At 35.3% G+C, this 72,089-nt stretch overlaps 1 long non-coding RNA gene across 1 annotated transcript; it reads left to right on the top strand.

The window, feature by feature from the left end:
• Positions 1–50,516: 50,516 nt before the first annotated feature.
• LOC129524539 (uncharacterized) lies at positions 50,517–56,539 on the top strand. The gene is made up of 4 exons (XR_008668326.2): positions 50,517–50,555; positions 50,662–50,889; positions 55,359–55,616; positions 56,332–56,539. It is a non-coding gene; the product is annotated as an uncharacterized lncRNA (long non-coding RNA).
• Positions 56,540–72,089: the final 15,550 nt, after the last annotated feature.

Genomic DNA, 72,089 nt, shown 5'->3' with positions numbered 1-72,089 from the left:
TTGGGAGGCCATGGCAGGTGGATTGCCTGAGCTTAGGAGGTCGGGACCAGCCTGGGTAATACGGTGAAACCCCGTCTCTACTGACATACAAAAAATTAGCCGGGCGTGGTGGCGGGTGCCTATAGTCCCAACTACTCAGGAGGCTGAGGCAGGAGAATCGCTTGAACCCAGGAGATAGAGGCTGCAGTGAGCTGAGATCATGCTACTGCACTCCAACCTGAGTGACAGAGCAAGACTGCGTCTCAAAAAAAAAAAAAAAAAATCTGTGTTCTTCATGCAAGGAAATTAGCTAAATTTAAGTTATTGGCTCATATTTTTATTTCAAAATTTGTTCACAATGACTTTACTTTTTAAAATTTAGTGTTGAATTTAAGGTTGTAGAGGCAAAGTCTAGAGCCAGTTTAATAGCAGTTCTATTTTATATATAACTTGTCATTATAGGATTATTCATGTTATTGTTGGTTATTTACCCTTTTTTTGTTTTTCTTTCTTTGCCCGCATTTGCCTGCCCTCACTCCACCATAAAATTCTACTACTTGTGTTAAACCTTCATAAATTTCAGGACAAGTTTCAGTTGGTGCTCAGGGTAAGTGGACAGCTTCTTTTCATTTTACAAAAAAGGTCTGCCATAAGATGGTCCCACTAAACAAAAGGTACACCAACATAAATTTGAGTTTTATAAATTTTTTGGTAAATAGCAACACTTATATTCCTCTCTACTTTCCTATGTATGTGTCTTTATCTGTTGATCTTAGCCTATTTAAAACTGAAATTTTGCTTGTCAAGCCCAGGCCAGTCTCACCTCACCATTTGTCTTGAGAATTCTGTCATCATCTGTGCACACTGATGGAGGCACATATCACATGCCGATTAAGTTAAGTAAAAGAAACATCTCTCTGAAATGGAACTGCTTGCAATTAGCACACACATTCCTCACTCGTTGCTGTGAATAGAAGTCTTTGAAGATCAGGAATTATACCAAATCATTTAAAATATCTCCAGAAAATTAATTTACTTATTTAATTAATTTATTTGGGTACATATGCATGCATACATCCTTCTAATCTAAAATAATTGAGAATCTAAAATAATTTTGAATATACCAAGAACTGTGGTATTGAAAGACAGTAGTTGAGTTTCCAGAGATCCACAGAGAGTTAACAGTTCCTTCCATAGAAGGAGTTCCATAGAATCCATTTATCTACTACAGAACCTGCTAGAAGTAATTACTTAGTATGCCTCTATTAATGAATTAATTTCTGAAATCTAATTTATCTGTATTGTTGGTTGAGAATAAAGAAAAATTATTTACCTGCTAATTAATTGTTTAAAAAACTAAATAAAATGTTCAATTTTTAAAAAACTAAAATAAATGTTCAATTAGGGCCATACATAACAAATCTATATTTTAACTTTTTTTCCTTGAAAATCAATGCTGACATAAAAGGAGGAGATGAATGAAAGAGAGGGTTTCTTTTTCCTTTTTTTTTAAGGTTTCCCTTCTAGTCATCTTACTCTGATCCTCTTACAAGATGCTATTGACCATATGTGAGCAGAAGTCTCATTTTATTGACAGTAAAGTGAACCCAGAAATATCTGAGATAGGCCTCAATCAATTTAGAAACTTTTGCTAAGGTTATTGCCAAGATTAAAGACATGTCCATGGCACAGCCTCAGGAAGTCCTCATGATATGTGCCTGAGGTGGTCAGGGTACAGCTTGCTTTTATACATTTTAGGGAGGCGTCAATCAATATATCAATACATCAATCTATATATAAGAGATTTACATTGACTTGATCTGGAAGAGCAGGACAACTAGAAGGAGGGGCTTCTGGGTCATAGGTAGATTAAAAAATTTTCTGATTGGCAATTGGTTGAAAGAGTTATTATTCATAGGAAGAAATGTCTAGGTTATGATAAGGGGTTGTAGACACCAAGGTTTTATCACGCAGATGAAGCCTCCAGGTAGCAGGCTTCAGACAGAATTGGTTGTAAATGTTTCTTATCAGACTTACGGCTCCAGTTGATGTTAATGCTAGTCAGTTTTTCCTAAATTCCAAAAGGGAGGAGGGTATACAGAGGCATGTTTGAGCCCCCCTTCCCATCATGGCCTCAACTAGTTTTTCAGGTTAACTTTGGAATGCCCTTGGCCAAGAGGAGAGGGCTGTTCAGATGCGTTGGGGGATGTGTAGGGGTCTTACAATTTTGTTTCTGGTTTACAGTAATAACTCAGAATTTAGAGCAAAATTTATATGTGTTCATTTCTATATTTTCTCATTAATGTAATCATGTATTAGGTATTTATCAAGTTTATGTATGAAATCACACTGTTGTTTGATGAATACAAGTTTAGATAAGAAATTTTGTTTATCCTTAATAAATCAAGCTGTTACAGTAAATAGGCAGATATGGTCAGGACAGGAGAGGGCCCCCACAACCAGGAATGTCAGGTGATGATCAGGTGATAGGTGGTTTTTGAGCTGTCTCTTTAAAATAATAATTGATGGCAGCTGGTACCAGGGAAAGGCAGTCTCCCAATATATAGAAAACAACTAAAGTTGGTGATCAGCAGCTTCCTGATAAGATCTTAGGGGTTGGGCAAGTGGGCTCATGCATACACACTAAGAGGAAAATGGCAGAGTTTAACTGGTAACCGGTATATGACCTTTTAGGAACATTTGACTGGTAAGGGAACAACACCTCAAGTGAGCATGCATACACCTTCCGTAAACACACTGTGCGTGCAGCCGCTTCCGAGTGCTGCCAGGCCACTGCGCATGTAGACAGCCCACCCCAAGAGAAGAATCAGGGAAAAGGGGACTCAAGAGCCCAGAAGCATGCAAAATGTATAAAACCCCAAGTCAAAGATCAAACAGTGCCCTTGATCTCTCAAGTCTCCCACTTGGCTCTCTTCCAAGTGTACTTTACTTCCCTTCATTCCTGCTCTAAACATTTTAATGAACTTTCACTCCCACTCCAGAACTTACCTCGGTCTCTCACTCTGCCTTATGCCCCTCGGTCGAATTCTTTCTTCTGAGGAGGCAAGAATTGAAGTTGCTGCAGACCCATGTGGATTCTCCACTGCTGGTAACAAAACCAAATAGGTAAGAAAAAATATGTATGCTAACTATGTTTTAATAAGAAAAAACTGATATACACATGATATATAGTACTGCTTCAGCATTTTCACTAGAGATGTATGCACAAAGAAGGCATGTTAGATGTTAGACAAACTCAGGTTCAAATGCTTACTTTACTTTTATGACCTTCAGCTCTCTTACTTGTGAAGAGTATCTATCTGAATATAGCATTATGTTAAAACATATTAAAAATAAAGTGCTTGGGAGAATGAATTAGCATTGCTAATGCTTCAGTTATAGGCCAAGGCCAAATCCACAGAGAAAAATGTAAGCTCTTATGCATGTTAAAAAAAGGAAGTTTTCAGACATAATTGACTACCAATTATTTGCCCCCTTCTGAAGCATTTTAAAAAGCAGATGTTAAAGAGTTCAATTAATTTGTATTTGTATATGTGGGACTCTATCAATAAAAGAAAAATGTGCTGTGAATAATGTGACTTCCCATACTTCCTTCTTATATAATCTTAGCCAAATCTCTCCTACAAGTCCGGCAAATATGCAGAATATTATGGGATGGCTTATGCCTATAGCCTTGTTCCTGGCCTCATCTGCTAATTTCTCATGGTGGTGGGATTTTAAGTAATGCAGACTGTGCTCAAACTCAATTCTGCTGTTTAGCATCTGTGTAAATGTCAGTTACTTCAGTTCCCTAGGCCTGAATTTCCCATATGGTAAAATAGGGTGAAAAGGGATCTCTACCTTTAGAGATTTTGTGAGGATTAAAACATATAATGCATGCAGAGGATGTGGCAAAGTGTTGAGAAAGTGCCCAATAAACAATTATTTTGTTATTATTCATATTATTATTTATTCAGCTACCTATTATTCACCTTTTATTCTTATATTCATGTTTATAGAAGATATTCTATTTTCAAGAACCAGATAAGACACAGATAAACAAGTAAACGCAATGTTACAATGATTTTATTTCCTTCAATTTAAGGATATTCAAAATTTTAAATAAAGTTTTTTTAATCTCTCTATAAATTAATATTTCTAATTTCAGGAAAAGCCATCAGAAATCAATTATTTAGCTGGGCATTCATGTCTTTCCTGATCTCTTCACTCTTTGAACTTGAGTACGGCAAAACTTCCTTTTTTTTTTCATTCCCAAGCATTAAAAGCTAAATCTCTGAATGAAAGGAAATAGAACTAAATGAAAAGCCAAACTAATTTTACTTAAGCAGCCACAGCTTTCCCAGTGAATGATTTGGAGCTCTTCAGTGTTACTTAGTGAATGTAATCACACATATTTGTCTTGTAGAGAATTATATTGTGACATATGCACAGTAAGCGGGACTGCTATTATATAAATTACCGAAGATTTGCTGCTTGAAGTTGCAGCATACAAAAGAAAGCACGCATATATTTTTTGTCACAAAAATATTGCCATTATTTAAAGAAACCTCATCTACGTATGTTATTTACTAATAAGACCGGTCATAGTCTCACTAATATTTATACAAAATTTGTGTTCAGTAACAAAAATGCCCAAACATTAGGCAGAACGAGTCAAAATTCTCAGACAAATAAAATATTACATTTTTTATGTTTAGATTGAAAGGTTTTTCAAAATGCTACATCCTGCAATTTTATTTCTTTAATCTCTTCTTTCCTTCCTGCTTTCAATATATATGTGTGCATGTGTGTGTTCTGTACGTAAATATAAGGAGGTCTGTTGTAGTCTGGATGCATTACATAAATCTTACTCAAGAATGTGTCTGAACTGAGATTTCAAAGATAACCAGATCTTGTCTGGGTGAATGAGTCAGTAGAAGATATTCAGGGTACAAGAATACCTTATTGGAAGTTCAGATGTGAGAATGAGCATGACACTTTGGAAGATCTGGAAGACCAGTGTGGCCAGAGAACAGAGGTGAAGGGTGAGTGAGATGTGATAAATACTTATAAAATCTTCAAGATATTTTACATTAAAATTACCTAAAGCACTGTAAGCCATACATATATATATATGTATAAATTATTGCTCTAAGTATATATAATTAAAATGTTCACCAATATATAAAATAACGTTTCTTCTCAGAATGAAAGGCTGTTTCTTTTTCTTATTTCTAAGTAATTAACTTACATCATGGAGAATTTAGACTACACAGAAAAATCCGTGGAAGAGAGAAATAAGACTCAAATCCTAAGGTCATATATACCCTAAAAATATATGTCTTATAATAGAGTTCAATATCAAGTCGAATGATTAGATTATTACAATCATATGCTACAATTAATCATGTAATAGGCTGTACCGAGGTCAAACAGAAAACACGTCTTTATGCTTTATGATAACAAGCATGCTTTTTCCTTTGTGCTCACAGATACAAAAGTCACCTATGGTTTGCCTGACCCAGGCAGACAAACATTTTCAGACTCCCTGTGACCTTGGCTTAGCTCCAGCTATAGTTTGGGCTCAGGAATACTTGACATGCCCCCACATTCTCTTTGGCCAAGCAGCAACCCAGACAAGTTCTCCTCATGGTACAAGTCAGAAGCCCAAGTGTAACATCTGATACCTCTCTAGGCCTTGATCTGGAACTGGCACACTTTCACCCACCTAGGCTCCACTGGCAAAAAGCAAATTGAGTGGCCAAGTCCAAATTCAACATGGGTGAAGAACTATCATTCTCTCTCTGTAGGAGGAAGACATTAGGGAAAGGATGTAGATGAATAACGTTAACACAGAAAAGGCGTGAAGAATTTTTGGATTCAATTCACCCCAGAGGTGGAACTAGAACAGCAGAAGCCCCAACATCTGGAGCTGCTAAAATCTCAAATTAAGTAGCCAACAGTGCCAGTGACCATTGCCATTCTCTCCTTACAAGTTGTGAATCATGGAGGAAAGCCAAGGAGACTATGTTGCTTAAAGTCAATGTCATCATTTTACCTTTGTAGTTCTCTCTCTCTCTCTCTCCATATATATATATATATATATATATATATGCACACATAGATCAATTATATCACAGCCTTAGCTATCAATCATCTTAAATCATGACGGAACCATCAAGAAGTCCTTAGAGGAGCCACACGAAGAGCAGAAGAAATATTTTCATGAAACATCTTGTTTGCTTAAAGTTCACTTATGCCAAAACCTAGTAATCTGTGATTAACTTTTCCCATAGTTCACCTATGTTTTCCAGCGTGCACTCTTTTATTTTCTCTTGGATTTTCTTCTTTTTGGCTTTTTCTTATTAGAATTACTCTTTTTTTCCAGGTGATGCCCCAGCATTATTTTTCATTCATTTTTTTTAATGGCAACTTTGAATGCAAGCAAAGTCGGTGGAATTTCATGGGGTGTTGGTGGGTAGAGTAACATGCTTTTGATTACATCAGATACATAAAGGAAAAAAGACTGCTCGGTTTCTTGTTTGGTAGAATCCCTAGGGCATCTAAGTCAGGCAAAAGGCAGTGAATAAGGGAGGTAAATGGAAAGAAAGTGTTAATACATTTTCTTGCTTTCTTTAAGGTTTTTCACTTATTTTTCTTCTAGTGGTTAAATACATGTCATTACTATTCATCATTTGTAATTCCCAGTTTAGCACAGCTGGTTTTCTAATTACTTGAAAAACAAAATCCAGGGTTTGGGTAAGCAGTGACCAGTTTTTGATTTTTTAAAAATAATATTTATATGAGCTTAAAAAACCATTTTCTGTTTTGTTTTACTCACAATAAATTAGAGTAATTGGCAGGCAATAAGAATTTAATGAATAATAAGATATCATGTTGTGGAGCATACATCAATTTTAGCTAGTAAATAGTTGCATTTATTGGTCCCATAAAAGCTCAGTAAATAGTTCACCTCCATATTTTAATAAGTGGGTAGATTTAGGATACCCATAGTTTAGGTAAGAAAGAGTCTCATTCTCAATATTACCTTAGCCTGGAAATTTTATTTAACTATGCACAAGGGGGGTTGTTAATTTCTGGAAAATATTTTCAAATAGAGTCAATTTTTTTTTCACAGTTGAAGACTTAAATACTGCTTTAGAATTTTGCTTGTCATTTTTGTTAATAAAGCTATTATATCATAGTTTAAGAATTTAATTTTTAAAAATATATTGTCTCTTTCAGACCCATGAGAGATCTATGAACAATATTATTTTCACATAAGTAAAGTATAACTTAGTAGTCCCCTACTATCTACATAGATCTACATAGAAACAAAATGATGATGGGCTATGAATGAAATTTGCCTTGTGTTATAAAATAATACCCATTCCTTTTCTAATAAAACTGCTTTTGTTTGTTACTAGGAAGAAGTTTATTTTAGAAGACAAATTTTTCAGCACTGTGCTCAAGAAATATATCTATGGTTGAATTTGTGAATGTTCTGAAATCACCTGGAATTATATCAAATGCTTACTTCTAAATGTGAAATTATTTGTACAAATTATGCTGCTTCTAGTTTGTCACTTACTAGTTATGTGACCTTGAACGTGTTACTTAACAGCTGCGTGTCTTCTTTTCCCTATCCATTAAATTGACCTAATAATTGTATCAATTTCAGATATTTGCTATACAGGTTCTATAAGTCAATATGTAAAAAACACTTCGCACCAGGTCTGACACATAGTAAGTTCCATATAGAAGTTAGAGGTTATTATCCATTTTAATACATTTTTAAAGCATGGAGTCAGTACTTGGATCAGGAATAAAGGTTGACATTATGTTTATGTGGTCCTTGAAGACAAGAATAAATGATGAAGTCTTAAAGGAGGTAAACCAAAATTGGTTCCAGAAAAAAATAGGGGAAAGAAAAAGATTATAAGGAAGGATTTAATCTAGGCTTCCTCTTTGTGTCATAAAATCAAAATGAGAAAATATAGATTGCATGTTTATAGATGTCTGAAAAATGGAACAAAGTCTAGATTTAGAATTTATATAATAGTGACTTCCTATTAAATACTAAAGATTTTCCTATGTATATTCAATTTTTGTTTTCTAAAAATTGCATTCAACAAGCAAATATTGATAGGAAAATGGTAACTGGTTCTCAAACACTGGTCCACATTCTCATTATGATGTACATACAAAACAACAACTCATATAAATGTCTCTCAAGTCCATAAAATAGTTAAAAGATCAGCACAGGTAGTTGAGCTTGAAAATGCATAAGGGGGATTATAGACTGCATTGCTCACAGTTAGAACACAGCCATAATTACAGCTGTAGCTCTTTTTTTTTTTTTTTCAGCTGTAGCTACAAACTGGCCTCAATGGTTTTTCTTATTGAGTACACCGAGCAATGACGTAAATTTCCAATATATTTAATTCTGTGGCAATGTTTGGATTAGTAATAAACCTTTGCAACTTTGTTAGATTTGGAAAAGTATTTTAGAGAAACCATGTGCAACTACTTAAAAAAAAAATAAAACTCCACCTTAAGAAGCAGTATAGGAGTACCAAAGGCAATGAAATAGTCAAAATTGTTTTTTAAAAAATGGAGTTGAGCAAAACTATATGAATTTTTTTAAAAATGTCCAGAAAAATATTTTGGTTCCAGATAAGGGTTAAGAGTTAATTGGTTTTTCCGATGTTTTTTTCCCCTAAATGTTTCAGAGAGATCTGCAGGGACATAGGTATAATAATTTTCTCAAAGAGCTACACATGTGCCGCCTCTTGAATCCAAGAAATTATCCCGTCCCTCTAGATTTTAATAATTGCCTTTCAATTTTGAATACTTCTCTAGTGAGCATATCAACTGTTTTAGTGATATTGTCCAGGGTTTTGGTAAATAATGTAATTACAGCATAGAAAACTTTATGTACTTTTTGTGTTCCCCTTATTGCTAAAAGAAAGAAGGTAGTAGAGCAGAAAACAGTACCACAGTATTCTCTTGGGATGATCAGATTGTCTAGGTTTATATCTAGTGCTTAATCTTTCCCTTCCAGAGTTTGATCATTTTTATTAAAGAGAAATTTGTCTACCTTGCCATAATCTAAACTCTGATGTCGACATTGTAGCCCAGAGGACTGTAAATCTTTAAGAAAACTTTGAGAGATATCAAGAACATAATATTAGTTGGAATGAACAAGAAAAAAAATAAAACATTCCTGCAGTTTCCCTTGAGAGAGTTCTGCATGGCTGTTTCTTTAACTCATGGCAAAGTAGAAATTTCCAGCTGAGGTATATGTGGCCTGAAAAATACATATTGTAAAAAAAGGATTTAAGATAGTTCGAGGAAACACAGCTTTTCTTATTCAAGAATTCCATTAATATTTTCAAAAGTATTTTCCTCCACTATGCATTATCTTTTGGTATATTCCCAAAGGGAAATACTTTTTTTTAGTTCTTCTTCATTAACAAATGACTATGCAAACATTTAGCAACTCACAATTTCCTTAGCAATGAGTAATACTGAATATTGTCCTGTGATACCTCTACTGTTTTAGTGTCAGTTTTCAATATTTTTCTAATTGATTAATTTATTATTTAAGGAGTGCACCACATTTTCAAACAGACGGATTTTTACAGATATTAATGTGTCTTGCATCCATTTCACAGCCAATTTCAGCCATAGAAAATACACAAAGCATCATTAAAAAGCAATCAGTGGAAATACACACACGCAATTATATATTTATATAAACTACATGTAAATATATATTACACATAAATATATAATATACAATTCAGCAGGGTAAATACCATGTTTATTTACTGAATTGGTATTTTCCTTATAAATGTTGACTAAACGCTCATACTTAGCTGCATTTAAAGCCAGTTCTAGTTATTTCTTCACACTGATTGCTGGAAAATTATGTTAGTCATTATGAGGGCATGTGTATTTTATGTGTATGGTACTAGGCATGATGTCAAATTTGTAAGTAAGATTTGACCATCAGACTCTGCATTATTTCAAATTAGAGTTGTTAATGGGATTGTCTTTCAGACTCACAAATCATAATGATAAAGCCATTTTGAGAAGAAAAAAAAGGAGGCAAAAGACAAATATGATAAAAATAAAATGTTAAGGTGGCTGCACCCCATCCTTGTTATTGAATGACAAACACCTTTAGGAATATTACAGAAAAATATTTTTATCTGTATAGATAAAATAGATAAATTTATCTATTTATCTGTATAGATAAATAGAATCTGGAGGAATTAGACCAAAGGGAACTAAATGGATTATCAGGAATCAGAAGATAAAATAAACATTTGCATAACATTCTGTATTCTATCTATTGTTTTGGCCCTAATAAAGGCTGAATTTAAAAACAGCAGGTTGGCATGTAAGGATTGATTTTTTAAGTATGTGTATGTTTCTTTCTCTCGCCACAGGAATGCCTTCTTTTGCTTCTTTAGCTGCCTTGACCAATGTAGTGATGCTGACAGAGGCTATAAAAAATGTGGCTCTCCAATCTTGGGCACTTTATGTAACCTTGCTCCTAGGAGGCCGAGCACATATTCAGCAGGAAGGAACTTGCTGGCTCAGTTACCATGATTCATGCCAACAAATCAAAGGTATGTATCAGAGAAGGAAATGAAAGATGGTGAGGGAGAAGGAATAGATAACAGCTCAATTGGGTAATGTTGTTCAAAAGGCCTTTGATCAAGTGTCTTGTTTTGGTGAAGAAAAAATAAATAAATAAATAAATAAATAAATAAATAAATAAAATGTTTTAAAAGGCCTTTGAAGGATTGAATAAAAAAGAAGAAAACTAACACATTTTTATGGAGTTGGCAGCTCATTACCAATATTCAGGGGGTGAGGATACTCTCTGGCTTCATCCCCTCTCTTAAAATCCTACTTTCTATATAAACTATGCCTGGAGAAATTAAAATCCAACATTCAGGATCATGTTCTAGAATGTAAACTATTTTAGAAGGGGACTGAATTTATCTCTTCACTTGAAGCCATAGAATTCTGAAAAAGCTTGACTGAGAGGTCAATATTTGCTGACCTAACCCCTAGTGAAGAATTTTAGATCATGTTATGGAATGAATGTGTGTGTTCCTCTCCTATTCATGTACTGAATCCCTAACTGCCAATGTGATGTTATTTGGAGATGTGGTCTTTGGGATGTCATTAGCATTAGGTGAGGTCATGACAGTGAGATCCTCAAAGTAAGATTGGTGGCCTTTTAAGAGGAGGAATCTCTCTCTCTCTCTCTCTCTCTCTCTCATGAGAACACATTGAGAAGGTAGCTGTCTGCACGCCAGGAAAAGTATCCTTCCCAGAACCTGACCATTCTTGCTGTCACCCTCATCTTGGACTTCCAGCCTCCAGAACTATAAGAGAATAAATTTCTGTTTTTTTTAAGCACCCAGTCTATGGTATTTTGTTATAGTAGAGCTAAGACAGGACATAAGCAACAATCTGATTGAAGGGCCAGAAGTGGTATACATTATTATTATTAGATCCTAGCCCTTAATTATCAGTGATCTGTAAAGAGAATAGAGATGCTGATACGAAAGAGCAGAAGGTAAATCTGGAAGGGTTTAGAGGCGTCCGTTGCCAGGGACAAGCTGAAGGTTAAATTATGAATTGCAAGGTATGATTGGCCAAATTATTCTGTGGTTACATCACTGAATTCATGATTGGGGTTATTCTGGGTAATATATTCAACCAATTCTAGATTTTAAGAGTAGCATCCCTACACATTTAAAGTTAATAGAAATTTTGTATATTGATATAATATTATGTTTCTTTTTCCTAATTTTTATGTGGTCAGTAGTATAGTGTTAATCAAAATGAATGTCATGGTGGGCCAAATGAGTAAAAATGTACTTCTCAAAGATGCCCACACCTTAATTCCTGGAATCTGTGTATATGCCATATTACATAGCAAAAGAGACTTTGTGATGTGATTTCAAGTTCCATACCTTATATGAGAGATATTATCCTGCATCATCTCAGTGGGAAAGAGTAGAAGATAAAAAGAGTGTCAATTACTGTAGAGTCAGTGTCTATTTTCATTTTCTATTGCTGCCAAAGCAAATTACCACAAACTTTGAGGCATACAACAACACTCATTTTTAAACATCTGTTTTATGGATTTAAAAAATCCCAGTAAGGCATAGCTTACTGGGGTCCTCTGATTAGAGTCTTACAAAGTCAGAATCAAAGTGTTGCTGGGCTGTGTTTCTTTGTGAAAGCACTGGGGATCTGCACTTCTAAACTCATTCAGTTTCTTGGCAGAATTCAGCACTATTTGGATACAGGACTAAAATCCTCATTTCCTTACTGGTTGTCAGCCAAGGGTCATTTTTTATTTTTAGAGACCTCCCACACCCCTTACCTCATGCTCCACTTCTTCCATCTTCAAAGCCAACAACAGAGGGACAGTGCTCCTCACATTTTGAATATACCTGACTTCCCCTTCTGCCTCATCTCTCCTATTTCCAGCCAAAGTAAATTCTCTGCATTTATAGGCTCATGTGACTATATTTAGCTCACCTGGATAATCCAGGAAAAATCTCCCCATTTTAAAGTTCATGACCTTAATCACATCTGCAAAGTCTCTTTTGCCATGTAATTTAACGTACTCACAGGTCTGAGGGTTGAGATGTAGATATCTCAGGGGGTGGAGGGTGATCCTGCCCACACCAGCATCAATTCCAGTTATACTCATTTTTAGACTTCTGATGCTGATCATCCTCAGAGCAAGTGGAAGAAATTGACATTTTATCTGTTACCTGCCAAAACTTTGGAATCTTTCTAGGCTAGTGAAAAGTAGAAGAATGAGCATATATGCTGTTATCGCTCACCCTATAGGAGACCCATACATCTGAGCCCCCCAAACCCAAAAATGTGTGGGTCAAAAGAAGCAATAAATGTAAATGGGGTAAATTATGGGAAACAAATGGATGCTCATAAGTGAGTTTCGATCTCAGCAAAGAATGCCACCTACACTATTTATGCAAAAGTGCCTCAGAGCAAGAGAATAAGAGTGTTAGCCATCTCTCCCAAATCTGGCATTCACTAGTGACAGATGCTGGTAGAAACCTCTGGATCTCTTCCCTTTAGAAAAGAGAAATTGGACTCTTGCTAATTTATGAGCTCTGCCCTGAAACTCCACCTGGATAATTTGGCAAAAAGAAGTGATGCATTACCCCTGATAACTCAACTTATCAATAACCAGCTAGTACTATTTGCTTCACAGTTTATAGTCTATATTTACCTTTCTGGTTATTTTTTCCATGACCTGAGAAGAATACTGCTAATGAATCACAAAAGGTGGAGAATGCTAAACAGCAATGCTTCTGTTACTCTGTTGTGGCTATTAATCAAGATGATGCATTGCTAAGACAGCTGCCTGGGTATGACAGGAAGCAAATTGCTGTGTCTGCCTGTCAGAAGTTTATTTGCTACTTTGAGTATATGGAACATGAATGTCAACTGAATGCATTTAAAGAAAGTGCAAATTAAACATGAAGATCTTCAAAGGGGTCAGTTTGGATTTTATTTGGTGTCCTGATATTACCAATAACATTTCTCTGGAGACACGCAAGGGAAAATTATGTGATGCCTGCTATCATAGCCAGATGAGGATGTACTGAAGGATCAAATACACCTAAATGACAGTCTCATGGGGTACATAATATTTTTGGGTGCGTATAGTCTCCAAAGTTGTATAAAAACAATAAATATTCAATGGTATTAATAGATTCAGTGACTTGATCAGAACTGGCCATGCAGCACAAGATATTCTGTGACAATTTAAGAAGTTGGTCTTGGAATACTTACCAAGAGTCTTTAACTTACTAACCTAGTAGGAACACTAGAGGGACTTCCTATTTCAGGAGAATGACCATGGCTGGAATCAGCCTGGAAGGTTTAACAAAGATATAAGCAAATGAACTAGCTGAATAATAATTCTCAAAGAAAAACATACATTACCATTAACCATACTGGGAAAACCATTATACTGTCATATAGAGACAACTAGTGAGTATTCTATCATTTGTGGAATCTCACATAAAGGTCAGTGATTATTAGACCTAGAAAACCAGGACAGGAAGTTGGGATTTGTTCTACAGATAAATTAATGCAGATTGTAATTGGATATTGGGGCTGTTATAGTCGTTCTCCAGTAGCTTTTGTACACAGGATAAAATGGAACCTTTCTTCTCTATGATGCAGCTGGTTGGGATTGGATAGATCATATAAAACTGTTTTCACTATTGCAGTATTACATAATGGCACCTGGAAGCCAGGACCTGTAAAACCTATATTAGGATATCTAAAACATGATTATGATCATGAAGAATATGGAGTCCAGAATTGACTGAAATAGGGCCTCTTGTCAACACTCCAATCAATGAGAACTTGTAGTACATATAAGAAGGTAATTTCTGCTGGAAAGGAAGTACCATGCTCTTTTTTCTGTTGCATGGTATGTTAAATGTTACTTTTATCTCCCCACCATAGATATATGGTATAACAAAAGGGTTGGTAAATTCATTGACAGAACAAAATGAAAACCAAATTTATGCAGATAATGGCTTAAGAGTAATAACATATTTCAGGAGATAGATTTGAATCACAATATTGATGAAATAGCTATCCATTGGACAGAAAAAAAAGGTGACTTCAGTCTTTAGAAAATCAAAAAAGATACCCAAGTAAATGTTTCCTTCAAAATATCTTAAAAAGTTGATCTCATAGAATTAAAGAGTAGAATGGTGGCTACCAGAGGCTGAGGTTATTACGGGAGAGGAAGAGATGGGAGAATATTGGCCAAAGGATATATAGTTACAGTCAGATAGAAGGAATAAGTTCAAGAAATCTATGTTAAAGCATGGTGACTGCAGTTGATGATAATCTATCGTAGTCTTGAAGAGTGCAAAAAGGGCAGATGAGGTGTTTTACCACAAAAATGATAACACAAAAATACCATGTGAGATAATGTATTTGTTAATTAGCTAGATTCAACCATTTTACAATGCATATACACTTCAACACATCATGTTATAGTTATCAATATCTGTCAGTTAATAAGTAAACATAAGTAAACAAATAAAAATGACATAAGAGGTCCTGTTTCTGCCTAGGATGTAGAAACCTGTGAAAAAACCTTACCTCCCACAATAATAGCATGGAAGCGATAGATGATATATAAAATGATAACCTATCTTAAACCCACTAGTTAGCTGAAGTAACAAGGAAAACAATTACATAGTTGAGATCCATGAAGAAACAAGATCAAAATACTGACTCATCTCTTGATAAGTTTGGGAAGAGGTGCTGGGGATGATACAACTGGGAAAGAAAAATATGGGAAAGTTTTAATGAGTTACTGAAAGTTTAGTCTGGTCTAGTGTACAGACTTAGAACCCATGAGAGTCAAGGAAACACACGTACTCTGGGCCCACAGGCAGGTCTCATACAGAGGCCTCATACATAGACCTCAACAGATCATGCAGGATAATGATCGGGAGACATGAAGGAGGAGTAGATAAATCATCTGTCAATCATGCATGCCTGAATGAAGGAAACACGGCTGTCAAAGAAAGATACACTTTGGGAGGCTGAGGTGGGCAGATCATGAGGTCAGGAGATAGAGACCATCCTGGCTAGCATGGTGAAACCCCATCTCTACTAAAAATACAAAAAATTAGTCGGGCGTGGTGGCAGGTGCCTGTAGTCCCAGCTACTAAGGAGGCCGAGGCAGGAGAATCACTTGAACCCAGGAGATGGAGGTTGCAGTGAGCCGAGATTGTGCCACTGTACTCCAGCCTGGGCGACAGAGCAAGACTTTTCTCAAAACAGATAAATAAAATAAAATTAAATAAAAATAAAAGATACAAAGCCCCACCATGACTCTGCTATAAAACAAAATCCTTAAGCCACTGGGAGAGGAGCAGTAAGACTGTAAACCTAAGCACACAGGTGAAGACACACTGCCCCTGGAGGAAGAATTTTTAAAAATCTCTCTAACTGTTGGAGAGAGAAAGAAAACCATGCTGTGTTTGATTCATTGGACATTTCCTACTACCAGAGAAACATTAGGATCTTTGAGAAAGCCCAACTTTTGGGACCTAGAAAGATAAACATTTTTAAACCATGTTTCCTACCACCAGCTTAGGAAATGTGAAACAAATACCAAGAGCTCAGCTGAGCCTGGGGAGCTGACTCCTCAGGTGTCCGAATAGCCAATTGAGTCAGCACAGCAGAAAGAAATAGCAGTAAAGCCTTTAATTACTTACGGCAATAGTATTGGCAAGAGGCTAAACTGGAGAAAGCAGCAAATCCTCCCTCTTCCATTTTCCCCCATGGAATGGCCTGCCAATTGATCAGGCAAATCAGCACAGACACAGGATCCTCTCACTGTGGAGAGAACCCCAAATAAAAGGCTGCTACAGCTATATGGACCCAGAAGTGGGGAGGAGCACGGGGAAAAGGCCTAGGAGTAAAAAAGTACTGAGTCCCAAGTCAGAGTGGAGAGAAGGGTATTCTAAGTTCTGCCTCGTCCTCCATGATATGGTTTGGATTTGCATCCCCGCCCAATCGCATGTTAAATTGGAGGAGGGACATAGTAGGAGGTGATTGGATCATAGGGGAGAATTTCCCCCTAGCTGTTCTCTTGATAGTGAGTGAGTTCTCACGAGATCTGGTGGTTTAAAAGTGTGTGGCACTTCCCCCTTCTCTCTTTCTCTCCTGCTCTGCTATAGTAAGACGTGGTTGCTTCCCGTTCTGCCATGATTGTTAAGTTTCCTGAGGCCTCCCAGACATGCTTCCTGTACAATCTGTGGAACTGTGAGTCAATTAAACCTCTTTTCTTCATAAATTACCTAGTCTCAGGTAGTTCTTTATATCACTGTGAGAACAGACTGATACACTCCATCTCTCTAATAACAAGTTCTTGGCAGAGGCACCTGAGGAAGGCCTTTGTTGAAGGCCCCAGATAAAAAGACCTCTAATGGTAGGCATCTGGATTAGGAATGCAGATTTGTGTAAGACCTTAGTTGGCCACAGTGGGGCTGAATCCTTAATTGAAACTCCCTTTAGAAATGGCAATAAAAGTGACCACAACAAAAAAAAAATCTGAGCGCAGCTCAACTCTGATTAGTTTGGCTCAGCCCACAAACCAATAGCCTAGCACAAGAAAAGAAATGCCCATTTTCAGCAGTAATTATTATTTACAACTTTTTTTCTGTACTAATCATGACGTCTAGTCTCTTATTTTATTTTATTTTATTTTATTTTATTTTATTTTATTTTTTTGTTTCATTGACCAGACTCTTAGTTTTATTTTATTTTATTTTTTTTTAATTCATTATTATTATACTCTAAGTTTTAGGGTACATGTGCACAATGTGCAGGTTGGTTACATATGTATACATGTGCCATGCTGGTGCGCTGCACCCACTAACTCGTCATCTAGCATTAGGTATATCTCCCAATGCTATCCCTTCCCCCTACCCCCACCCGACAACAGTCCCCAGAGTGTGATGTTCCCCTTCCTGTGTCCATGTGTTCTCATTGTTCAATTCCCACCTATGAGTGAGAATATGCAGTGTTTGTTTTTTTTGTTCTTGCAATAGTTTACTGAGAATGATGATTTCCAATTTCATCCATGTCCCTACAAAGGACATGAACTCATCATTTTTTATGGCTGCATAGTATTCCATGGTGTATATGTGCCACATTTTCTTAATCCAGTCTATCATTGTTGGACATTTGGCTTGGTTCCAAGTCTTTGCTATTGTGAATAATGCCGCAATAAACATACGTGTGCATGTGTCTTTATAGCAGCATGATTTATAGTCCTTTGGGTATACACCCAGTAATGGGATGGCTGGGTCAAATGGTATTTCTAGTTCTAGATCCCTGAGGAATCGCCACACTGACTTCCACAATGGTTGAACTAGTTTACAGTCCCACCAACAGTGTAAAAGTGTTCCTATTTCTCCACATCCTCTCCAGCACCTGTTGTTTCCTGACTTTTTAATGATTGCCATTCTAACTGGTGTGAGATGGTATCTCATTGTGGTTTTGATTTGCATTTCTCTGATGGCCAGTGATGGTGAGCATTTTTTCATGTGTTTTTTGGCTGCATAAATGTCTTCTTTTGAGAAGTGTCTGTTCATGTCCTTCGCCCACTTTTTGATGGGGTTGTTTGTTTTTTTCTTGTAAATTTGTTTGAGTTCATTGTAGATTGTGGATATTAGCCCTTTGTCAGATGAGTAGGTTGCAAAAATTTTCTCCCAATTTGTAGGTTGCCTGTTCACTCTGATGGTAGTTTCTTTTGCTGTGCAGAAGCTCTTTAGTTTAATTAGATCCCATTTGTCAATTTTGGCTTTTGTTGCCATTGCTTTTGGTGTTTTAGACATGAAGTCCTTGCCCATGCCTATGTCCTGAATGGTAATGCCTAGGTTTTCTTCTAGGGTTTTTATGGTTTTAGGTCTAACGTTTAAGTCTTTAATCCATCTTGAATTGACTTTTGTATAAGGTGTAAGGAAGGGAGCCAGTTTCAGCTTTCTACATATGGCTAGCCAGTTTTCCCAGCACCATTTATTAAATAGGGAATCCTTTCCCCATTGCTTGTTTTTCTCAGGTTTGTCAAAGATCAGATAGTTGTAGATATGTGGCATTATTTCTGAGGGCTCTGTTCTGTTCCATTGATCTATATCTCTGTTTTGGTACCAGTACCATACTGTTTTGGTTACTGTAGCCTTGTAGTATAGTTTAAGTCAGATAGTGTGATGCCTCCAGCTTTGTTCTTTTGGCTTAGGATTGACTTGGTGATGCAGGCTCCTTTTTGGTTCCATATGAACTTTAAAGTAGTTTTTTCCAGTTCTGTGAAGAAAGTCATTGGTAGCTTGATGGGGATGGCATTGAATCTGTAAATTACCTTGGGCAGTATGGCCATTTTCACGACATTGATTCTTCCTACCCATGAGCATGGAATGTTCTTCCATTTGTTTGTATCCTCTTTTATTTCATTGAGCATTGGTTTGTAGTTCTCCTTGAAGAGGTCCTTCACATCCCTTGTAAGTTGGATTCCTAGGTATTTTATTCTCTTTGAAGCAATTGTGAATGGGAGTTCACTCATGATTTGGCTCTCTGTTTGTCTGTTATTGGTGTATAAGAATGCTTGTGATTTTTGTACATTGATTTTGTATCCCGTAGTCTCTAATTTTAAAAAATCAAGAGGCAAAACAAAGCAAGAAAAATCAATGCACTGTCGATACCCAAAGCAACAAATAAAATGAGAATCAGAGAAAACTCACATATTAATGCTATCAACAGTGAATATTAAGTATCTGTGACTTATATACAGCATGCTCTAGTAAATGAGAAATTTTATCAGAGAGATGAAGAGTATACAAAAAAAATCAACTACAAATGCCAAAAATGAGAGCAGAGTAACAGAGATGAAGAATGTCTTTGATGAACTCATCAGTAGACTAAACTCTGAGTAAAGAATCAGTAAAGAATCAATGAACTCAAAAGTAGGTCAATAGCAATTACCCAAAGTTAAATACAAATAGAAAACAGAGTGGGGAGAAAGAGCAGAGAATGAAAGAGTTCTGAGAAAATGTCAAGCTCTTTTAGTGGTTGTTTTGTTTCGCTTTTGTTTTTTATTTGAGGCAGAATCTCAATCTGTCTCCCAGGCTAGAGTGCAGTAGTGCAATCTGGGCTCACTGCAACCTCTGCCTTCTGGGTTTAAGTGAATTTTGTGCCTCAGCCACCCGAGTAGCTGGTATTATGGGCACCCACCACCACGTCCAGCTAATTTTTGTATTTTTAGTAGAGACAGGGTTTCGCCATGTTGGCCTGGCTGGTCTCAAACTCCTGGCCTGGAGTGATCCACCCTCCTCGCCCTCCCAAAATGCTGGGATTACAGGTGTGAGTCACCATACCCAGCCAATGTAAAACTAGTTAATGACAGACATATATAAAAATATATATGGCGTCAGAATATCAGGAGGAGGAGAGAGATAAAGGGAGAGAAAGAGATTTAAAGAGATGAAAGCTCAGCTTTTGCAAAATCAATAAAACATACTAAACCATAGATCTAATGATTTCAGAGAAACCCAAGTAAGATAATTTTTGTAAATGAGAACAAGACACATCATATTCAGCTGGCTAAAGAGCAAAGCAAAGGAAACAATCTTGAAGGCATTCAGAGAACATAAGACAGAATACATAAGAAGAAGAAACAGAAGAAACATAGCAGACTTATTTTCAGAATCTATGTAAACTGAATGACCATAGAGTGACACCCTTGAAGTGCTACAAATAAAAGCCATCAACCCACAATGATATGAACAGTGAAACTATCTTTTAAAATTAAAGATAAAATGATATATTTTCAATAGAATATAAACAAATTGGAGATATTTACTAATAGCAGATAAGCACTGCAAGAAATATTTTCAAAAGTATTTCAGGCAGATGGAATCTTTTTTTGATAAAACTTGAATTTATACAAAAAAATGATGCCTTGAAATGGCTAAATCAAAAGTAAAATTGAGGGATTATTTTTAATCACTTTAAAAGATGATTACATTTTTTAAAGCAGGGATTGCAAACTTTTTCTGTTAAGGGAGAGCCAGTAAATTTTATAGCCTTTGTGGACCATATGGTTTCTGTTGCAACTACTTACTTCTGCTGTTTCAGTAAGCAACCAGCTGCAAACAATAGGTGAACAAATGGATATGGCTCTATTGTAATAAAACTTGACTTGTGACAGATGGCAGGCCAGATTTGACCCACAGGCCATAATTTGCTAACTTCTTCTCTAAAACTAGTTTCAATGTATTGTGGATTTACAGCATATGTAAAAGAAAATATATGACACTGTTAGCACAGAAGATGGGATAAAGGAATAGAAAACATACTATAAGCAGTTTCATTAACTCTATGTAAACAATATTATGTAAAAAAACTGATTAATTAAAATACCTATTTTAAACACTAAGGGAACTACTTTTACAAAACAGATGTATACATACTGAACCAACAGTGAACATAAGATTGAATCACACAATTCAAACTAACCAAAGACAGGCAAAAAGAGGAAACATTAAGGAACAAATGATAACTAGAACAAATAGAAACCTGAAAAATCATATATGTTTATGATATCTATTATTGTATTATTTGTAAATGGCCTACATGTATCAAATAACATAGTGATAGCCAGAATGTTTATTAAAAAACACAACTATATGCTGACCAAATGTAACCTATTTTTAATGTAAACACATACATACATTACAAGTAAAAGAACGGGAAAAGATATATTACATAAACATTAATCAAATGAAAGCTAGGGTAGCTCTATTAATGTTAAAGTAGACTTCAGAAACAGAAATATCACTAGGGATAAGCAGAAACATTTAACAACTATAAAGAAGACATAAAAGTCATAAATATGTACATACCCACAATAGAGTTTCAAAATACATAAAACAAAAACTGATGGGACTGAAAATAGATGTGGCAATTTCATTATTTTTTGGAGATTTTAACATTCCTCTATAGCAAAAGTCAATATAAAATCAACAATATAGTAAATCTAAATGATGCAATCAAACAATCTAATAGAAATTTATAGAACATCTCACCGCAAAATCACAGGATGTACATTCATATCAAATGTACAGTGAATGTCAATGTAAACCAAATTTTGGAATATCAAAAAAAGTTAAAGTATAAGATAATTTATATAAAGGATGTTTTTGGACTAATTAGAATTATACTGGAAACTATAATCAAAAATATATGGAAAATTCTCAATTATTTGAAAATAAAGCTGCGCATTTCTGAATAACCCAATAGTTAAGTAAAAAGTCAAAAGAAGGTAAGATAGCCTTCCAGAGCAAAGAATTATTTGAACAAAAATGTCAGGGCTGAGGTTGGGAAACACTTTTAGAAAATAGAAGAAAGGAAAAAAATATGAAATTTTGATTTGATATTATTCAAAATTATGTCATTAATATCCAAACTGAGGAAGAACTTAGAAGAAAGCCAATAACTTTAAGAACATATACAAATGGAGGCTCAATAAATTTATTAAAATGTAATCTAGCAAAATGTAAAAAAGTTAATCATTATTTTCATGTGCCATTTATTCCAGAAATGCAAAGTTAATTACTTGAAAATAAACTATCATTTACCATCTATAAACTAAAGTATTAAAAATCTGTGGTCATATCAATAGATGCTGAAAAGTTGCTTGCAAAGTTCACACCAAGTAATCATGAAAACTCTGAAAACCAGTAATAGAAGGGAAAGAGCATCTATAAAGTAAATAACAACAAAAACAAATTTGATATTAATATCCTATATAATGGAGAGAGACTGAATGTTTTCTCCTTAATCTTGGAATTAGGCAAGAAGATTCACTCAAAGCATTTCTATTCAAAGATATACTAGAGAAATAAAATAGGAAAAAATACATATATGGATTAGAAAGAAAGATATTAAACACTTTCCGTTCACAGATTAGACAATTATCTGCATAGAAAATCCAAAAGAATCTACAAAAACATCAGGATTAATAAGTATGGTTAGTAAAGTTGCAGCATACAAAGTCAATATGCAAAATTCAGTTGCATTTTTATATACAAGCAATGAAAAATTAGATATTGAAAACAAAATATCCTTTATTTAGCTCCAAATCACAAGAAATGATTAGATATCACTTTAACACAATATAGGCAAGCTCTCTCTGTTGTGCTAAATAATGACCCTCATAGATGTCCATGTCCTGAAGATTTGATTAAATTAAGGTTCTTCAGATGGGAGATTGCCATGGACTTGCACGTGTTCTTCTAAGAGGGAGGCAGGAAACCACAGTCAATGCATCGCTTAGATAATTCATATGTTATATCTGAAACAGAGTGTTGCCTATGTATCAAAAAGAACTTTGGGAACAAGATTGGTGATCCCAGAATTTTCCTGTTTTGCTAATGCCTCCTGATTACTTGTATCTTTGAAATTACCAGGATTTGACAGTGGGTAAGATTTCTGATTCTTTTGAGTCTGAATTGATAATCCTATCTTTTGTGCTATTTTAATAATATAGGCAAAACAAAATTATCCTTATGGATATGTATTCATTCACAACTATGGCTTAACCTAACAATTCAAACAAATCAAAAGTTTATGTATTGATCTATTTACAAGTGCAGGCAAAGGAATCCCAGATTAAAACTGGATAAATAAATAAGGAAAATTTCTATCACACAGGATAGTTCAAAGATAGAGTTGGCACCAAGATTGCTTGATTTGGCAGTGTATTCATAAGGACTTGGGTTCTTTATGCCCGAATGCACTGCCATTTCAGTGACTGCTGCATCCTCAGGCTGATGTTGAAAAAATTTAAATCCTCAATTATATCATCCAGGCAACAACTAGAGGAAGAAATATTTACTGTGGATTGCTGTGAAGATTTAAGCAAGTTTTTCAGTTGCTCTGGAGCAGATTTCTCCTCTTTTCTCATTTTCTATATCCAGATTACATTCTCAGTGAGGATAACAGAAATAACATCTGAGCAATTAGATCTATTCCTGATACTGGAGATAGTGTCACCTTCACCAGGGTGCATGGCGGTGAGGCGAGGGTAGATATTTAACAAAAGCTGAGTTCTATTGGGAGAAAAGAGGAAAGGATTAAAATGGGGCAGACAAACAGTATTATCTTTTATATAGCATGAAATAGATATGCAATTTGTAATGTGGGGGTTGTCCAAAATTCCAATGTCGCACTTTTAAAGCATAATTTGATGAATATGTACCATTATCAAAATTTGCAAATGATATTGAAATGATGTGCTACATACATTAAGCTACTTTTAAAAAATAACTTAGTTGAGATATAACTGACATACCATTCATTTCACTCATTTAATATGTCCAGTTCAATGGCTTTAGTATATTCAGAGTTTTGAAACCATCAAATCAACTTTACATTTCAGCACCAAAAAACTCCCATATCCCTTAGCCATCATCTTCCAATCCTCTTCCCCATCAACCAGACCTGGCAAAATTGTTCTGGATATGTTATACAAATAGACTTATTCAATATGTAACCTTCTTTAACATACCATAATGTTTTCAATGTTAATTCATGTCGTAGCATGTATTGGTATTTAATTCCTTTTTACTTCTGAATAATATTTTATTTTTGTGGATATATCTCATTTTAGAAACCCTTTCATCAGTTGATGGATATTTGACTTGCTTCCATTTTTTGGCTATTATAAATAATGTCATTATGAATATTCATACACAAGTCTTTGTAAGGACATATGTGTTCAATTCACTTGGATATATACCTAGGAGTGAAATTGCTAGGTCATGTTGTAATTTTATGCTTAACTTTTTGAGGAACTGCCAGGTTGTTTTGCAAAGAATTGCCCTACTTTACTTTCTCACCAGCAGTTTAGGAGGGTTTCAATATCTTCAAATCCTGCCAATACTTGCTATTATCTATCTTTCTGATAATAGCCATCCTAGGATGCTTAAGAAGTGATAAACTCAATGTGGTTTTGATTTGCATTTACCAGATGACTAATGATGTTGACCAACTTTTTATGTGCATGGAGAGCATTTGTAAATCTTCTTTGATGAAATGCCTATTAAAATCTTTTGCTCATTTTAACTGAGTAATTTGTCTTTTATGATTGAATTGTAAAAGTTCTTGGTTTATGCTAGATATAAGCGCATCATAAAATAGATATGTTTTGCAAATATTTTCTCCTATATTTTAGCTTTTCTTTTCACTTTCTTGATGTTCCCTGAAGCACAAATGTTTGAAATTATGATGAAGTCCAATTTATCTATTTTCTTTAGTTGCTGTGCTGTGGTGTCATATGTAATACATGATCATAAAATCAAACATTATAGAATTGAATCTCTACCATTATGCCAGTACCAAACTTGATTACTGCAGCTTTGTAGTATGTTTAGAAAGTATGACTTCCAACTTTGTTCTTTTACAAGATAGTTTTGGCTATTCAGGATGCCCTCAACTTTCATGTGGATTATTAAACTATCAATTTTTGCAAAGATTGAGTCTGTACATCAATTTGGAGAGTATTGCCACCTTAATATTATGTTTTTCAATCCATAAAGATGAATTTTAATTCATTTTTTAGATCTTCTTTAATTTCTGTCAATAATAATTAGTATTACTGAGTGTAAGTTTTGCACTTTTTGAGCTAAATTTATTTTTACTTTATTATTTTTGATGAGGTTTTAAATAAAAATTTTAAATTTTTTTCTCTTCTTATTTTTCATTGCAAGAACATAGAAATATGATTGCTTTCTGCATATTGATCTTGTCTTGTGGGACCTTGCTTAACTAGTTTATTAATTAGTGAAGTTTTTAGCAGAATTCTTAGGACTTTCTTGATACTATGTAATGGAATCTGTGGTAGAGACTATTTCCTACTTCCTTTACCACCTGCATGCCTTTTACTTTTTTCTTATCTAACTGTCCTGTCTGGAAACCACAGTAAAATGTTGAATAGAAGCAACAGAGCAAATATCCTTATCTTCTTGTATCCCAACTTAAAGAAAAGTATTCAGCCTTTCACCATTAAGTATAATGTTATCTGTGGAATTCTCTCTCTCTCTCTCTCTCTCTCTCTGTGTGTGTGTGTGTGTGTGTGTGTGTGTGGTGGGGTGGGGTTGAGGGGTGCGTGTGAATTCCCTTTATTAGATTGAGAGAATTCCATTTATTCCTAATATTTTGAGCATTTTTATCACGAACAGGTTTCAGATTTTATCCAATGCTTTTGCTGCACCTGCTGAGATGATCTTGGTTGTTATATTCTTTGTTGCTGTTGTTAAATGTTGTGAAATGCATAAATTGATTTCCACATTAAACCAACCTTACATTTTTGAAATAAATCCTTATTGGTAATCATATATAAACATTTTTAAGTGCTGATGAATTCAGTTAGCTAGAATTATTGAGAATTTTTGGTCTATGTTCATAAAAGACACTGGTCTCTAGATTTATTTTCCTGAGATGGTTTTGTTTAGTGTTTAAATAAAGGTAGAATGAGTTGGAAAGAGTTCCTTTCTCTTTTGTAATTTGTATGAGCTTGTGAAAAATCATTATTAATTCTTGAAGCATATGGTAGATTTCAACATTGAAGTAATCTGCACCTGGGAGTTTATTTCTGGGTGGCTTTTTACCTTCTAATTCAGTCTCTGCTTCGTATAGATTTTCAGATTTGCTAATTCTTTTTGAGTCAGTGTCAATAGTTTGGGTCTTCCAAGAATTGATTTAATTTCCTGTAAGATATCTAATCTGAAATGGAGTTTCTATCACACTGAGTTAGGAATAGGGAGGAATAGAGGAAGGAGGTGGGTCATGATTGAAATGCCATATACTTTCACTCTTCTTGATGAGTTTTTATAGTTTTCTTGTGTCTTCTTTTCTCTTTCGCTGTATACTTTTAGGTTGTTATCCAGTGATTTTAAATAGTTGGATTTTTGTATAATTTTCACTAGTTATGCGTGTTTCACTGAGTTGCAGGTCTGTGGAAACTCTGGCTGCCGTTCTGGAAGTGGAACTCCCATTATTCTACTTTTAACATACGTCGTGTCCGTCTCCAAAGTTCAATAGATCTGTCTTAGATTCAGTGCTCTTTTAGCGACTAAGTTTCTTTCATTTGACTACTATCGCTGTTTGTACTCAAAATAGCAGTGTTTACTTAGTCCTACCATTGGCGGTCATTTTCAGGGTGGTCCACTTTCCTAGCCCTAAACTGACACAGAAAACTCTGAAATCATTAATCTTTTGCCTTAAGATATCTTGGATCATTTTGCCTTTTCTACACTAAGAATCACCATTTTCTACTCCTCAGAGCATTTTTGTTTTTATTCCTGACAGTGTATTAGTCTACTTGGGCTGCCATAGCAAAATACCATAGACTAGGTATCTTAAACAACAGAAGTATATTTTCTCATGATTTTGGAGACAAGAAGTCCCAAGTCAAAGTTCTAGCTAATTGATTATATTTCTCGTGAAGGCTCTCTTCCTGGCTTGTAGAAGTGCCTTTTTGCTATGTCTTCATGTGACCTTTTCTCAGCGTATGTCCATGGGTAGAGACAGAATGAGGGTGAGCTCTCTGGTTTCTCTTCTTACAACAATACTAATCCTATTGGGTTAAGCCCCCACCCTTACAAGCTTATTTAACCTTAGATACTTCCCTAAATGTTCCATCTCCAAATACAGCCAGCCATACTGGGGATTAGGGTTTCAACATATGAATTTTGGAGGGACTCAACATTTAGTCCATAACAAAGTATAAACAGTTTGAGCCACAACTTCTAGTGTTCAATATCTATATTTTTCACAAAATAATTATGACAGGCACCTCTAGTCATGATTTAGCTCCTGGTTTTAGTTTAACCCTCACTTTACTATGTATGTGTGTGTGTGTATATATATATATATTTTTTTCCTTTTTTACTGACTTAAGACCTTCTCAGTTCATGTCATTATTTTCCAATTATTCCTTCCAGCATCCCCTCCTTTAATAAATTGAATCTCCCCAAAGGCTGTAGAATTTCAAATACCATATTAGACCACTGGTACGGAAATACCATATAATACCACCTAATATTTAGAAAAAAAATCATTCAGTTGCTAGCTATTATCTGTTTTTCACGAAGCCTCATTGATGTGATATATCTGTTCATTTCTCCGGGTCAATAGGCCAAGTGTTCAGCTTGTTTTTGTACCAGTAATGAGCTCATATTTGTCTCTTAGCCTGAATTTTTCTCCTTTGCCTGTAAGGGAAATACGCCATCACTAAATCTTGAATCATCTGACAATTTATAAACACATCACAAAGAAAGATATGCAATTTGCCTTTTCATTCAACCAAATTTCTTGCCTCAGAAACTAACCTTCTTAGCCGACTGTTTCCTCAGATTATGTAGTTCCTACATGAGAATAATGCCAAGGGGTCTGCAAGCATATTTTAGTTCCCAGTTCTGAAATAAACATTGAGAAATGTTGAAATGTTGTTTTATATATTGAAATTCCCCATTATTCTATAATTTAGCCATGGCTTCACAGAACTCTCATTTTCCAAATCCTTCTCCAAAAAATCAGCTTTCATTTGATCTGATAATTCTTCCCTTCCTTTCCTCCTCCCTCTCAAGAGCAAATTCTCTCTACCAAAATTTTCCACTGACACTATTAGTTCCATGTGACTGAAACAGAATTATATATAATCCTTATTACCATCTATTATTAAAACAATTATGGTTGTGCAAATGGAGATCCCTGCCTTCCACCCAAGTTCAGAATATAATCGAGCAAAGGGCACAAAATATATCTTCTTGAATAATAAATATTAAATTAATTTTTTGAACTAATATCTACAGATTTTTCAAACTTATCCCAGGGTCCTTGGAGCCCTGAACTGCCATTTTCTCACATCACTATTATTTCATTCTTCCTATCTGTAGTAATAAGAGCAACTCATCAGGAAAATCACCCATACACATATAGAGGATAAAGTGAGGATCCCTTTGGAGTTCCCACAGAAAGCATCATGTAAATCTCTGTTAAAATATTAAAGGATACTGATTGTATCAATTGCCCTATCATTAAGGGAGAATGTGTTTTAGAACAATATCTAAACAGTTTCCCTAAAAGGAAATGCAAAAAGATCTTTATAAGTACTATTATTAAGGTTATGCTTCAAAGTTAATTTCTAAGGAAGAAATCAAACACTGGAAAAGACTAGGGATTCATTTAAGTGGGAAATAGGTATTCACTTTTAGTTGGCTAAAGGTACAGACTATGGGTTTCAAATAAAGTTGTTTACCAGAAACTGTAGATCTTTTTTTTTTTTCACGGGGGGTGGGTGTTGTAGATCTCTTTTTCTGGAAGAAGCCGGTTCTTACATAATTTGCAGTCTTGGTAAGTTTTTACACCATAAGTTCATAAATTTGGTTTTCAATCCTCAACATCCAAAATCAAAAAGTTATCAAGCTGCTTCAAAATCAACATTTGGGGGCAGTAGAGTTCCATCAGGCTTTCTCCCCACTGCCATCACTTGATGTAATTGGCTCCAATTCTGTAAAAACTGGCAAGTTATTGCATGCATGCCTAAGACCTTGTTTTAAAAAGTAATTCTCTTTGAGATCCTGGAGTAACTTAGAAGGAAATTAAGCTCTCAGAATTTTGGATATTTTACTGGTAATGTGATGTTTAATCTGATATCTTTGTAGCTAAGATACAAATGGACATTTTAAGCAAGAGTTACAAAGAGAGGGACAAAATGGCCTTATCAATTTTTAAGGACTAAATTTTGAACCTCAGTCAGGAGACCAGACCCAGTTTTTTGTGGTAATTTTATTTCAGGCAACTTGTTGCTCATCTGTATTTCTTTGTTCTCATCAGGGACACTTTAGTCCACCCTGATAGGCCTCCATAGGTTCAGATCTGGAAAGCAGACTCTGGAGTTTTTGTTCCTCACCTCTCAGAAGCACTGGATCTATGAATGGTGTTGCAGATGTTACACTCTCCCTCTCCACCTTCCCAGTTCCCACAGCCAGCTTTGATGATTAGGGAATGTTTTTGCATCTCAAGTAATGTCCTTAATGAAGTCACCAAAGGTTCTTCCACAGCTTTCTCTGGAGGTCAATGAATGCTGACTCACTCAATATTTACATAATTAAGGGGGATCATTCAAGTGGATACTTGTAAAACACCTATAATCTGATTCAAGGTGATCTCTGTTCTTCCTAAAAGACAAAAGCTCCTGGCAACATAGAGCAACAGTTTTATTACCATTATCATCTGTGCCATCCAAGGTACTCTGATATAGATTCTCTAGGAGAGACGGCAAGTAGCCTGAATTAATTCAACATATAATTGTTGTTCTAGACATATTAGTAGTAGAAAAGGAATACATCAAATTTTAATTTTAGAAGCATCTCTCTAAAGATAGTGTGGAGAATCAGTAGAAGAAAAAGAAGGGCGATAATTAGAAGGTCTTTGCAAGTACACAAGTGTCTTAGTTTGTGTGGTGCTCCTATAACAGAATATCTGAGACTGAGTAATTTATAATGAACACAAATGTACTGGCTCACAGATCTGGAGGCTGGGAAGTCTAATATCAAGGCACTGGCAGGTTTGGTGATTCTGATTCCAAGATATTGCCTTGAACGTCATGTCCTTCTGAAGAGAAGAATGATTCATTATCCCATGGCAAAAGACGGACTGACAAAGAGGTAACAAGGGGCCAATCCTGCCCTTTTATAACAGCATTAATCCCACCCATGAGGGTTCACCCCATCACGTAACCAAATCCTAACTCCTAACACTGCCATAATGAAAACTGAATTCCAACATGAGTTTTGGAGGGGACAAATATTGAAATCATAGAACCAAGAAAAAAAATGGCAAGAGCTTAGATTAGAGAATTGACCATTTAAGAATATATAGTTTGGAAGAGTTTTAGAAAATAGAAACAACACAATGCATGCATTGATGTGACTGTTGTGGGAAAGGGACATATAACCAATGTAACCATAATAAGGTGGATGATGATGTGATTATCTTGGATATATAATATAGAAGAAGGAATAAATTTGGTAAGAGAATCATACACACTGTACTTCAAACAAGCTGAATTTTACATATCTAGTGGGACATTTGAAATAAATGTTAAGATTTTAGACATACAGAATTAAGTATTCCCAGCAGATTAATTGAAGTTCAATCCATGAGAATTTTAAAAATTTCAAAGACAGATTACAGAGAGGATATAAGGGTCAAGAACAGACCTCTGGGGTAACATCAGCCTTCACAGGGAAAAGAGATGAAGGGATATCCACAGAATTATTAAAAAGCGAGCTTAGGCAGATTGGAGTCATCAAACAGAAGAAAAGAGAGTTTTTTAACAAAGTGATCGAACACTACTCAGAAGCTGAGAAAGAAAAAGAAGAAAAGTGACAAATATTGTTGAAAATCATGGCTATGGTGCAAGTAGTTTTATTAGATTTGAGGGTGACAACAATGAAAAATTTTTACATAATTAAAGAGCAGAAGTTTCTTTTATATGGTCCTTAAATCTGAAGCTTTCAAGATTTGCTTTTAGAAAAGAAATGGCTTTTGAACAATCAAAAAATGATGAAAATATAAGTAATCTAAATCAATAAAAATACAGAGAAAACATATTCAAGACAAAAAAACTTTAAACTTACATGAATTCTTCAGGTATAAAGAGTAAACTAAAGTACTGAAATGAATCATTCTGAACATTTCGAGAGTGCATTAGGGATCTACATTTTGCTGTCGTAGCCATTATAACCCTCAACTTACGAAATTTGCCAGCAAAAATACTTGATGTATTTAAAATCATAGTCACAGACAATCGCCTCTGATTTCTTTTCTTTAGCTACAATTTTAAGAGTGAAACATTCCTCAAAGAACATTTTCTTTTATTCATGACACTTTAAAAGGAATTTATTTTCCTGTGAGTATAATTATATGAGCAGATCACTCAAGCCTTTTCTATGAACAAAATTTTGAAGTTGGTATACATAATGTCACTGTACTAATGTGCATGATGTTACAATGATCTTAGAATCCCTTTACATTGATCATATTTAGCAGTTGGGTCCTCAAAATTTACTTCAAATTTAAACAAAGTAATATATAGATTTGACAAAGAAAAATAGGAATTAATCAAATACACACATTCACTCAATCTTGTGTAACCTTTGACAATTGAGGATATTCATTGACCTGTATCCTAGAGGAAGAGAAAACATTAATTTGTACCTGTGTTGTCAGAAAAGAGGTGTTACAGAGACCTTAAGAAGGAGGGTGATAGGGAAAGGGGAGAGAGAACATGGTAATTTAATACCTCTATGGGTCCTTTTTGACTGAGGGATGCTCTAAGAAAATGATTGAGTATGTTAACGGAGGGAAGAGGACATACAGTTGAAGATACACCCCAAGTGAGAGAATATTCAATATGTTAGAGAGATGAGGGTATGGGTCACATGAATCATGTAGCTGGCGACTCCCAAAAGCTCCAGGAGGTTTCTTATTCCCAACTCAGAGATTATAAATAAAAGGCCAGATATTTACATGACTGATTGGATTTGTAAGCAACTTGAGCTTCGGTATACCATCTCACATTTAAAATTTGTCTCCAAATTTTATTTTTCCTTAAACTAATTTCATATGCTTTATTAATTACTGTTTGTGGAGTAGGTGCCTACAGTTTTTCAGGTTATGAAGTGCCTCTCAGAGCATGTCAATTGAAACAAAGAAGCCCAAAAGAGAGCTCTAGGCACAAGCAGCAGCAGATTTTTACAAGGAAATCATTAGACATGAAGCTCTTATAACCTTTTTGTCTCTTTATACTATGGACAAAAATTCCGGACTTCAGTGAGAAAGATGAATAACAGGTATAAACATAATCTGGGAAACAATTATATAACAAAAACATAAAGTGTGTGGATAGAAAAGCGAGTTTGGTGTTTGTGTACCTGAGCTGAAATCCATGCTCCAGCTGTAGTTTCTGTGACTTTGGAGGAGGCAATCCTCTCTGCAATTTAGACTTCTTTGCATGACCTATTTACCAGGAGATTCTATCTCCCTCCCTCATTCCTTCCTCTGCATTGTAGCTACTCCTTCTAATCTTGTATCTTCTTTAATGAGGACTGCTTAAATCTCCAATCATAATACATTTTATTTTATTATATTCCTATGACAACATGAACTTTCTGTTTTAACCTAATAATGATTTACTGTAATTATGTCCTTTCTTTAATAGTAATTCTGAAACTTTGTAGTATTTGTGAGGGCTAATGCCTGCCTTACTGTTCATTTTCTTCCCCTAGTGTTAGCATGTAAGTGCTTAAGAAATATAGTTAAATAATTTAATAAAGTAATCAAATAAAAATTCTATTCTATTATTTACTTACTAAGGAACATCAGAATAAACGATTATTTTTATACCAGGAGAGGGTAGTAATTACATTATCTAAGATTAATTTTGATTTTGCAATAATCTGTTTAAAGTTAACATGAAAGTTGGAGCACATAGTAGGATGTCTTAAGGAATAATTAAATTTTAATACTTGAATCTTCAGCTATATGATAATTATGGATTATTTAACCATTTGTTGAGTATTGAGCGATTTTTTTGTTTGGTCCTGGTTAGGAAATAAAAAATGTTGAAAAATAAGTTATTGGAAAATCAATACTAAATTATAGTTATAAACCAGTAACATCCTTTGTTAAGTCAAGCCTTTGGCTTCTTAAAATATGACATTGTCAGGCCGGGTGCAGTGGCTCACGCCTATAATCCCAGCACTTTGGGAGGCCGAGGTGGGCGGATCATGAGATCAAGAGATCGACACCATCCTGGCCAGCATGGTGAAACCTGGTCTCTATTAAAAATACAAAAATGAGCCAGGCTTGGTGGCACTCGCCTGTAGTCCCAGCTACTCGGGAAGCTGAGGCGGGAGAATCGCTTGAACCCGGGAGGTGGAGGTTGTAGTGAGCCGCGATCATGCCACTGCACTCAGGCCTGGGTGACAGGGCGAGACTCTATCTCAAAAAAAAAAAAAAAAAAAAAAAAGACATTGTCATGTTAAACTATTGATTGCTGTCTGTCATAATCAAACGCTTGAATTTGATGATAGATTAGAAGAGTTAGGTTTTTAGACATTTATTTTAAACCTGTATAATAAGTGGTGTTTGTGTACTGTGTCAGATGTGTGTGGATGAAAGGGGTAAAAGTGGAAATCTAACAGAGTGGTTAAGGACTATTTAACACTTCACACTTTGACTTTATTATCCAAAATCATCTATTCAAATTACATGAGATGAAAGTTTGGCAAACAAAAACTAGGCGTCAGTGGATTTTTTTTTCCAAATTTAGTTTAGCAGTGAAGACAGAAATGACTGGAAAATATTCTGCTACTGTCTTTTGCTAAATTACTAGGGCATGACCTAATAAGCCTTATGAAAGTGAACCTCTTGTACAGTGTCTGGTTCCCAAGAAACTCAGCCTATTACAATTGATGCCAGAAATGAACTAAGAAAGTAGATAATGGGGTGATGTTTTGTGGCTGGGTTACTCACTGCCAGGCTGGCAATAACGGTCCCTCACTGACAATTCTTATTGGTAGAATACAGAGAGTTCTTAGTACAAGATAGATGTACAATTGTTAAAATTTTCACTTTTGATGAATTGGTGTAGTATACTGGTGGAAGGTGATATATTAATTGGGGAAAAGTATACAGCATTTGAGAAATATGGAGAACATAAGAACTATTAGGACAATGGATTTGGGTAGCTGTTTTTAAGCACTCTTGATGCTCTGGACAGAGAAAAAAATGTTGAGAGCAATTAATTGGCAAGTAAATTTAAGTTCAAAATCGAGAGAGTTGCCGTGGTTGCAGACAGACAGATTCTTACCCCTATCAAGGGAGAACAGAGTAAACTAAAGCCCAGAGCCTGGAATAAACTATCAGATTGTCTGAGCTCCCAAGGAGGTAAGTCTCATATGTCAGGTAAGTCTGGCATGCTAAAGTCAGGCTCCTAGTTGGGAAAGAATGAGAACTTGACCCATGAAAGGAGAAATTTGTGCTAATGCACTGAGAAGACTTGAAAGTCTATATTCGGCCGGGTGCGGTGGCTCACGCCTGTAATCCCAGCACTTTGGGAGGCCGAGGCGGGAGGATCAGGAGGTCAGGAGATCGCGACCATCCTGGCTAACACAGTGAAACCCCATCTGTACTAAAAAAAAAATACACACACATAAAAAAAAAAAAATTAGCTGGGCGTGGTGGCAGGTGCCTGTAGTCCAAGCTACTCGGGAGGCTGAGGCAGGAGAATGGCGTGAACCCAGGAGGCAGAGCTTGCAGTGAGCAGAGATCCAGCCACTGCATTCCAGCCTGGGTGACTGAGTGAGACTGTGTCCCAGAAAAAAAAAAAAAAAAAAGAAAGCCTATATTCTTCAGGACCTTCTGAGCCTGCAAAAAAGGACCAATATTCCCTATTAAATGCCGTCTCTACATTTTGGTTGAATGAGATGCAGAGACCTCTCCTAAGACAACATGTGAGACCCTCAGAATAGACCTCAATTCTATTCCTTGCCTGAACTCCAATAAATGGGGTTAAAGTACAACATGTTCTATCTAAATAAAAGGAAAGTCTGATAAGATATGAAAGAAACTATAACCCAAAAATTTAACATGACCCATCTAGTGCACAGGAGCAGAAGCCAGAAGAGAATGTATGGGATATATTTTCAAGTGTACTTGATCAAGGGGTCATGAATAGGAGGTTGGATAAATTAGAGGTTATCAATTTGTGAGTATCTTCTAGAATACAAGAATTAATTTTCTGAAAGAACCCTAGGAGATTGTATAACATGCTACTAGGGTGGCTTTAAAAGCATGAGAAAAAAAATGGCCTGGTAACTCACAACCTTTCTGGTTCAATTATTAGTTTTAACAAGTTATCTTATAGATTTCCTTGGACTTTCTACATCCATGTTGCCTGTGAGAAAAACAATTATCTTTTGATAATCAATGTATATTGTATGATCCGCCAAGTTCATCGCCATCTATTCAAGACTACATTTTCTTCATTGTCACTCTAAATTGTTTATCTTGTCCCTTTTCTTTAAATTGAAGATCCCTTTATGCCTTTATTTTTCTGTCTCATCTACTGCCTACCTTAGCTTTCCTCTTTTTCCACTTCTCTTATCAAAGGCTAAATCATATTATGTGGCTTGGAACATATACCCTCCTGCATGGAGGTTACTCTCTGAGCCTTCTTTCTGAAATGGATATTTACTTTTTCTGAAATGGATCTTTTTCATTGCATTTAAGTACACTTAACTCTCTGTACTTTGACACAAAAATAAAAGACTTAAAAAATATTTTCTACTAACCTCTTATACCTCAAGCAACTACCTCATTTTATTTCTTTTTAAGTGAAACTTCTAAAAAATATCCAAACTGTTGGCCTTACTTCTCCACACCTCAGTCAGTCTAAAACTACTATAATGCTAATTCCAAGCCCTATTACTCACCAGGATTGTTCATTCCAGGTCAGCAATAAACCACGTAACTAAATTCAATGGGGATACTTTATTCCTAATCTTGATACAGTCTCAAATATGAAACTCTCTGTTCCTTGGTTTATATAACAAATAATCTCCCACTTTTTCTCTTCCCTCTTTAACAAATTATTTGTGCTCTGGTTAGATGTGTTTTTTTCTCTATCCAGTTACAAAATAGTTGAGTTTTTCAGTATACGTCCTGTGTTCTACCCTTTGCTCATGTTGTGGTATCCCTGGGAAATGTTCATATATGAATGGAAATTACCACTTATCCAAAGATATCCAGATTTTTATCCCCCACATCTATCTCTTCACTGAGCTTGAGGCTTATATTTAATTATCTACTTGAGTTCTTCTTCTAAATATTAAAACGGCAACTAAAATTTGACACATCAAAGCTGTGTTATTTCACTCCACTTACGTGATTAGCTTCTTTTCATTGCTTTCTATATTAATCAATGGCACTATCATTCATCTAATGATGCATATAAGTTCTACAAAGATAGATATCATTCTGGACTCCTGATTCAACCATAATCACTGTGCTATATGCAACACTTTGGTAGACTGAATAATGGTTCAAATTCTACATTCACCTGTAATACAATTATATATCCACACCATTTCCCATGTTATTTACAGTGTTTTGTTCATAGTTGCCAACACCCTGTATGTGGTTTAGCTTGCCCTTTTGTACTCTGGTGAACCACCTTAAAAACAGCATGTCTGAAACAGCAGCACACTCTATCCTAAGCCTCAGAATGAAGGCACATAGAGCAAGCCTCAACCCAATCAGTAGTAGCCTAGAGTCCAGTAAAGTTCAGACAGGTCGAGTCTAAACTACATAAATGGCAGTTAACTTGCAGACCTATGATCGTGAAAATACATGTTTGCTGTGGCAAGCCAGAAGGATTTTGAAATTTTTTGATATGCCACAGATTCTTGATGATTAAAATAATCATTACTATATATTTCACTTCCTATATATCTCTTGAGTTACTTTTCTTCATCTCTTCCTTCCATCTTAGTCAAAGCTACTCTTCCCTCTTATCTAAATACTACAATAATTGCCCAATGACTCTATCTTTATCCATTCTTTTCTCTTTATGCCTTGTCTCGACATGACTTGCAGAGTTATCCTTTAGATGTACGATTTTGATCAAAATACTTTCATTTGCCTCCAATAATCTTTGATACTTACATTCTTTAATAGCCATTCTTTGCTTTTAATAAAATAGACAAAACTTCAAAAGCCTTTTATAATTGGGCTTGTTGGTCTCATTTATGCTCCCTGATACCCTCTGCTTCAATTTAGCTGTCTGTTTCCATCACCTTGTTATGTGTGCCTGGCATTGGAACTGTACCCACGTTTCTTCTGACTGGCACACACATCCAGTTTCTGCTTTTGAAGTTAACTCTCTGTTGCTCTTCAGATCTCAGGTATATTATCCCTTTCTTTCAAAATCCTTCACTTACTTCTTGACTTGTCAAAGCTCTATCACACCTTCTCATAACACTGGTTTTTCTACCATTGCCTCCAGAAGCAGTCTGCCAAAACTTACTTCTGCTACAAACTTTTACATTGATGTAGCACTTAGCCACATCTCATTCATTTTGAAATGAGAACATATTTTTTGAAATTGTTGCTTGGTTTGCAGGCATATGGATTTGCTACATCTGATCTTGCATATATGCAATCAAAAGTTTTTCCACTTTGAAGATCAGCCAATTATGTGTTATTGTTGCCATTGATTGCATCGGCTTAGTGTTATTCATTTTTAAAAGAACATTTTTCACATCTCTTAAAATATAGCCTAGAGTAGAATGCTAAAACTTGAAGTTAAAGCCTAGTTCATTTCATTTTATTTTCATACCTGTTGAGTCTAAATAAGCTCTCATTTCCAACACCAGAAATATAATGACTTTATTTTTGAAATATTTGAGGCTTTATAACTGTATTCATTCATAAGATAAGAAAAATTTGAAAAGAAACTGAAAGGAAAATTTGTGGAAAAGTGCTATATAATAGAAATACTCACTGAGTATATATATAGACAATATTTTTTGAAATAAATTTTATTTTTATACTCTAATTTTTTCTTTTGTCTTTTCTGCTGTAAGATTAATGAGTTTAATTCTGTAGGAGGAAGGTTGATATATGCTAGAACAAAAATGTAACCATTAACCTTAACTGCCATTTAAAATCTTTTTTTTTCAATTTCAAGCAGAAAATAAACATCCTTTTTTGAAATTGGGTTTTAAAATTATTTAGCACACTTCAGTATGAGTCCATCTTATTATTCCTCCATAGTTGAAAAATCACTGTCTTTACAAACTTTAGGATGGGGAAAAAGTCAATGTTATGAGATGTCCCATTCAAACCAAAGTTATAGGAGAAAGTCCATATTTTTTTTCCTATTCCCCTAAGAGTAGAAAAAAAAAGAAACAAAACAACTGGAACAACAAAAATAAGGCAGGAATATACCAACTTATTTAAGCCAAAATCTAGTACAAGAAACAGAAACACTAGGGGGAAAACCGAAAGGAGGGAGGCTTTGGAACCCTGAGGAGGATACCATTGCTTAAGGGAGCCCCATTTGTACACAATAATGGTGAGCGGTCTCAAGAGAGCAAGAGCAGAGGATGGAAAGTTCGTTGTAGATATGGCTGTTTGGTGCTTAAGAGATCCAGACATCTCACTCTTGGAGTGAGAAGAGAGAGAGAGAGAGAGATGTGAAGAGGGCCATTAGATGATCAGAGTTGCAGTGTACAGGTACAGACTAAAACCAAACTTAGAAGTGGAGCACTTACTTTTATTTTTACCAATGGGCTTGATGAATAATTTGAGTAATTCACATTCCAAAGGTAATTAGACTTTCAGTTCCAGTTTGATAAGTTTCCTTTCTCACAACCAATAAGCCAAAGAAATTAAAAATGAACAACTTTTCTCAGCTCAGTCAGGGAATTGAGGTCTCAGGACAAATCACTACCACCAAAACTGGATAGACAGGAGAATACAGAGAAACACAGTTTAACTCAAGCAGAAGCCACTACTGGAGCCAACAACTGGTAGAAACACTTAGAGGGTAATCACTAAATGCTGAAGACTGAGCCCTAGAAAGAGAAAGCCCTAGAAAGCTCTAGAAAGATAAAAACTTTTAGGGACTCTGGCTTAGGGAGGTCACACACTTTTATGAATTTTCCTTCCAAGAAACTCACCAGTTTCTCAGGTTGACAATGAGAGAAAAATCCCCTCCAGACTCTGAGAAAAGGAAAAGTAACCTTTTAAAATATAGCCAGTTCATTCTGTTCTCCTTAAAAATAAATATTGCCATCAAAAGAGACCATTTTACCAGGGTTTATCTGACCTGGAAAAAGAGAAATACCCAAGTTATCAACATGGGTCAAGGGAAAAATTGACTTCAGCCCTATTGTCAAGCCTTTCTCAACTAAGTGTTGGCAGTGGGGAGGGAGAACTGAGTAGCACTTGCGAAGATCACAGCCCAAAAGATAAAGTCTTAATGAAAGATTAAGATTTAGCTATACAATTACAACTTTTCACCTCTCCCACAGCTTACCACCACATCAATAGGGCTTTTTTATAATAACAAAATTACAGCTGAAATAACTGCAAAGTTTAGTTTCTATTTAACAATGAGTCTCTAGGGAACTAAAGATCACACAAAAGACAGAAACAAGGACACTAGAAAAAAATCATCCTCTGATGCCTACAGCTACAGAAAACACTAACCACAATAAACACAGCCTAATATCTCTCCAGATAAACATAACAACCTCACACTAAGAACCTATTTACCTCAATTTTTATTTTTCACCTGCTACGTCATACCTAGCTTTCAATGAAAATTACAAGATGTAAAGAAGCAGAAACACAGTCTGTGGAAACAAAGCAAGCAACAGAACTGGACACATATATGTCAGAGATTGAAATTGTCAGAATAGGAATTTAAAATGTCTGTGATTAAACTGCAAAGGGCTCTAATGAAAAAAAGTGGACAACATGTGAAAGGAGGTATGTAATGTATGCAGAAAGAGGAAAATTCTAAGAAAGAGTCAAAGAGGAAAGCTAGAATTGTTTTTTCAAAAGCTGTAATAAAAATAAAGAATGTCTTCAGTGGTTTTATAAGTAGACTGGGCAGAGCCAAGGAGGAATCAGTGAGCGTGAAGATATGTCAATAGTAATTTCCCAACTCAGAAACAAAGAAGAAAAAAAATCATTTTTCTAAAAAAGTCCAGTTTATAAAGAACTGTGGGAAACAATATGTATAATGTAAGCACAATGAAAATTACAAAAGGAGAAGTAAAAGGAAAAGAAAACCTATTTCAAGTTATAATGGCTGAGAATTTCCTAAAATATATGTCAGATGACAAACCACATATAGAGGACATTTAAGAACCCAAAGCAGGATAAAATCCAAAAAAAAAAAAATCTGCGACTAGGTATATAATATTCGAAATGTATAAAATCAAAGACAAAATGTTGAAAGCGGGCAATGAAAATAAACACCTTATGTACAGTGGAAGAAGGGTAAGAGTTATAATGAATTTCTCCTTAGAAACTAGGTAGGCAAGAAAAGAATGGAGTGAAATATTCACCATCAACCTAGAATTTTATATCTAGTGAAATTATCCTTCAAAAGTGAAAGAAAAATAAACACTTCTCAAAAAAAGAAAACTTGAGTGATTTTGCTTTCAGCAAAGAAAGAGGTTTGCTGAAAGAGGTTCCCCAGAGGAAAGAAAAATGATATAGGTTAGAAACTCCTGTCTACATAAAGAAATGAAGAGTGTTAAAAAATATATGAAAGTAAAATAAATTTTTTGTTATTAATTTATCTAATAGATAAGTTTGTTCAAAATAATATTAACAATAATATATTTTTTATAACTTATCTATAAGTGAAATGAATTACAGCAATATTATAAGAAGTAGAAGAAAGGAATTGGAAATACTTTCACTGCCTTCTTTCAACATTTTCTTTGTATTTAACTTTCTACACTTTGAATATGAAATGCCTATTCATGGAGTTTTTTTTAATTTATCCTTCCAACAAATGTTTATAGGAGCTTTACTCATAATTGCCAAAAACTGAAAATCACCAAATGCACATCAATGACTAAGTGGATAAACAACCTGTGGTGTATCTATACAAAAAAAAATTCACCTTTATAAAGAAATGAGCTATCAACCATGAAAAGACATGAAAGAAACTTAAATGCATTTTGCTAACTGAAAGAAGTCAATTTCAACAGGCTACATGCTAATCCAATGTGATTCCAAATACATAGCAATCTGAAAAAGGCAAAACTGGAGAGAATCGAACTAAAGATCAGTTATTGCCAGGGTTCTGTGGGGGAAAAAAGGAAGGATAGGCAGGTGGAACACATGAAATGTTTAGGATAATGAAATTATTCTCTACCCTGTAATGGTGGATACATGGCATTATGCATTTGTCAAAATCCATAGAATTTACTACACAAAGGGAAAATATGAATGCATACCATATAATTTAGTTAATAATGTAACAGTATTGATTCTTCTACTGTAACAAATAAAATACATGATTGCAGTATTATTATATCACTTTTAAGAGTGATATAATAGTGAGGGAAACTGTAGGGAGCAAAACAGGTATGAAGAAGCTTTGTACTTTTCAATTTTCTATAATCTGAAAACTGCTCTACAATTGTCTTTTTTTTAAGGTAATAAAAGTAGGGTGTCACGAGTAAAGATAGCATAAAAGAGACAATCACTATGGATATGTAAATTTTGTAAAACTGTGCTTCTGGATGAAATGGTAGGTTGGACAAGTCAATGCTCCTACTGGAAAAAAATACATTATAAAAGTAATATTTGCATTGCAATCAAAATGCTTTGGAAGTAATTAAGACTAAAATGAAATAAACACATAAGTATCATCAGATTTGTATAACAATTTAGGCCCTTAGTCATTGTTCTATCTTTTTAAATAGCTTCCTCTGATATAACATGCAGAGACATCCATGGCCACCATCTAACATCAAAGTCTTATAAGGAACCCATTGAAAGATACAGACTGAACTTTCAGTGTTTAATGTATATGGCTCTAATTGTTTCAGGCCTTTAGAACTATTCCACTATATGGGCTGCTTCTTCTTCTGCTTTTTTATTTTTGCATCGAATCTGAATTAATAATTAAACTGTTTCGTCTGGCTGAACACGTGGCTGGAGTAACTCCAAAAGTGGCGGCAGGGATTTCCACACGGGAGTACCCCAAACCATGCCCAGATGGAGCCCGTTGAGATTCCAAAGCAAGAGGCACTAAATGCCAGGGGGATCAGTCCTAAGCCTTTGTTAGGGAAACTTACCGAGTGCTGTAGCAATGCTCACAAAGGACTGAAAGAGAAAAGGGGTGCTCTACCTAGTTATGTCCCTGGTGAGGGGGTCAGGGTAGGGAGTTTATATGAAGGTTTAAGGAGTTTGGCTGAGTCTGGGATGATGTTTGTGCAACAACCTAGATACTTTTATCAGTGCCTGGGAATGAATTGTCAAGGCCTTGTTTGGATTCAAGCCTTCAGGAAAAACCTGTAGCTCACTGGGTCACAGAGTGATCAAAGCACTCTGTGATTTTCAGTCAAGATGACACAGAAAGAAGGCACAAGAACTGGAGACCCCAATGTATAGGATTGAAACCGTCAACCAAATATTTTTATTGATCTGCTGGGACTGGAGAGAACTTTCATTCCAAAGCGAATATAGTGATATTAGACCTGATTTGGGCAGTCTCTGAATATAAATGCCAGACTTCTGTTTCTCTATTAGATAGACTTTTTTTTTTTTTTTTTTTTTTTTAAGACAGGATCTCACTCTGTTGCCAACGCTGGAGTGAAATGATGTGATCACAGCTCACTGTAGCGTCGACCTCCCGGGCTCAAGGCATCCTCACACCTCAGCTTCCTGAGTAGCTGGAAAAACAGGCATGTGCCACCACTCCTGGCTAACTTTTGTATTTTGGTAAAGATGGGGTTTCACCATGTTGCCCAGGCTGGTTTCAAACTCCTAGGCTCAAGCAATCCGCCAGGTTCGGCCTCCCAAAGTGCTGGGATTATAGGTATAAGCCACTGCACCTGGACAGATTTCTTCTTCTTTAGCATATCATCCTTCCAATCAAACCCGTTAACAAAACATTTTTTGGTTAAATTTAGGGCTTCACTTGTATTGAAATGCCTATCATTTACTTGGTTATTTAAAAAAAAAATTAATGAAGGTGCTTTCTCACATTTTTTCTATCAATAACCAGGTTTTGGAATTTACAAATTGAGATCCTGTTTGTATTCAGATTAGAATTTAGAGCTAAACAGAAATAAAGTTTTAGGAATCATTACTGTGATTATGGATCAAAAATGTTATGTAATAAATTCCATTTGTTTTCCAGTAAAATGTGGTTTTTAAAGCAGAAAAAATCCAACTGTGACTAGGACAGTAAGATCTCTATAAGATTTGCAGTATCTTTGATTAAACACCTCCAGTTGGTTTAGTTTTCTACCAATATCAGCTACTCTAGAAAATTTAGGTTTCAAATCCATTGTGAGAATCGTAGTCCAGCGATCCAGAGGTGCTAGCTTCACATGGAAAGCAAGAATCCACTGGCTTCCCTCTCTCCCCTGTCACTTTGTTATGTGGGTACTTAGCACTTGAAAGAATCTCTCCCAGCCCTGTCCAGTGATAGCCTGTTTTATCCTACAGAACAGTTTTATGTAGACAAAATCTTCTTTTCAATAGAGCTGGCAGACTTTTCCCAGTTGTTTTTTTCCAGAACCTTATCACTCTGTGTCTCAATTCTAGGGAAAGGAAAAGACCTTGAACATGACTGCGAGAATTCCATTAAATCAGGTATAGTATATGGTCTCAGCCCAGAATTCATGGGACTCTCACACATAAATTTAAAAAGAAAGATCCCATGTATGCTTCTGAGTATCACTCTAATTTTTAATGAGGCTAGTAGTAAAGCTCTAGGCCATTTTGACATACTAGGTGATTGACTCTCGGCCAATGAATTTGTTTATTTTGTTTTTTAGTTTGATTCATTTGCTCTATTTGTCCAAAAGACTATCATAGGAATCTTCAAACATCTGCATAATAGTTATAATAGAAATGAAATGACTTTCGTTGTCTTATTCAATGTGCTCTGGTATCCTAAAAGCAGGAATTACATGTATTAAGAGAAGCTATCACTGTCTGATTATTGGCTTATAAAGAGGGAAAGACTTCAAGCCATCCAGGCATCATGCAACCAGAACTTAATACAATCTCTAACTTTTTGCAAGGATTAGTTTTATGACTGACACCTGATTACCAGTAAAGTTGGTCAGGAAAAACTTTCTGGATTTATTTTGGGAATAACCTATAAGAATTCTGCAAACACGTAACACATTTCTTAAATGTTTTGAATAATTTTGTCTTCTTGTCAGGCTTAGTAACAGTCTACTGCCTTCAAAATTCTCCTGTAGTCAGATAATGTTGTTGACGACACAACAATACTAACGAAGCAAATAGGAACTATGGTGTAGAAATTATTTTGTTTAGTAAATTCCATAGTCCAGTTAAATTTCTTTTAGCTTCTTTTATCATCCATTTGTCCATTTTCGTTTGTATAAAATATTTTTGAAAATGAATAAATGTTCCTTACTTTATTAAAAGATGAATTTCTAAGCTTGGGATTTGCCAAGTTTATCAGCTTCTGCAGTTCTATAGCAAAATTATTGCCATTAGATATTTCATCCTGTAGTACGTGAGCTGTATAATGAACTACTGATATCCAAGCAGGCAGTTGTAAAGCCTCCAACAAATAACCTACCAATTTCCAATTTTCCAAGAGATACTCTAGTTCTCATTGAAGTAAAAAGAAATCCCCTCTTAAAAAAATTCCTCTCTTGCATGTCATTGACATCAAGCATATATTACTAGAATATATATTTACTTTAAGTCCAGTCTTAAAAAATTACTTTTTTGCTAACTGCTATTAACTCATCTGCTTGTGCAGACTTAATTCCAAACAAAACATAAGTTTTTCAGGTTTTATAAGTCACAACTAGGAAGCTTTTATCTAGGCCATGTTATTTTTCCTGGGGGTATTATCAATAACTATTATCAAATATGCAATATGAATATGAATATCAAATAAATTAGATTGGGATTTTACAAATTTGTAATCTTCAAACCTAGTGGAGAGGCTATAGCCTATTTCAATTGTTCAAAAGCCTCTTCAAATTCTAAAGACCAAACCAGAGGATCTGGAGGATTATCAGTCAGTTGCTCCATAGGAGATATTACCACTCTGCAAAAGTTAAAATTTACTGTCTATAATATTACACAAGTCCCATAAAGTGCCTAAGTTTTTTGTTTGTTTGTTTTTGTAGCAGGACATTTTATCTGCAAAATGAGCTGATTCTTGGACCTAACACACTATGGCCTGTAGCTGATAACTCATTTCTCAACTACTTTACTTCAGTTTTGTAATATTGTGATTTGTCTAGTGGGGTTTTGTACACCTTTGAAGCAAAGAATTGTAACAAAGCCAGAGTGATCAATTTTGTATTACTCTCTAGTTTCTGAGGCTACTAAGAATCATCCACATATTGAATAATTATAGATCCTCCTGGTGCGGAAGATTTTTTTATTTTATTGTATTTTATATTTTGTGAATGACTAGAGAAAATAGTAGAAGAATCCTCAGACATTCCCGGGTTTTCTTTTTTTCTGTAAATACTGAACTCTTTCATAAGCAAATGCAAACAAGAGTTTAGACTCACCCACTAGAGGAATAAAAAGAAAAAAAGGAAGGAAGGAACCAAGGGGGGAAAGAAGGAAGGGCAATAAATTGCAGAACACATCTATTACAGAGAAATACTTTGCAGACAATGGTAACAAAGTCGTAAGTCAGAATAGTTGAAGGGTTAGGAATTACAAAGATTGGTAGATAAAATCTTGTCCAAATGTATGCATTGGTCAACCATGTTCATTAAATTAACCTTTCGTCCTTATTAGAAGTATGGAGGTAATACAGGGCGAGTACTTCTCTTTTTTTTTTTTTTTTTTTTTTGAGATGGAATCTCGCTCTATTGCCCAGGCTGGAGTGCAGTGGCGCGATCTCGGCAAGCTCCACCTCCCGGGTTCACACCATTCTCCTGCCTCAGCCTCCCGAGTAGCTGGGACTACAGGCGCAAGCCACCACGCCCAGCTAATTTTTTGTATTTTTAGTAAAGACGGGGTTTCACCACGTTAGCCAGGATGGTCTCGATCTCCTGACCTTGTGATCCGCCCGCCTCGGCCTCCCAAAGTGCTGGGATTACAGGTGTGAGCCACCACGCCCAGCCACTTCTTTTAAATATCATTCCTTGTTTAATTTTTTATAACTGGTTTCATTATTTTTTAATTAAGCTCTTGACAAAGAATACTGTTTTACACGTAGGCATGGCTTATACTTTTGCTGAACTATTTTTTATTGGTTCTATATTTCGAATAATAGCAGTATCACTATTTCCTAGGGCCCAAGGTCATGCAATGATTTGTCTTAGATCAGGATCTATGCTTTTCTAGCATAGTGTCAGACTGCTGTTCTCTGCCATACCCCTTTCAGAAGGCACCTTGCAACCAAATCTGGGGCATTTTCCCCACGGAGTTTCTTCCATAGACAATCCATCGGGAGTAAAGAATACGACAGCCTTTATGTTGCACAAGTCTCTCTCCAAAACATTTACTGGAGAATCAAGAGAAAGTAAAAACACATTTCCTTAATAAGAGAACCTATCTATATGAGAACTAGGGGGGGGAAAGTGGAAAGCTGACCCAAAATGCCAGCCATCTGTGTTGATCTATTACCACCAAATAGAAAATGAGAAATATCCAAGGAAATTACAGAATATCTGTCTATCTATCTATCTATCTATCTATCTATCTATCTATCCATCTATCTATCTATCATCTATCTATCTGAAAAGGCAAAGTTAGATTATCTTGAGGGAAAGTATTGACATATGTAGTTTACCAGTTCCTACCTCCAATATTTTTCCAATTTTGAGCCATATGCCAAGTATTCCCTACTTTAGACTCTTATCTTTGCAATTCCTACAACCTTTTCTTTAACTTGGGTTTAGATAGCACTAATGTAGATAAGGAAAAATGAGATAAAGGTTGCTAAGACTAGAGCATTATTTTGATCTGCCTTTGGGTTCATACCAGTGAATTTTGAGAAAATCTCAACAAACTGCTTATGGAAGTCAATGAAGGACTCACCCGTCTTCTAGGTATATGGCTGCAATCTCTCCCAGCTCATCTTTGCCAGGAAGGGTTTAAGTATGGCCTCTGGCCACTGCTCTTGAAGCATCTCTAACACCCTTAGTTCTTCCATAGTTGCGGGGATAGTGGATAGCTGGTTTTCCTTGGCCACCAGATTCCTTGATGTAGTGATCTGCTGGACCCCATCACATTAGCTTGCTGGGATCTGAATGGAAAGGGCTGGGTTTCCTCAAATTGGAAAAAAAAAAAAAAAGGTAAAATGCATGGCACTTTGGTTTCCCTTCCTGTTATGACATTCATCAGTTTAACACCTAGTTAGCTTGTCTTTTTCTTTTTTTATTTTTATTTTATTTTATTATTATTATACTTTAAGTTTTAGGGTACATGTGCACAATGTGCAGGTTAGTTACATATGTATACATGTGCCATGCTGGTGTGCTGCACCCATTAACTCGTCATTTAGCATTAGGTATATCTCCTAACGCTATCCCTCCCCCCTTCCCCCACCCCACAACAGTCCCCAGAGTGTGATGTTCCCCTTCCTGTGTCCATGTGTTCTCATTGTTCAATTCCCACCTATGAGTGAGAATATGCAGTGTTTGGTTTTTTGTCCTTGCGAGAGTTTACTGAGAATGATGATTTCCAATTTCATCCATGTCCCTACAAAGGACATGAACTCATCATTTTTTATGGCTGCATAGTATTCCATGGTGTATATGTACCACATTTTCTTAGCTTGTCTTTTTCTAAGAGAGCAGTGCAGCTACTCTCCATCTTGTTTTTTTTCATACAATGTCACAATCTCTGTGCAAGTTCTTCATTATTCCTTCCTTAGGTCTCTTTATCATATCTGCTTTGTAGCTACAAGATGTGCAGATATTAAGGGGCTCCTGGAGAAGGATTCTGACCTAAGACATGAAGTGGCTCAGGACTAGGCCACAAGGCACACAAAACCATGTCCTCAAGCACAGCAGGTAATTCATTTCAGTTAAAGAGGCTGTGCCCTCGTCTCTCTTTACAGAGAAATCTACCAAAGAGGGGAATAATCCATCACCTCCCTCTTCCTGGGAGTTAGCTTGAGACAGTGGCAGTGGCTAGAGTTGGAGGCAGTAGGGGTCAGGGGAAACAAGCAGGAGAAGCAGAGGGAGCAGGGACACCCCAAAAGAGGAGCAGGAGATTTCTGTAAAAGAGAAAGTGTCTTTAGTTCTCCAATTTCCTCTCCATTTTTTCTCAATCTTTTCTTCTGGAATTCTATATCATTTTTTTTCCCCTTAGAATTCGCTTCATCGCATAAATGCCAGTAATTCATTTGTTTGGGATATGGCCTATCTAAGAATCTCAGTAAATATGTTAATTTATCCACATAAAAAGAACTGAGTTTTGTGTGGCCACAGACCTTCAGCTGTCCCTTAGTTTAGGGTCTTTCAGACATCCTTGTCAGAATTGTTGGGGAAATGTAATTAAAACCAAAATTTCCTTCTGGGCGCAGTGGCTCACACTTGTAATCCCAGCACTTTGGGAGGCATAGGTGGGTGGATCATGAGGTCAGGAGTTCAAGATCAGCCTGGCCAAGGTGGTGAAACCCCATTTCTACTAAAAATATAAAAATTAGCCAGGTGTGGTGGCCGGCGCCTGTAATCCCAGCTACTTGGGAGGCTGAGGCAGGAGAATCGCTTGAAACCGGGAGGTGGAAGTTGAAGTGAGCCGCGATCGCACCACTGCACTCTAGCCTGGGTGACAGAGCGAGACTCCATCTTAAAAAGAAAAGAAAAAAGGATAAAACACACACACACACACACACACACACACACACAAAATTTCTTCTCAACCCAGAAAACCTCACCTTAAAGTTACAAAAAAAAGAAAACAATTTTATTATTAAATAAGCATTAATCCAGAATATACTGTGCATCCTGGCCAATTTCCTAATAGATTGCAAAGATATAAAGGATTTTAACCCTTTTATATAATGAAACAGATACAACCCATTATATACATGTTTTCCATATGAACAATACCTAGTACTTGCTCTAAGAAACGGGAGTACGGAAAGTCTCTTCTGTTTTCAACAGAGAGAATTATTTCTGATTTTTAACTTGTATTTGCCCTTATATGTCACACCATAACTTCCATGCTTTTCTCTTTTTTGCCTTTTATTCTGATTGATTGAATTTACTCTCCTTGAAATTTATCATGCATCTATTAATATACAGTGACTGAATTAATACTTTAACTTCTTCCAGAACAATAAAGGAGCTAAAATACTTCCTCTTATTATACCCCTTGTGACATATGAGCGTTTTAATAATTTTTATTTGAATATTTTAGCAACATAAATAAGACTGCATTATAGCTTGTATACATTCATTGGTAAAATTTGTACACATGACAACTTTTATTTCTCAGATATTTATTTTAGTATCTTTTATCTTTTCCATATTACTGAAGTATATTCTTAAAATTCCTTTAGTGGGGATACTTATGTGGTTGTCTCTAATTTCCTTCATAAAAAGTATTTTTGTTTTTTTCTTTTTTAAAATTAGTTTTGCTGGGTTCCTGATTATTTATTGATAAGTATTACAGAATTTTGAGGATATGATTTTACTCTTTTTTATTTCACTTGATGTTGTTCTATAGTCTACTGTTGGTTCCTTGCATATGAGTTATCTTTTTCTCTGTCTAGTGTTAAGACAATTTTTTTTCCTAAAATCCCTCCTGCATTTTGTTTACAAAATAACTCTAACTGGATTTCTTTTTAATTATAAGGCTCTGAGTACAATGTGTTCTCTTTATCTGTTGATTCATGCCTACCATCACGTTGTAAGCAAAGGTGTGACTGTTATACTGTCCATTTAACTGACCTTTTAATAGTATGAAATGCCTCCTTTATCTCTATGGCAGAGTCTACTGTGCCTGATACTATTACAGCCACACAAAGTTTCTTTTGGTTGATGCTTGTGTGATGTCATAGATGGAATTTTGCTACCCTCCATAATACCACAGTGACCTTCACCCCATAGTGTCTAGTATAGAGCTATGTTACATTGAATGGCAAAAGTGACTTTGTAGAGGTAAGTTGTTTAAAAATTTGCTTTATATACAGATAAGGAAGATGTGCTGAAAAGATACAACTACATGGCACTGTAGACTTATTTATTCTGTCTTCTGGGAATATAGCAGACAGTTGGCTTAGCAACTCTGAGTGGTGGGCTCAACAGAAGAACAAGCTGATAGAAGTCCTTGGGCTCTGAGGCTCCATTCTAATCAAAGCACTTCTCCAACCAGAGGACTTCCATTGATCAATAGTCACTCAGATGTTCTGTGTTTGCCATGAGTATCGGACTTCAGTCTTCTGGAAAGATGGCTGTGGTGCCTAAACACATCTGTGCCTGGCCTCACCCGCGGGTTAGTAAAGGTTTGGGGGTTGCATGTGTTCTTCTACTTGGGACGAGGCCTATCTAAGAGGCCTCTATCTCCTCTCAAACATCTTTTTTATGTCTGTGCTATGTAACATTTCTGATAAGTGTCTGTGACTCCTTTGCCTCACAGCTATTCACTGTCTCTCTTTATAAAGAGGAGCCCTAATTATATTGTTTGGCTTTCTTTACACTTACATTAAAGATTTTGTTTGAACAGAGGATTCTCTGGTTTTAAGATATTGAAAAAAAAAAAAGAACAGTTTATTAGACAAGCAAGACCAAATGCAGTGGCTCATTTCTGTAATCCCAGAACTTTGGGAGGCCAAGATAATAGGATTGCTTGAGGCCAGGAGTGGAAGACCAGTCTGGGCCACAAAGCAAGATCCCTGTTTCTACCAAAAATTTAAAAATTAACCAGTCATGGTGGTGGCATGTGCCTGTAGCTACTCGGAGGAATCTCTTGGACCCAGGAGTTTGAGGCTGTAAGTGAGCTGTGATCACGCCACTGCACTCCAGCCTGGGTGAAAGAGGAAGAGCCTTTCTCTTACAAAATAAATAAATAAATAAATAAATAAATAAATAAATAAATAAAAGAAAAGAAGGAAGGGAGGGGAAGGGGAAGGAGAAGGAGAAAGGGAAGGGGAAGGAAAGGAAAGGAAAAAGAAACCTGTTTGGTTTGGGGGAGAATGAGTTAGAAAACAAAATTTTAAAAAAGTAAAATAATGACACTACCACCATCTCCACCAAAAACACTAAAAAAAGTTGTGTGAAAATGGATGCAATAGTCCTTTAAAATAAATACATCAAAAGTAGTGACCTCAGGCTACATATTATTATATCATCTTTAATAAAATTTGAGGAAAATATTAAGCACTATTTAAGTGTTTGTAAAATAAAAATTAATAAGTGCATGAGATACCCTAAAGCTTTCGGACCTTTGATCTTCGAAAAGTTTACTCTCATCACTGTCCACTCATCAATTTAATTGTTTGTAATTTTAGTTTCACATTGTTTTTAGTTGCCAGAAAAATGGCAATACTTAAGTTATTGACCAATAGAATCCATGATATTTTAATATATCAACACATTTATCAAATTCTTTTTTTGACATTGCTTCTTATATCCTCATTTTTGCTTGTGGGTTCATTGATTATTTTTTCCTGAACTATGTCTTTTAAGTATTATTTGAACCATAATCTGTGATTACATTAGTCTCCTGAAGGTATTATTGATTCACTTATGCTGTTCAGCTAGAGAGTACAGCTGGGTATACAAGTAAGTAGACAGCTACTTTTTCTCAGTACTTTAAAAATAAATGTTCACGCTTTATGGTCTCTAGTGGGATTTCACTAATTTGTACATATTTTATTTGCTTTTTAAGCTTTACATTCAAGATGTTTTAATTGTAATGATTCATTTCAATTTTATTGTTTTTCAACATTTCTGATTTTTTAAATTACCCTATTTTTCATTGTACTTCATCTCCCTTCTTTTTATTATTATAGTAATTTAAGCCACACTTATTTATTTCAGTTTTTGTTCGTTTGTTTGTTTGTTTTGAGATGGCGCCTTGCTCTGGCACCCAGGCTAGAGTGCAGTGGTACAATCATAGTCACTGCAGCCTGGAGCTCCTGGGCTCAAGCAATCCTCTAGCCTCAGCCTCCCGGTGTATGCCACCACACCCAGCTAATTTCTTTATTTCCTTTATTTTTGAGTGAAGGGGCCTCACTGTGTTGCCCAGGCTGGTCTCAGACTCCTGGGCTCAAGTGTTTCTCTGGCCTCATTCTCCCAAAGTGCTGGGATTACAAGTGTGAGCCATTGTGCCTGGCCCAGATTTTCTTTTACCTCAATTTTGTTTTAGCTCTCTCATGTTGTGTGTGTGTGTGTGTGTGTGTGTGTGTGTGTGTGTGTTTTCCATTGTATGAAATAAAATTTTATTCGGAAGCTCCTCTTTTGAACAGTTGCTTTCATCTCCCTCCATACGTTTCTACACAAGTGGGGAAAATATAGCTACAGAATAATTTTTTTTTCATTGACTTCTGAGAGTGTTGGTTATCTCCAGTACAATTCATAAGCCAATTTTCTTCATCTAGGTCTCTTGACTCATCAGAAATATAAATTGAGATTCCATACCCATGAAGCCATTTTTTTCACTGAAGGCATTTTTTTAAAATACATGAATTTCTGAATTATAAAGAGTTTTCCTGACACTTCCTAAGTCAGTAGGTCCTATAATATTCCTTTACAAAGGAGAAGTCAACTTTTTTGTAAATGTCTACATTTTTTGTGAATGTCAGCCTTTTAAAAGTACTTTAGTAAAGGGTCTTTAGTTCTAACACCCTCCCTTGCATAAGCCTAATTCCACCTTTCCTGTCTTCTAGTGGGTATTATCTTCTAGTTCCTATTGTTATTATTTGATCCTTATGAGCACCATATAATTAGTTGATATATTTACCACTAACTTACATCTCTCTTCATTTATGGAAGTTGGAGGCATCCTTTTCTTTTTTATATTAATTCATTTGTGGGTTAAACATCTTTACCTTTAGTCTATGATTTCAATATATTTGTATTTAGAGTGAGGGTTTTAGGAGGAAAAAAATGGAAGGAACATCTGTAACATCTCAGTAGGTCCTGGGATAGGAAAGAATCTGTAAGTAATTTTCTGTATAATGTATGGTGAAGCTTTTAGAATGCCTGTGAAGAAGACAGAAAGACCAAGAAAAGTACCACTTAGTTTTGCAAAGGAAAACCGGGGACAATAATTAGAACGAGAAGGGGATGAGGAACTATGATGTGTAGGAGCTAAAGAACTTGTGTAATAATAAAATGTTAAATCTGTTTTGGTAGTGTTCTGTTTTTCTATACTATGTGTGTATTTCCTCAGAAAATATTTCTTTCTTAGAATGGATTTAGGCTGTGTTACGCCTGTGAAGTCATATTTATTCTTCTGTAAAGGTGAGTGCTTTGTGTTATATTGTATTTTTGAGCAATTGCAGAAGATTACAGAAACTCTGTTCAGGTCTTTTCGCTACCAGAATCAAGATGAAAGATTGATGAAAGTATCTGGACTGGACTTAATAAGGACTGTCTTGATTGAGCAGATATTGGTATTATATAAGCTCTTGAGAAACAGGAAATATTTCTGGAGCTTCTCATTCTTTAACTTGGAAAGAGTTTCAAATAGAAACTATCAATTTACGTTTTGTTTGATTAGTTGAGTTTTTTGTTTTGGTTTTGGTTCTGATTGTGAATAACCTCTTTCCTTGGATTTTTAAAACTACATGTTACATTTGGTTAATATAGAAATAAATATTCATTCTGTCAAACATTTGTGGGACAAGAAATATGACCTGGGAAGTTGGATAGTATTTGAGGGTGAGAAGGAAATTAATTTTCTTCCTGCTTCTTTATTCACTCTGAACTACAGTCTGAGCACATCATGTGTGCTTAAGGGTACCCAAAGGTGAAACTGAATTTTGACACAGAAAGAGTGACAGGACACAAGAAACCCCTTAGATTGTTAGAAAGACGTCTAAGAAGGTCTCATTACTAAATAGTCCACAGAACATTAGTATACTAGAAGCAGCATCACCTGGGAGATCATACCCTACCTCAGACCACAAAATCTTCATTTTTCATAAGATTCTACAGTGATTTATTATGAACATTTAGGCTTGAGAACCCTGCTGTGAAAACCCAGACATGATGTGTCAGAGTTGTAGATGTTAATTTCTGTCAAATCCATTTGCTAATCTTAACTATTTGCATAATCCATTTAATAATATCCTTTTATTATCTTAGAATCTTTAGGAGAGTGCTATTAAATTATCTTGGCCTAGTCTCATAAGGACAGAAGAAAATTAAGCTATGCATGTTCAACTGCTTTGGGTCAGAGTGACAAAACTGAGATAAATGTTATTAGAAACCACTATGGTAAGAAACAGGAGCTTTAATAGTCGGTGTTAACTGCCAAAACTGCAGGAGATAATGAGATGCTGCATGGTCAGGACCCATAGCTATATAGAATAGAAAGCATCTTAAGATCAAAGGTAGTTGCACAGACAGAGATCTGCATTGACTTGATACTGTGCTGTATTAATCTTGATATCTTTGTTCCTTGCACACTGCCATAGTGCCTGTTGTTGGGACTGGATAAATGTTTGTTGAATTAAGATGAAATATGGTGACTAAAAGCTCTTGACATGATATATTATTTCATATTTTATTCATTTTATTCTTTAGTGGAATTATATTAAATCTACATGTCTGAGTCTTTTACAAATTGATTTTTATTCAACTCTCTGAAGGTTTACACAATAAGCCTATGTTCTTATAATAAAGCAGCCCTAAAATATTACATTATTTATTATGATAGAACAAGCTCAATTGTCCAACATCTTATTTCTTCTACATGTTAACTCCACTTACGTGTTTAAAATATCTAACCACTAGGTGTCATTTATCTGGATGCTGCATGATTAAGACCACCATACTCTTATCAAGCATACAGGTGTTAATGTCTATTTTAAAGAGGAGAGAACTCAAGAAGTTCTGTAGAAACTGCTTTCTTCATCATGTCTCAAAGGATTTGCTGAGGATTTCAGAGCTGCCACGAGTTGAGAGAAGTGAGCCAAAAAAACTCATCTGAAGTGTTTGGACAGATGAAATCAATGGCTGCTGATTAAATGAGAGGCACACAGCAAGTACACTGTAAAATAATTAAATAGTAATTGAAAATACCTGCAGAAAGTTTGATTAGAAGCTGAGGAACTAACAAAAGTAGCCAGATAATAATAAATGCATTTCCAAAGCCTGTTTAATTCTATCAATGTACCTTAGTAAATATGTAGTTAGTCTCATTAAAAGAATTAATGTAAATGCATTAAACTTTTCACAGTAAAAGTAGTGTTTTGGAAAATCTTGGGTGTACCTGAAGTTATTTTCCTTGGGGTTCCATAGGAATAGGTTTAACCTATACTTTGGAAATGTTTTAATTACTGTATTTGACTCATTATGTCATATTTTGCAAAACTGATAAAGTTAAAATGACATTTTTATTACATGAATTCAAATTATAGACATAGAGATGTTTCAGGTAGCCGTGTTCTATAAAGAATATTCCAAAATATTGTCTTGAAGCCCAGTGTAATTGAAAATTATATCATTGAATTCTGTCAAAATAAAGGCACCAATCTGTATAAAATACAAAGTCAAATATATAACTATGTATAAAAAAGAGTAAAAATGTTCTAGGCATGATATAAGAAAGTCAAAGATTTAAGAAGTAGCTGAGAATTTCAAATATAGTTGGACAAAGGCAGCAATCAGCTAATGATGGCACTTTTACATGCTCAGACAATGAGAATATTATTAAGACCTCAAATCCCAAAATAAACAAATTGTTTCCCACTTAATGAAATTACAGCCTGTGATATGGATTTTCAAGAATATGAGCAAGAAGACAGAACAAAATGAGCCAAGATCAAGATATATGTTTCAGAGACCCGGGGAGAAAGGATGAAAATTACAATCTCAAGAAACAACATAAACATAACGAGTTAATGGGTGCAGCACACCAGCATGGCACATGTATACATATGTAACTAACCTGTACATTGTGCACATGTACCCTAAAACTTCAAGTATAATAAAAAAAAAGAACATAAACAAAGCATAGCAACTATAACATAGAAGTTTCAGGTAGACAGTCTTAATCGATGATCATTTTAGGTAGACAGAAAGACCTGGAACTCTACTAGCAAGGACTCAACAGGATGAAAAAAGGAGGGTGCTTAAAGAGGCAGACATGAAGATTAAGGTCCACAGATGAATTGGGATTGGGACTGGGGGATTAGTAATCAGAATATCAGAATTTGGGCAACCATACATGGAGGTCAAAATTTGGGTTCTAAATATAAGTGGAACTGATTTAGTTGTTAGGTACGCTTTTGAAAACTGGCCATCTTTTCAGACATCTTCTGAAGAATGTACTGTCAAGCTTGGTGTGTTCTATGAAGCTCTGGAGTCAATTTTGGCTTGGTCATCTTTATCCGTGTGTCCCTGGGAATGTTACTTAATTTCTCTCTGTGTGTGTGGTTTTTTTGTGTGTTTGTTTTTATGTTTTTTTTTTTTTTTGGTTTTTGGTACACCTCCAAAGTCAGAAAAATAATGTCTCACTCACAATTATCTCAAAAGGGTTACATGAGATAATATAGTACCTTGTGAGTGTTATCATTATTATGATGCTTTAAAGTGTTTAGTGTAAAACACTGGCAAACGCTCTTTATGAAGAAAATTCTGGCATCAATTTCCCCAGAGAAAAAGCCTACTTAGAAAAATGTAAGATAAGCATAGGGAATGAGGGGAAGTGATAACAAGTAGTGATGTTTAGGATGGCTTTCTTCTGAGTCAAATAAAACCATCATAGAATGATCAGAATGATGTGATGGAAGCAAAAACCAATAGGAATAGCCTAATTCTTACTAGAGTAATAGAGTAAGCAAATTATTTAAAGTTTTCTTATGTGAGAAATTGTGAAGATTCCAGCCTGTAAAGTAACAGTATAAGCAAAAGCAAAAAAAGAGGAAAACTATTAATAAACCAATAAACCAGGCTCAATGTAGTATATGGTAATGGAGATCCTAAAAGTCATGTTTTGACTTTTTTAAAAAAGTCAAAAAGTTGGCTCCATGTGAAAATAGGAGTTAATAAAAACTTGGTAGTGGGAATTTAGGAAGATATAACACAACACAAAAATTCTTTCACAAGGAAAGAATATTGACATGTCCATATTAAATTTTCTAGCTTATTAAGCACTATATCAATCTTAGTTAAGAACATGAATTTCCTGTGTTAAAATTTGATTCCTTTTATGCAACCTCCATGGAGACATATCCTTTTCTTTTTAATGCAGAGAGAAGTTCTTTTATTTTATCAATCTACTTTTTGATTCCTTCATGATTTATTTGTAGTAATGCATAGATTCCATAATGATGTAACTATAAGCATTGCTTGATTTACTGACCTAGGTTAACTTATTGCTTTATTTATTTAAGCTACAAATATTTCTAGGGTAGAAAAAAGCCTCTAAGGAACAAGTCTAGCAGGAAGAGTGTTCATTATTACCTAATTTACGACAAAATTAATTGTTAATGCTGATCAAAATATCTCTTGTCTTCACAGAAAACATTGGAAGTAAAAAACGTATATGAAATATGTGTTTCCAACTAGTCGTATTACAATGTTCTTTTGAACCCTTGTAATGAAGACTTATGGGGTCAAATTTTCTGTGTTTAAACTCCAATGCCAACATATAGTAGCTATGTGACCTTAAATAAATGACTCTATTTATGCCTCTGTTTCCCAATCTGTAAATTTGGTATCTACTTCAAATGATTATTATGAGGATTAAATGACATATGTGAACAGATTCAAAGAGTCCATGGCACAAAATAAGTACACAACAAATGTTGAATATCGTTATCATTTTAGTAATCAAAATGACAATTTTTATTTCCTTGAGACAAGGTGTGGCTCTATTGCCCAGGCTAGAGTGCAGTGGCCTGATCTCTGCTCATTGCAACCTCTGTCTCCCTGGCTCTCGCCATTCTTTCACCTCAGCCTGCAGAGTAGCTGGAACCACAAGTGCGCACCACAACGCCTAGCTGATTTTTGTGTTTTTTGTAGAGACAGGGTTTCACCATGGTGCCCAGGCCGGTCTCAAACTCGTGAGCTCAAGCAGTCTTCCTTCCTTGGCCTCCCAAAGTGCTGAGATTACAGGTGTGAGTGACCACACCCAGACTAAAATTGTTTTTTGAATGGCATTAAATATTTTTCAAAATTAGCTCGTTGCATTGTAATATAATTTGAAGAGCCATAACATATTGAATCTTAACTAAATTTCGTGGCTTACTAAGATTCCCCTAAATTTTATTTAAAGCATTATACCTTATCATTGTTGGTGCCATATTACTGAGTAGTTATAAAATGCTTCTCATTTTCATATTCCACCTTCCTCCATTTACAAATAATGAAAGATCATTTCACATTTGAAGCAAAAGCAAAACAAAGCAAAATTTAGATCATGTTTAGTAATTTATCTCAGTTAAAAATTGCTGTGACTGTGCAGCTAGAGCCTCTCAATATTTTCAGTGCTCTAGAACTCCAGTTAGGCAATTTAAAATGAACAGCAGTAGCTAGAAATACAATTAAGCAAAACTGTTCTGCTTATAGTCAGTTACAATCTCTCTTTCTTTCTTTCTCTCTGTTATACACAAACACATTTCATGCGTATCTTTTTCTTCCCACTTCTAAATATCATCAGGGGAAATAAGTACTGAAATAATTAAGCATTTTTGTCGAGTGATCTTTTAATTCATTATTTTCTTCCCAGAACTCTAGTTTGTTGGCATATATAGAGCTGTTCATTGACTAATGAATTATTTCCCCCAGGTATCTGTGTGTGTTCACGTATAAGTGGCAGTACATACCATTTTTCCCTTCTTTTTGTACATCACTTTGAATATTTTGTGAACTGTATAGTGTGAAGTACAAAAGAAAAATCAATTAGCACATGTAGCAATATTCCTTAAGTGCCACATTACAGTTAAACTTGATTAAATTCTGACAAGGCTACAAATTTAATTATATTTAAAGGTAAATTTCTCTCTATGTATTAAAAGGGGAATACAAAACACAAGTGGTTTTTATTGTTCTTGTTGCTATTTTAGTTTTTTCCTAATTAATAAGCTTTAGTTTTCAGAGAATTTTTAGGTTCACAGCAAAATTAAATGGAAAGAACAAAGTTCCTATAGACCCCCTGTCCCCCACACATGTGCAACCTTTCCCACTATTGACATCCTGCACCACAGTCATGCATTTGTCACAATGGATGAACCTACAATGTCACCTCATTATCACCCAGAATCCATAGTTTACATAAGGGTTTGGTTTTGGTGTTGTACATCCTATGGGTTTTGACAAATTTTTAATAACATCTATCCACCAGTGGAGTGTTTTTGTTTTGATTCATGGAAAATAACTTTCAGGCTGGCATGGGGGCTCATGCCTGTAATCCCAGCACTGTGGGAGGCCAAGATAAACTGATCACTTGAGTTCAGGAGTTAGAGACCAGCCTCGGCAACATAGCAAAACCCCATCTCCACCAAAAATACAAAAAATTAGTCTGATATGGTGGCACAAGCCTGTAGTCCCAGGTACTTGGGAGGCTGAGGTGAGTCTGGGAGGTGGAGGCTGCAGTAAGCCCAGATCGCGCCACTGCACTCTGGCCTGGGTGACAGAGACCCTGTCTCAATAATAAAGAAAAAAAAAAACAGAACTTTCAAAGTTAACACCTATATATTTTTCCATACCCTAAGGACTTCGGACATTTCACTTAACGCTGAAAATTCACTCTACTGCCACTACTCAGGACTTCTGATGGGCATGAAAATCCAAGCCTGCTTTATGATATTAACCTCTGAAGTTCATAAACCACTTAAAACTTTAGAATGTCCAGATAATTAACTATTATCAAGTAAAAATGCCACAATTTAGTGTCTTTAAGCAATGCTGATTTATCATTTCCAAGATTCTGTGAGCTGGACAGGTGGGTCTTCTGTTGACTTATCTTGAGTTCGTTCATTGGCTGAATTAGGCTGCAGAGTTGTTTGGACTGGAAGGTCAAAAATGACCTTGCTTGCCAGGGGCAGTGGCATATGCTTCTAATCTAATCTACTTGGGAGGCTGAGGTGGAGGATTCCTTGAGCCCAGGAGTTCAAGACCAGCCTGGGCAACATAGGACCCCGTCAAAATAAAATAAAATAAAGAAAGAAAAGTTACATTAAAAAAAATGACCTCACTCAAAAATCTGGCAGTGTACCTGACTGTCATCTGGGACCACTCAGTTATCTTCCACATGGCCATTCATACTTCATTAGGCTCCATCAGTTTCCTTACACAGCATTCTGACTGTATCCAAAAGAGCGAAGGCAAAAACTGAAAGATGTCTTGAGACTTAAGGTCTAGAACTCTCACAACATCACTTCTGCTAGATTCTATTAGTTATGAAAAGTGTTTGGACCAGTCAAATTTAAGAGGTCGGGAAACAGACTTCTAAAGTTAATGAAAAGAACTGCAAAGTACTTGTGGCCGTTTAAATCTACCTCTACGCCTTGCTCTTGAAGTTAAAATGTCTTTAGAATGATCTTAGGGAATAATTTTGTGAAAAAAGGGCCAAAATTTTTAATGAATTTGTTTAGAAGAAATCACACATTGTCAAGTCTGTAAACCTCTTGCTGATTGTAAACACTTTTTTTTTTTTTTTTTTTTTTTGAGACAGAGTCTCTGTCACCCAGGCTGGGGTGCAGTGGCACAATCTCATCTCACTACAACCTCTGCCTCCCAGGTTCAAGTGATTCTCCTACCTCAGCCTCCTGAGTAGCTGGGATTACAGGAATGCACCACCACACCTGGCTAATTTTTGTATTTTTAGTAGAGACAGGGTTTTGCCATGTTGGCCAGGCTGGTCTTGAATTCCTGACCTAAGGTGATCCGAACTCCTTAGCCTCCCAAAGCACTGGGATTACAGGCATGAGCCACCAGGCCCAGCTTGTAAACTACTTATTCCATGATTCCTGCCTTCTTCACATTTCTATTCCTTCTGTTTATTATAGTTTTTGAGACAGAGTATGCTTTGAAAAGCACACTTTCAAATAACTGATGTTTTATAAATAACTGATTGAAACATTCATTTAAAATTATTTTTTAAGAAGTCATACAACCTCTAAATACAAAATGTTGAAGCTTATCTACTCTTCTCAGGCCATAGAAACTCCAATAGGCTTACAGTTCTAGTTAAACCCCAAAAATTAGTAAGTAAAAGTAGCAACTGAATTCAAAAGGATTTCATAAATTCAATAAAATATGTTTTAGATGTTTAATGAGTTACTTCAAATAAGAAGCTTTCAATTTAGTTGTCTTTCTCAGGTGGACAAAAATGATTGTCTACATTGGGGAACATCACAGAAGATGCTATTTGAAATAAAACGTTCAGCACCCTCATTTAATGTTAAGATGCCACTACAAATGACTTAAAGTGTGTTATCAGTATGACCTAAAACCCTGCATCTTTTTGCAAAATTAATATTTATTCATATTGACTAGGCACGGTGGCTCATGCCTGTACTCCCAGCACTTTGGGAGGCTGAGGTGGGAGGATCACTTGAGGTCAGGAGTTCAAGACCAGCCTGACCAACATGGTGAAACCCTGTCTCTACCAAAAATACAAAAATTAGCCCAGTGTGGTGGTGGGCGCTTGTAATCCCAGCTACTCAAGAGGCTGAGGCAAGAGAATCACTTGAACCTGGGAGGCAGAGTTTGCAGTGAGCTGAGATGGCTCCACTGCACTCCACCCTGGAAGACAGAGTGAGATTCCATCTAAAAAAAAAAAAAAAAAACATATATATAATTCATATTAATATACACAATAGCAGATGATACTTTTTACTTTGTTTTTCTTAAATTATTAATGAATATGTTGGTAGTTATGTAGAGAAAGTCCTAACTTTAAAGCTGTTAACAACTTTAAAAGTACAATTAATAAGAATGCAAGATCAGATAGTTGTAGATATTGCGGCATTATTTCTGAGGGCTCTGTTCTGTTCCATTGGTCTATATCTCTGTTTTGGTACCAGTACCATGTTGTTTTGTTTACTGTAGCCTTGTAATACAGTTTGAAGTCAGGTAGCATGATGCCTCCAGCTTTGTTCTTTTGGCTTAGGATTGACTTGGCAATGCAGGCTCTTTTTTGTTTCCATATGAACTTTAAAGTAGTTTTATCCAATTCTGTGAAGAAAGTCATTGGTAGCTTGATGGTGCTGGGAAAACTGGCTAGCCATATGTAGAAAGCTGAAACTGGATCCCTTCCTTACACCTTATACAAAAATTAATTCAAGATGGATTAAAGACTTACATGTTAGACCTAAAACCATAAAAACCCTAGAAGAAAACCTAGGCAATACCATTCAGGACATAGTCATGGGCAATGACTTCATGTCTAAAACACCAAAAGCAATGGCAACAAAAGCCAAAATTGACAAATGGGATCTAATTAAACTAAAGAGCTTCTGCACAGCAAAAGAAACCACCATCAGAGTGAACAGGCAACCTACAGAATGGGAGAAAATTTTTGCAACCTACTCATCTGACAAAGGGCTAATATCCAGAATCTACAAACAACTCAAACAAATTTACAAGAAAAAAACAAACAACCCCATCAAAAAGTGGGCAAAGTATAGGAACAGACACTTCTCAGAAGAAGACATTTATGCAGCCAAAAAACACATGAAAAAATGCTCATCATCACTGGCCATCAGAGAAATGCAAATCAAAACCACAATGAGATACCATCTCACACCAGTTAGGATGGCGATCATTAAAAAGTCAGGAAACAACAGGTGCTGGAGAGGATGTGGAGAAATATGAACACTTTTACAGTGCTGGTGGAACTGTAAACTAGTTCAACCATTGTGGAAGTCAGTGTGGTGATTCCTCAGGGATCTAGAACTAGAAATACCATTTGACTCAGCCATCCTATTACTGGGTATATACCCAAAGGACTATAAATCATGCTGCTATAAAGACACATGCACACATATGTTTATTGTGGCACTATTCACAATAGCAAAGACTTGGAACCAACTCAAATGTCCAACAACAATAGACTGGATTAAGAAAATGTGGCACATATACACCATGGAATACTATGCAGCCATAAAAAATGATGAGTTCATGTCCTTTTTAGGTACATGGATGAAGCTGGAAACCATCATTCTCAGCAAACTATCGCAAGGACAAAAAACCAAACACCGCATGTTCTCACTCATAGGTGGGAATTGAACAATGAGAACACGTGGACACAGGAAGGGGAACATCACACTCCGGGGACTGTTGTGGGGTGGAGGGAGGGGGAGGGATAGCATTAGGAGATATACCTAATGCTAAATGACGAGTTAATGGGTGCAGCACACCAGCATGGCACATGTATACATATGTAACTAATCTGCATGTTGTGCACATGTACCCTAGAACTTAAAGTATAATAATAATAAAAATAAAAATAAAAAAAGAAAGACTGCAAGAGTGATACTATGGTTTGGAATCTCAGCCAAACGTTTAAAGTTTGTATGATTTAGGGCAGTTCTATTACACTGTTATATTCAGTATGCTCATCTGGTAAACTGGAATGAGAATGGTTACCACAACATCAAGTAGGCTCAAGGAATAAACCAAGATAACTGATGTAAAGATCTAATTGGCATGACTGGAACATCAGTAACTGATACTTTATTTTTGTTGTTGTTGTTAATGTTATATTTGTATTATTAACTCAGTGTAGAGGCACTCGGTAAATTCTGTTATTCCTAAAGTGTTGACAAGAGAAAGGAAACTCTAAAACAAAACATTTTAGAAGTATGTATTTTAGTTTTTTCTTTTATATCCTACCTGGAAGACAATTCAATAATTATAGTGCTAAACTAATTATGTAGATTAATCAGTAGTATTTGGCAGGCAGTGCATTTCTGAATGATAACAGCATGGCTCAGGTGGTCTTAAAGCATACCATGCTGAAGGCTATCAGTTTTACCAACTGAGAAGTGTTCTAATTAACCAAAAATGCAGAACCTAAAGTGGCTGCTCCATTACTGCCAATGAGACTAACAGTTGGGTTCTTAGATTTATTAGCCTGCAAATTGCTGACTCTCAATTCCGAAGCACCAACTGTGCCTACTTTTTACAAGTCTTTTTTTTTTCCAATATTTATTTGAAACGTAAGGTCAGTTAATTATAAAAGAAAATATATTAAGTGGTAATAGAAATGCTCGGGCAGCAGAATCAGACTTATCCTTCCTGAAAATCCACTGTATTTTTGCTTAGTGACCTTGGAAGAGTTAGTTAAAGTATGTTTCCCTACCTATAAATTGGATAAGGATAATTTCTTTATATATTGTAGTGACAATTAGTAAAGATACACTTAATGTGCCTAGAATAGTTTTTACACATGATTATGAAGAAACTTTTTCTACTTTGTTTCTCATCCTTTATGATATACAGAGGCATTTAGTCAAATGAAGGGTCCCATGTTAGAGGACTGCATATGTTATTTCTATTTTATTAATTTAATTAGAGAATATGATTAGCCAATCTGCAACAGTACAGTGTTATTTCTTCTGTGTAAAGTATAACTATATTTTCAAATTCCCATTTTTCTCTCAACTGTATCAACAGGTTTATGGCATTGTATTGAGGGCTAAAGAATTTATAGTGTTTAGCAGACAGGCCCTTGACTTTCATAATGAAACTTATATTTTACTGAGCAGACAAGATGAACAAATATTTCAAACTTCATATTGCACCTAAAATGTTTACAGTGATACAGTGATACCTTTCCTTCATTGTTATGTTCAATGATCCATACTATGAAACTATTTTATAGAAAAGTTTTCTTTAAAATATTTCCAAGTCTGTAACTAAATCCTATCCTTTGAATGGAAAGTAATGTTCATCTATTTCTATGCTGTATTATTTGGAATAATGAATTTGGTTTTATGAAGTGATGCAAGTGTACTTGATGATCAGGAAAACCTGGAAATTATAGTATTGAGTATAATCTTCAGAGATAAGTAAAATGTGTGGACCTATGTTATGTACACGGTTACCACAGTTGTCATGCAATACAATCAGGTTCTATAAAAAGACCAATAGCTCTATTGGAAAACAAAGTGTAATGTTCATTTGTTTTGTTTTCATGATAGGTTTTTCATGTTGTTTTTGTTATTTTTAAAGTGAATCTGTTAAAACGCCACTCCCAAGGTGGACTGGTATTGTAGAAATACAAAATGCATGCTTATTCTAGATTCCATTGTGTTATGTGATATAATTACTACTGGCTACATGTGGCCATTGGAGTACTAATATGTGGCTCCAGGGTGAGGAGTGCTGTTAGTTTAAAACACACATTTGATTTCAAATACTAAACATGAAAAAGAAGACTAAAATATCTGAAAAATAATTTTCTATAGTGATTAATTATTGATCCTATATATTTTGGGTCAAGCAAATTAAGTTATTAAAATGGGTTTCACCTGTTTCTACTTACATTTTTAGAAAAATTAAATTTTCTCTACATTTCTAGAAAATTAAAATTACATATTTGCCTCATGTTACGTTCCACTTGCAAATATATATATATATATTTGCAAATATATATATACGCAAATATATATATATATATTCTTATTCCTTATTTGCAAAGTTTGCACTCTGTGTATATCCCACAGGGACTGAAGGCTGAGGTAGGTGGCTAGTGAAAAATCTGACATTGTAATTCTATGTTGTTGTCTCACAATTTCTTTCCATTCTAGCAGTTTGATTTTTGACACCTATAGGATAGCGAATGAAAAACTAAATCTTTAAAGTCTGCAACATCTAGGGATAAAGCATACATTTTATGTATGTAATCAATGCTACAGTTCGCATGCAGTTGTCTGAATAGAATATTTAAATTCCTATCAGAAATGACCTAAGGATGTATTTCTTGACTGAGTGAATCATTGTAGCACATAAAAAGGACAAGCCTGACATCCATCCTGATGAACTGTATCAAACACTTGTAGATTAACACGTAAAATATCTAAACAGGCTCTGAGGAATGTACAGAAAAGGAAAGAATGCTGAAATTCAGAAATCACCAATAAAATATACCCTAAAAAGGGAAGATCCTACTGAGTCAAATCACTGGAAGTGGATCGGACATAACTGCAAATCTGGGAGAAGACTCCAAAAGCATTGTCAGCATTGGAAATTGCTGTGGCACCAACCCTTTGTTTATGAAATTGACTTAAAAAATACAACCCCCCCCCCCCACAAAACACATACACACACCCACACAGACCCACCCTCTGGACGCACACACAAACACAAAACTAGACATTCATTCTGCCTTTTCAGTATAATATATATTCCAAGGTCACTATAAATTGAAAAGGGAAAGAATATAAAATTCCAATTTATAAATTCAGATGAAATGACAGAATAAGAATAATAACCATGGTTGGCTGTAAAAATAATCACAATTATCCAATATGTTCCTTTGTGATTATGCTTTACAGACTTTCACATCAACAAATGGAGTTTAATTTTCCACTCTGAATTCAATCTAGAGCTCATGTGGGTTTGCGTACTTTTCTGTTCACTTTTGGAACTCTAACACCACCATATGAACAAACCCCTGCAGTTTGAAGAAAGATCTCTTCCTAGAGCAGCCAGCTCTAGCCAGTCTGGCAGCTGAGCTCAAATACCTGAGCAAGCTCAGCTGTGATCAGTTTTGCCTATCTCTGTAGAACCATACAGCTGACCAAAGGCTCATGAACAATTACGAACGGTTATTGTATTAAGCCACTTGGTTTCGGGATAACTTGTTAAGCAGCAATAGATGACTAATTTAATAACCACTGTGAAACCTCCAATGAGATAATGTATCTAGGAAGTAATCAAATTATTCCGAACTCATGGATATACAATGAAAATGATGCGAGAAATAACTTTTGGGGTATCGGTGGGAATCGTGGGTCTATGTACTTAAATTCAAACATAAATAGTAATGGCTTAAAATATAAACTGGAGAGCTTGGCAGTTGCTAAACAATACTAAACAAATTGCAACTCACATGCACAAGCATTACTGTTCAGCAGCAAAAATGAACAAACTACTAATACATGTAACAAGATGGAAGCATGTCAGAAGCATTATACTCAGTAAAAGAAACCAGACACAAAAGACTGTGTACTATATTGTACATAAACTACATTCTGTAGAAGGCAAAACTATAGGGACATAAATCAGATCAATAGTTGCCAGATTCTGAAGGAAAGAAGAGAGGGTTAACTTCAGAAGAGCGAAAGAACATGTTATGTCAATTGAAATGTTCCGTGCCTTGTTTTTTGGCACTGGGTGCTTGAAAAATATTCAGTTGCTAAATATATCAAAATATAGATTTAAGTAAATCTGATCTTAAACAACTAAACAATACAATATTGAAAGTTTCTTGCAGATTGTAATAAAATCATACAGACAAAAGAATAAGCACAAAATTTACCAAAATACCTACCTATGTAAAAGACAAAAGGAGAATGGAATTAGGGGAAATTGTGAATGGAAAGTTATTGGTTAACCTGGGTTTTTTAAGCTGGGTTGTTAGAAAATTATTTTGTTATCATTTTTATTATTCAAATTTTATGTCTTACGTATAATAATAATTATGAATTATAATGTATGGAAATACAAAAAAAAGACGATGTTTGGGGTGGAGGTAAAACAGAAAAATATAGAGCTATAAAACCATACTAAGCTAAAATTCAGTAAGCCATGAGATAAACAAGATGGTCCAAAAAGTTAAAGTAAAATAGTAATAACAGTACACACCAACAAAAGTAATTTTAAAAAATAAATACTAAGTATTGACAATGATGAGGGATAGTGGATACACTTTTTTAAAATTGTAGTGAAAAACATACAGAATGAAATCTAGCCTATTAACAAATGTTTAAGTGTGCAGTACAGTACTGCTAACTGTATGTCGATTTTGATAGAGTGAATCTCTAGAACATTTTCATCTTGTATGACTGAAACTCTGTAGCAATTGAACAGACATCTCTATTTCCTCCTCCCTCTATCCCCTGGAAACCACTATTCTACTTTCTGCTTCTATGAATTTGTCTACTTTAGACACCGCATGTAAGTAGAATTGTGCAGTATTTATCCTTCTGCGAGTGAATTATTTCACTTAATATAAGTTCTCAAGGTTCCTCCACTTTGTAGCATATGAAAGGATTTCCTTCCCTTTTTTAGAGAGGAATAGAATAATATTCTTTTGTATGTATGGCATATTTTAAAAAATAAATTCATCTACCAATGAATATTAGGTTTTCTCCACTTCTTGGCTATTGTAAATAATGTTCCATTAAACACAGGAGTGCAAATATCTTTTCAGGATCCTATTTTTAATTATTTTGGATAAACACCCAGAAGTAGGATGCAGAATCATGTGGTAGTTCTATTTTTAATTCTTTTTGAGGAAGCATACTGATTTCCATAGCAGCTGTACATTTTACATTTTACATTCCACCAGGAAACCCAGTTTCTCCACATCTTGGCAAAAATGATTTTCTTTCTTTCCTCCCTTGCTTTTTTCTTTCCTTCATCCCTCTCCTTCCCTCCTTCCCTTTCTGCATGCTTTCTTTTTTTTAATGGACATCTAAACACGTATGAGGTGATATCTCATTGTGACTTTGAATTGTACTTGTCTAGTGATTGGTGATATTGAACATTTTTTCATATACCTGTTGGTCATTTGTATGTGTTCGTTAGAGAAATGTCTATTCAAGTCCTTAGCTCATTTTAAAAATCCGTTTTTTTTTTTTTTTTTGCCACTGAATTGTAGGAGTTTTCTGCACATTTTGGATAGCTCCTTAGCAGATATCTGAGATATATGATTTGCAAATATTTTCTCCCATTCTGTAGGTTGCATTTATACTCTGTGGATTGTTTACTTCTCTGTTCAGAAGCTTTTCAGTTTGACATGTTCCCATTTGTCTATTTTAGCTTTTGTGGCCTGTGCTTTTGATTTCATATCCAGGAAATCATTGCCAAGAACAAGGTTGCGAAGTTTTCCCCTTACGTTTTCTTCTAGAAGTTTTATAGTTTTAGATTTTAAATTTAAATCTTCAAGCCATTTTGAGTTGATTTTGTGTATTATCTAAGATTAGGGTCCAGGTACATTCGTATGCATGTGGTTTTCCCAGCATCATTTGTAAAACAGACTCTCCTTTCCCTAATGTGTATTCTCAGAACCCTTGTCAAAGATCAGTTGAATATATATGCATGGGTTTATCTGTGAGCTCTCTATTCTGTTGCAATGTTCTATATGTCTGTATTTAGGCCAGAACCATACTGCTTTGATTTTGATTGCTTTGTAATATGTTTTGAAGTCAGAAAGTGTGATGCCTCCAGTTTTGTTCCTCTTGTTTTGGCTCTTTGGGTTTTTTAATGGTTTCACAAGAATTAAAAATTTTTTTTTTCTGTTTAGAATTATATTTTCTGTACAAAAAAAGTACTTTCTATTTGAATGCTGAAAAGCTTTTCTATTTGAATTGCCAAAATCTATTGGGATTTTGACAGGGATTGCACTGAATCTGTAGATTGCTTTGAGTAGTATAGACATTTTAACAGTGTTAGGTAATCCAATCCATTAACTTGAGATTTATTGTCATTTATTTGGGTCTTTTAAATTTTCTTTCAGCAGTTTTCTAGTTTTCAGTGTAAACCTTTCACTTAATTAGTTAAGTGCGTTCCTAAGTATATCCTTTTTTTCTTGATGACACAGTAAATGGAATTGTTTTCTAATTTCCCTTATAGATGGATGATTATTAGTATATAGAAATTCATCTAGCTTTTGGATGTTGATTATTTTAAGCTGAAACTGTGCTGAGTTTATTAGTCTAAAGTGTGTGTGTGTGTGTGTTGTAATTGATAAAGATTTTTATATGTAAGATCATATTATCTGAAAACAGAGATAATTCTACTTCTTCCTTTCCCTTTCCATTTGAATGCCTTTCGTTTCCTTTTCTTGCCTAATTTCTCTGGGTAGGATTTCAGTACTGTGCTGAATAGTGCTCTGAGACAGGCAAGACAGAAATCCATTCTTCAGTCAGCCCTTCAGAAAGCTAAAATACTGAATACACATTCTATGCTTCCCTTTTCTTCTTGAGGGTAAAACTGCCAAGTGTTGTCAGCCTCTTTCTATTGTATTTTGGGTCCTCTGGAGTAGCATCAAGACACCCAGATCTCTTTTTGTTCTCAGCAGCCTCCAGGCATCTAGAGTATGCCAGGCCCTATACATGGCCCAAGTCAGGCAACACAGAAACAAGTCCCTTAGGCAGCCTCCCCAAAAGCTATACATTTTGACGCATGCTCCAACTATTTCTCTCCCTAGGGTAAAGCCAGGAGTTGGGGATTTTTCTCCAACTCACTTCATTCTGAATCAGGGAGAGAAGCAATGGTTAGTAAATATTTAGTAACTTAAACCATTGCTTTTGTTCTCAGTGATCCCAAATATGGTACAATTTTTTGTCAATGCTTAGATTCAGTCAAGACAGAAAACAGTGCTTTGAGAGTCCCACAAAATCCTAAACATAGACATATTCTAGTCTTCTCCTTCCCTCTCTATGGAGAAGTTTGGAGGTGGGAAGTGTGATATCGATGACATCACACTGTGGTAGGGGGAGGGACTCTGGCAAATGAGAGCCATGAGTTTTCCATGAGTTTACCATGAGAGCCACGGTACAGCTAGTTTTGCATAAGCCTAGTGGTACAGGAACCTCTCAACAGGTTTCAAGATTTCTCACAAAGGAAGTTGCTCCATGTATCATTTAATCAGTGTTGCCATGGGAAAATGAGGTCTAGGGCTTCCTATTCCATCACCTTGCTGACATCACCCCTGGAACTCTGACATGGTATTATTAGGAATTTAGATAGGTAATGGTTCACCTTTTAAAACAAACAAACAAACTTGTTAATGGTTAACACTTGTGAAATCTGTGATCCAGCAATTCCATTCTCAGACATAGACACAAAATAAATGTGTACATATGTGTAAAATGTTGACTGTAGGAACATCATTCACAAGTGTCTTAAAGTTAAAATAGTCCATAAACAACAGAATGTATACATAAGCTCTGGAATTGTCAGAAAATATAATTATATGTACTGCTGTGCACTGTAAAACTGATCTATCTTACAGACATAATACTGAATGAAGATAAGCCTGATATTGTATGAATCCATTAGCATAAAATAGAAGTATAGGAGAAGTGAGTTTTTGGTAATAGAAACTGGAACATTCGTTTCTTTGGAAATATGGTATTGACTAGAAGAGAAACAAAGACAGCTCTGGTGCTGTATTTTTTGATCTGGGGGTAATTACACTGATGTATTGACTTCATAAATATTCATTAACTGTGTACTTAAAATTTTTGCATTTTGTTGTATGTACATAATACTTATATAAAAATAAATATTAAAACATTTAAATTTATTTGCAATGGAGAAGCAACATCAAAAGTTTGC

The sequence above is a fragment of the Gorilla gorilla genome, chromosome 13, assembly GCF_029281585.2.
Source record: "Gorilla gorilla gorilla isolate KB3781 chromosome 13, NHGRI_mGorGor1-v2.1_pri, whole genome shotgun sequence".
NCBI classification, from domain to species: Eukaryota; Metazoa; Chordata; class Mammalia; order Primates; family Hominidae; genus Gorilla; species Gorilla gorilla.
This window is presented reverse-complemented; position numbering and strand designations above follow the sequence as displayed.